We start from the raw sequence: 54,595 nt of genomic DNA, 5'->3' as shown, positions 1-54,595 counted from the left end.
AGTTACTGCGATAGATAAAGGTTTGAACTATTGACTAAAGGGCATGATTTTGAATAATATCAAAGCTGATAATTCAAATTCAATTCATTAAGTTCAGTTGGGTGACCAAAACAATGTATTCTTGATATTGTTGACCAAGGAGCCACTAGATGTTTTTGTTAAATTCTGGTTCACTAGCATCTTTCAGAGAGGCCAGCACTTGCAAAGATTTGTCTGTCTCCACCGCAAATGCTTCCAAGATTAACTTTTCCAATCCCCACCTCTTTTTTCCCCATGTGCTTGAACTGGATGCACTCTGTCCCCTTACTCCCGTCCACTGACATCTATATTCCTTCCTCAGACTTCACATACCATGCCTCTTCTATACTGGCCTCCTTAACTCACAATATATGTCTTTTCATTTCTGGCCTTCGTCCAACCATCTACCAATCCAAACACCCCCTCACTTGTATCCATCCATCATTTGCCTGCCATTGTCCCACCACTCTTTCAGCTTTATTCTACCCCTCCCCTCCACGACAATCAGTCTGATGGAGGATCGCAACCCTAAAGGTTGAATGGGAAAAGATAGGTTAGCCATGATTGATTGACGGAGGGGTAGACCTGCTCCTATGACTTATGAACTCATAAAACCTCACCTATCCATGTTCTCTAGAAATATGGCCTGGCCCAAAGTTACTCCAGCACTTTGTGTCTTTTGCTACAGCCTGCCTACTCCACCCTGCCCCAGACAGCAGCCCCCATGGCTTTACCTTGCACTTAACATAATTCTCTAATCCTGTATCTGTACACTGCAAGTGGCTCGATTGTATATCTTTCCACTGGCTGGTTAGCAGGTAACAAAAGCCTTTCACTGTACCTCGGTACACATGATAATAAACTAAAACCACAGTCTGCTCTCACCATCCTGCCCCTGGGACCACCGCCCATGGCCTGCCCTTGCTATCCTGCCTGAGGGAGCAGTTGGTGCAGCGCCCAAGGCCTGTTCTGGACACCCTGCCCAGGGTAGAGTCGGTGCAGAGGCCATGGCCTGCTCTCGCCACCCTGCCTCTTGCACTCAGCAGTATTCCCCTATCCTGAAGATAGACACAAAATGCTAGTAATTCAGTGGGACAGGCAGCATCTCGGGAGCGAAGGAATGGGTGATGTTTCGGGTCGAGACAATTCTTCAGATAAAACCTGAAACGTCACCTATTTGTTCTGTCCAGAGATGCTGCCTGTCCCGCTGAATTACTCCAACATTTTGTGTCTATCTTTGGTGTAAACCAGCATCTGCAGTTCCTTCCTATACATTCCCTTATCCTGTATCTGTACACTGTGGATGGCTGGATTGTAATCATGTACTGTCTGTCAATCTAGAGACAGCCATCAAGGCTGTGCTACCTGCCGATCACCAACCCCTCACACTCACCCCCTACGACGTGTACGTGGCACTGAGTAGGACTAATGCATGTAAAGCTGCTGGCCCTGACGGCATCCCCGGGCGCGTGCTCAGGGCCTGTGCTGCGCAGCTGACAGACGTCTGGACTGACATCTTCAACCTGTCACTTGCCCAAGCAGTTGTCCCCACTTGCCTTAAAACCACCTCCATCGTGCCAGTGCCAAAACAATCCACTGCGGCAAGCCTCAACGACTTCCGCCCAGTTGCACTTACCCCCATCATCACCAAGTGCTTCGAGAGGCTGGTTCTGGCACACCTCAAAAGCTGCCTACCCCCCACACTGGATCCCTATCAGTTTGCCTACCGCAAGAACAGGAGTACGGAGGATGCCATCTCAACGGCACTTCACTCCACCCTCTCCCACCTCGACAAGAGACACATACGTAAGAATGCTGTTCATCGATTACAGCTCAGCATTCAACACCATTATACCATCAAAACTGATCACCAAACTCGGTAACCTGGGCATCGACCCCTCCCTCTGCAACTGGATACTGGACTTTCTAACCAACAGACCCCAGTCTGTAAGGTTAGACAAGCATACCTCTTCAACCCTCACCCTGAACACCGGCGTTCCACAGGGCTGTGTGCTGAGCCCCCTCCTCTACTCCCTCTTCACCTATGACTGCACACCTGTACATGGTACTACTAACACCACCATCAAGTATGCAGAAGATACAACGGTGATTGGCCTCATCAGCAACAACTGAGCTGGCCTACAGGGAGGAGTCCAGCACTTAGCAGCATGGTGCCTGACAACAAGCTTGGCCCTTCTCCAAGAAGACCAAGGACTCATTGTGACTTCAGGAAGTCCAGAGGCGGCACGCACACCCCCATCCACATTAACGGGACGGAGGTGGAATGTGTTTCTAGCTTCAGGTTCCTGGGAGTCAACATCTCTGATGACCTCTCTTGGACCCTTAATACCTCTACTCTGATCAAGAAGGCTCATCAGCGTCTCTTCTTCCTGAGGAGACTGAAGAAGGTCCATCTGTCTCCTCAGATCCTGGTGAACTTCTACCGCTGCACCATCGAGAGCATCCCTACCAACTGCATCACAGTATGGTATGGCAACTGCTCTGTCTCCGACCGGAAGGCCTTGCAGAGGGTGGTGAAAATTGCCCAACGCATCACCGGTTCCTCGCTCCCCTCCATTGAGTCTGTCCAAAGCAAGCGCTGTCTGCGGAGGGCGCTCAGCATCGCCAAGGACTGCTCTCACCCCAACCATGGACTGTTTACCCTCCTACCATCCGGGAGGCGCTACAGGTCTCTTCGTTGCCGAACCAGCAGGTCGAGGAACAGCTTCTTTCCGGCGGCTGTCACTCTACTCAACAACGTACCTCGGTGACTGTGTTATTATTATTTATTCAAATCGTTTGCTATGTCGCTCTTCAAGGGAGATGCTAAATGCATTTCGTTGTCTCTGTACTGTACACTGACAATGACAATTAAAATTGAATCTGAAATCTGAATCTTCTGCTGTCTGGTCAACTGAAACCACTACCTGCTCACATCTCCCTACCCCTGGGAGCATGACCCAAGGCCTCCCTGCCACAGAGAGCCGCCGGTACATCACCCACGGCCCGCTCTCGCCACCCTGCCCTGGGGAGCAGCACCAACGGCTTTACCTTGCACTAAACATTATTCCCTTATCCTGTATCTGTACACTGTGAATCGTTTAATCTTTCCGCTGACTGGCTGCACTCAACAAAAGCTTTTCACCGTACCTCGGTACACGAGACAATAAACTAAAACTGAAACCACAGCTTGCTCTCGCCACTGCCCCAGGAGCACCACCCACAGCTTACTCTCAGCACCCTGCCTGCTCCAGGAGCAGCACCCACAGCTTGCTCTCAACACCCTGCTCCAGGAGCAGCACCCACAGTTTACTCTCAGCACCCTGCCCCAGGAGCACCACCCACAGCTTGCTCTCAACACCCTGCTCCAGGAGAGCAGCACCCACAGCCTTCCTGCCCCAGGAAGCATCACCCAATGCCTGCTCTCGCCACACTGCCCCAGGAAGCAGCACCCATGGCTTTAACTTGCACTATCTGTACACGGTGAATCATGCATAGTCTAGCCCCTGTGTGGTTATCTGCACGCAACAAATGTTTTTCACTGTAACTGGCCACAGAACTCAACTGAAACTACGGCTTGTTCGCCACAACCTGCCCCTGGGAGCAACAGCAACAGCCTCAGGCCTCCCTGTCCCGGGGTGTAGTCGGTGCAGAGGCCTAGGCCCGCTCTCACCTGGCTGCCCCGGGGAGCAACGCCCACGGCGGCTTCACTTCACTTCACTTCACCGCCTCTGACTTCAAATTCAAAGTGGGCGTGTTGGGATCATGACGGGCAGCGGCTCAGTGTTGATCCGGCGCTGAGAGCGGCGGCGGCGGGAAAGAAGAAAGTAAGTCCTGGCCCAGCGACTCCGAGCAACAGCCGGCCGGCAGTCATTCATTCATTCATTCATTCAGTCAGTCCGGTGAGTTCAGGCTGTTCCCGCCAACCAACAACTCACCTTCTTAACTTTACTTACTCACTGTCAGTGATTCTCTTCTCTTCTCCTCTCTTCCACTCCCCTCCCCTCCCCTCCTCTACTCCCCTCTCCCTGTAACACCGACCAATTGAGTTATGCTCACCCCCGCCAACAGCATCCACTTCCTGAAGAGGAATGGGATTGAGCAGAGTCAGTGTGCATCTATTAAAAAGGGAAATCACTTCCAACCAATCTATTTTTCTTTCGAGAATATTATCAATGTAATTTACTCCTCGTCCTTATGTGCAACCTGTTGCCAATTTAGTTTAATCCCTCTTGCACCACACCAGGTGGATATTAGTCTCTGTAAATAGCAATGTTACAAAATTATGAGATTTAAAAAAAAAATCAAGTCTGCAATTTATCCCACCAAATAAAGCATAAAAATAAGTTTAATTTGACACCTAATTCACTTTCATATCTTCAGTATTAAAAAAGTTATGGCCATTTTCATACCCGGAAATTAGCATCTTGTTCCCTATAGGGTGATTTCACCAAATGTCAAATGAGCGTAGATCCCCCCCCCCCTCACGTGACCGAAAAATTTAACAGGAGGACATATGTCACTTCGGTACATGTTAGTGAATGGGGAAACACGCACTTTCCCACCCGTTAAAAACATGGAAAACGGCCGGTTTTTGAGCTGAAATTTTCTGTGCTAGTCGGGGTGGCCGTGAAGCACAGCGACCTAAATTTTCAGGCAAAAAAAAGATAGAAAGTGAGGTAATTACAAGAGGGAACTGAAGGTAGAAAGCGGCGGAAGTGGACAGCCGACAATTGCCGTGGTGATTTTAAGATCCAAAATATCGGGAATTATCGCGTTTGCTCGCTGAATTTCATCAAAAGTAAGGCATTATTAACTTACTTTTGATGAAATTCAGCGAGCAAACGCGATAATTCCCAATATTTTGGATCTTAAAATCACCACGGCAATTGTCAGCTGTTCACTTCCGCCGCTTTCTACCTTCAGTTCCCTCTTGTAATTACCTCACTTTCTATCTTTTTTTTTGCCTGAAAATTTAGGTCGCTGTGCTTCACGGTCACCCCGACTAGCACAGAAAATTTCAGCTAAAAAATCGGCCGTTTTCCATGTTTTTAACGGGTGGGAAAGTGCGTGTTTCCCCATTCACTTACATGTACCAAACTGAGAGATGTCCTCCAGTTAAAATTTTCGGTCACGTGAGGGGGGATCTACGCTCATTTGACCTTTGGTGAAATCACCCTATTCACTTTCATATCTTCAGTATTAAAAAAGTTATGGCCATTTTCATACTCGGAAATTAGCATCTTGTTCCCTAGTGCTTTTCCATTGACTTAACTCAAAAACTGTGATCGAGGACAGTCAAAATGCCTATAACTTTCTTAAAAATCAAGAGAACTGAATGACATTTTCAGTTATTATAGATTGAAGCATTCTGAAACAAATATAAAACATCTTACTTGGATGACCTGAAATTAAAGCATATAATTAGTTAATTACCTAATTGTAGCTAATTACAAAATTGACCATTGTGACGGAAATAGTAATAAACACCCAGACTGCCGTGAAAATTCAAAAATGCGATATTCTCAAGATCAGAACTTTAATATTATTGTGTTATAGGCTGTCAGTCCATAACAGATAGGTAAATAAATTACAATTTCTAGCAATAGACCAAGTCTTTATGGAGAAGATCAGTTGCTAGCTGGTACATTGGCATATCATAATCAACAGCATCATCATACTCCTCAGATTGTAACCAATAAGCATCTCTGTACACCTTGTTTTTCCTCAACTTTTCTATTTTAGCATTGTAAACTACGTTTTTGCTCATCAAACCACGAATGACATGCCTTTCTGCCCACTACTTTCCCATTAAGAATGTCCTGTAGATTCCATTGTAGATAGCCTAAGTATCCAAATAACAAACTAATCCCATTCGCACAGGAATTCACAATATAACATGATTTTTAAATCTCTGTCATGAATTTATGTGCCCGATGGAAGGAATTTAATGTTTAATTCCCATAAATTAATTTAGAAACATCCACTCAATATAATTAAAATTATTATTTTTTTGCACAATACATGGGACTAAAACTGATATGTAGTATAAAAATATTGACTATGGATAGACAATAACACAAAATATAGACGATTTAGATGCTCTTATGACATGATTGTCCAAAACAAAAGAGCATTTAAATAATCTTGCAAGTGGGTGTTTCTGGAACGTGATCAATTCAATTCAATTCAATTCAACTTTATTGTCATTGCACAAATACGAGTACAGGTACAACAAAATGCAGTTTAGCGTCTGGTCATAGTGCAAGATAGTAGAAATAAAAATACTGGTTAACAATGTGTGGACTGTGGAAACTGGTACATAGGCAGATAAATGTACACAAATGGGAGAGTCTAAAGATAGCTAGCGACGGGACTGTGAGTTCAGCAGTGTAATGATGTTATTGAAAAAACTGTTCCTCAGCCTGCTTGTGCGAGACCTGAGGCTCCTGTACTGCCTGAAGGAGGGCAAATAGTTCATGGTTAGGGTGAGAGGGGTCCTGGATGATTTTCCCGGCCCGTCTCAGACACCGTTTGCGGTGGAGGGCATCCATGGCAGGGAGCGGGGCACCGATGTTGTGCTGAGTGGTTTTCACCACCCGTTGCAGTGCCTTCCTGTCAGCTGTGGTGCAGCTGCTGTACCACACCGTGAAGCAGGTGGTCAGGATGCTTTTGATGGTACAGCGGTAGAAGTTGGACAGGATCTGGGGGGACAGGTGAGCTTTCTTAAGCCTCCTCAGAAAGTAAAGGCGCTGCTGCGCCTTTTTGATCAGTTTGGTGGTATTGAGGGACCAGGACAGATCCTCTAAGATGTGTACCCCGAGGAATTTGTAGTTGGAGATGCGCTCCACCTCAGTCCCGTTTATGTGGATGGGGGTATTTCTGCCCCCTCTGTTCTTCCTGAAGTCAACGATGATTTCCTTCATCATCTTAGAGTTGAGGACGAGGTTATTATTGGTACATCAGGCTGCCAGGTTCTGGACCTCCTCCCTATAGGCTGATTCGTTGTTGTCCCTGATCAGTCCTACCACTGTGGTGTCATCGGCAAATTTTATGATGGCGTTGGAGCCATACTTAGGGACGCAGTCATGGGTGAAGAGGGAGGAGAAGAGAGGGCTGAGCACACAGCCCTGTGGCATAACCATGTGTTCAGTGTTAGAGTGGAGGAGGTGAGGTTGTTGATCCTAACAGACTGCGGTCTGTTGGTGAGGAAATCCAGTGTCCAATTGCAGAGGGAGGTGGTGATGCCAAGTCCAGAACTATACTAAATCCAGAATATTGTCTCCTCTGGTAGGACAGGAGACATGTTGATGGAACCTGGAGAGTACAGTTTTAAGGTTGGAGTGGTTAAAATCACCTGCAACAATAAAAGCCCCCTCTGGGTGTGCAGTTCGTTGTTTGCTGATAGCAGCTTGCAGCTCTTCCATTGCTAGCCTGGCATTAGCGTCCGGAGGTACATAGACTGCAGTGATAACAATCAATGTAAATTCTCTGGGCAGATAGAAGGGCCTGCACTTTATCATCAGGTATTCCAGGTCAGCAGAGCAGTGACTACCAATTCTAACAATGTCCGTACACTATGAATTGTTCACATAAATGCATATCCCGCCGCCCTTGGTCTTACCGGAGTCCTCCGCTGTTCTGTCAGCCCTGAAGACAGTGCGCCCATCCAGCTCGATGGCGTTGTCCGGGATGTTGTCGTTAAACCATGTTTCGGTAAAGACCATGGCGTTGCAGTCAGCGATCCGTTTATGTGAGGTGATCCGCAGCCGTAGTTCATCGATTTTATTCACCAGAGACCGAACATTGGCGAGGAAAATGCTTGGCAGAGCTGGCTGGTGAGGGTTTAGCTTTAGTCTAGCCCGATAGCCTCCCCGCTTCCCACGTCTTTGTTTGCAGTCTCTGCGCTGCCTCCGGGCACTTCCTGTCGGAGGAGCTGGCACACTAGACTGCGGTGTACTGGTGATCTCCGGCGGTAGTTGGAAGTCGCTTAGTGTACTGGTTGTATAGAGAAGACCGAGATCCAGTAGTTCTTGACGGCCATACGAAGTCTTCGCTCGACTGTTCCGAGCGAAAACTACGGTAATTATTAACCAGAAAATAACTAACTTGCAAAAACTGTGGAGACGCAGAGCCTCGCGTTGTGCATGCGACGCCATCTTGGATCCCATTGGAACGATTGGAATGTTGCATTTGCGGTGAATTTGAACCCCATATCGGCTGGAAAAACACACATACATTTTCACAACATAAAATTTGATTAAAGCCATCCCAAGAAACAAGTTTATATATAAAATAAACGACTTACATTTTGTTTTGTCCCGTTCATGCAATCCGTCACGTTGTAGGCGTTGAGGGCATTAGAAGTCGCGTTTTATTTTAATGTAATTATTAAATTGTCTTGCGTTTAATTAAAAAAAAATCGGGAACAGAAGTCCAATCGATTTTTCTTCAGCAGCTGGCAGCCCAAGGAAATCCCTCTCCGATAAGCAGTATGAAAACGGCACTTTAATCCCCCCCCCCCCCCCCCTCAAAGGCGCCAAAGTCGCGCACACGGTCAGTGGCAGAACTGCAGCGCCGCTGAAGGTAAGTTTTGTAACATCGCTACTGTAAGGACATTGGTTCCAGTCCTGAGGAGATATTTACCTATCCCATTCAAATAGGTGTCTTATGCACTAAAACCAGTCCTAACACCACAGTAATCGGAAGTCAACCCTTCCTCAACATGCTTCAAACCTCAATTATTATCCTAATTCCCCCCTCCTTGGCATAAAGCACTGAGTAATCTAGATATTACAGACTTGACGGGGAGGGAGGAAGGGATGGGTGGTGGTGTACTTTTATCTTCTTCCTTACATCCTTACATGTGGAATGCATTGACATTTTGGCCTATTAAACCATGGAATAAATGTTAAATATCGTAACAAAGTTACCTCTTTTAGGCATCCTGTTCTAGAATGTTTTGAAGCTATTGGTGACTTCTGATGTTGATGGAAGTTTTGTTTATTGTCATGTGTACCGAGGTACAGTGAAAAGCTTTTGTGTGCCAACCAGTCAGTAGAAAGGCAATACATGGAAGGTCTGACATCTATCTAATTCTTGTCAAGAGGTAGGTATATACCTAGGTTGTCCCAGGTGAAAGGCCCATTACAGGAAATTTAGGTGCAAGGGATTCAGGTGCCTCTGTTGCTGGATTGGAGAAGCACACTACAGGTGTAATATTTCCACCCTGAATGGAAATGAGCAGGAAAATCAACCTAGCAAATTCAAATTGTTTTTTTTTTTATATGAGGGTAGTACATAAAATTCTAAAAAGAGGTAATCACAGAGGCTAAATAAAAATTTGGATCAATTATTATCGCGTTTGTGGAAGTCTTCGCAAATAGTAAGATTAAACGAGAACTTACCAGTTTGAAGTTTGATCTGTATTTTATGAGGAGGAACGTTGAGGGAATACATGAAGAAGCCCGCTACTGCGCATGCGTGTCATCCTTCAAAGCAGCGGTGTGAGGTCACAGATACCCTATATTGACCTAAAATAGCAAGATTATCAAAGAGATACCAGTTTAAGATATGACCCTATGAGGGTGGGAGCGGAGGGCATGTATTCCCTCAACGTTCCTCCTCATAAAATACAGATCAAACTTCAAACTGGTAAGTTCTCGTTTAATCTTACTATTTTACTTCGGAGTCACGTGAGGGACTCCATGAAGATTTCAAAGCTCTGTGACCTCATGCCGTGGAAACGAGTCCATGCTTCACAACTGCCTTGGTAGTTAGAGAGAAATTGTTAATTATATTCAAAACATTCATACCAATTATTTAATGGAAATGATAAATAATATTGAATTAATTCAATTCATAACCCTGTATTCTTCAAGGATAAATTATCATACAGAACTTAAAATTGTTCCCCGAAAAAACGTTCCCATACTGCTAACTGGTTTGTTAACATTTCTGAAACGTTTTCTCCGACAACCATCCTGCAATCCTGAGGATTTGGTCCATGGATACATCAAGGCGTTTTGCTGCAGATGTAGCTGCAGCCCTGGTGGGGTGAGAATTAAATATGTTATTGTCCACTCCCGCCTATCATATCCCATATTTCAGCCACCGCGAAATGGTCTGAGTTACACTCTATGGTACAGTATCTTATAGCTGATTAAACGCCAATTCCTTGCCTCTGATAGCCTTTTTTCTTACTGTATAACAAAACCGTACTTTACTATACAGAGGCATTGTCCTCCGGGTAGGCCATCAATTCTATGACCTGCCCCGCTAATCCTGGCCTATTTTGTTTAATAATACGGTCCTGGATCACAAACCTCAATCTTCGTGCCGCAATAGTGAAGCCATCCAGTCTTACTTTTAGCAATAACTGGAGCTTATGCACTGTGACTAGCGCTATCAGCATTACCATTTCTAGTTAGTTATCCAGATTTAATGCTGTAGCCGGCGACCAATTCCTTAGCAAGATCAAAGCCACACTTACATTCCAAATATAGTTATCTTACTGTTTCTTGCCATTAATAACTTGACAATGCACTTTCGGCACTATTCACAGTGCTGAAACACAGTCCTCCATATTGCAGGCTGGTAAGCAACTGTAGCACCCCCGGAACATCCTTATTTCTGTGGTCCAGAAAGTTATCATGGCAGTAATTAGTCCATTTTAATATGACCTAAATACTGTTATAGAGTAGACCTTCTTCGTGCTGCTGTGATCATGTCCACAGTTCTTTTGATAGCCCCATGTCCCATAGCGGTGTTTTAGAGTCTACAACCTACTAAATCAATATTTTCTATGACATGGATAGCTATCCTCAGTTACTGGATGCACCAGCAACTTAGGACTACGTCTACCGTTATACATAGTTCCAGCACCATGTCCTGTACCCCGGAAAACCATAGTTGGGTAAGCCAATCAGGTACTAAGACATCCCCAATGCCGATTCCTGTTGAATGTCCCTTCGTACCCCAAATTTATAAATAGACAAGGAGGTAATACATAAATGAAAAAAACCCTCCCCTAGTGCAGTGAAACAGCATCTGTAGCTTCTGCCTCAGGATCTGGTATCAATGATACATACCTCGGTAACTGGTGATTTAACCCCGGATGCAATTCTAATATCCGGCCTTACCTACTTTACTGATTTTAGCAAATACCATCTATCCAACACCCATTTAGTACTTCCAATAATTTTTTCGTGGCCTGGTGTCTGCCACTGAATTAGTATCCCTGGTAGATACGTAGCCAATAACCAAATATTCCTTTGGACACACCATTCCCAAGTTTAATTTGCCAATTCATCACAAGCTGGTGATATCTTTCCACCCATATGACTTATATATGCCATCACCGAGGTATTATCTATCTACCATCTACCATGCTGCAGTTTCATTCCTGAGCAATAAGATTTTAGCCCATGAAATGCACTTAACATTTCTAACCCTTAGTGTTATGTAGGTTAGCTTCTTATATATTCCATCTCCCCCATAGCTCGAGATGGTATCAGTTGTACCATCACCAATTGCACTGGCATCTGTTTGTAATAGCACAGCCGGGTTGCCTCTGTGGCTTTCCATATTAGTAAGTCATTAACATATTAAATGTGTTAATGGTGTCAATTTTGACTTAAGTGGATGGACAATGCATCCCAGCTGCACAAACAATTGATTAGTGGCAACCACTGCCTAACATGCCAATTCCTAAATTATTCCCACAATAAGGATATCATCCAACTATACCATAATTCTATGATTTTGGTGTTGCAGCAGTCCCAACACTGGTTTAAAAATTTCCCCCAGTTTGATATTGAATAGCAAGGATCTTAAATTAATACTTCCCATAGACTAGCCTGCTGCACACTAAATCTTAGCACTGCTAAACATATCCATTTTTAAAATGAATATATTGCACAACATTGTGAAGTATTGATAATCCATAACAATACGGCATCCCCCATCTTTCTTATTTCTAATAAAGATGTTTGAGACAAATCCTGGTGTTCAGGTTTAGTTTATTTCATACCAGCATGTATATCTATCCGGTTATGTACTGGAGGGTTTTGTTCGTGTAGAACTCTATCAGATATCCCTTAAAACTGCTAAGGATATATCTGTCCATAGATATATTACACCAAGCATCAACATGAAGTTGCAATATCCCCCCCAACTTCCGTGCTCCCTATTAATACTGGAGCCCCAAATTCACCTACCTCCATGGTTATTGGTGGTAACCAAGTTATTTTCCTTGGTTTCATATGCGGTTGTGGAGAGCCTAAAGGTTAATGTTACTTTGCATCTCCACAGTGGCCGTCCTGGCCAAACCCTAAACAGGACGCTGCTGCTGGGTACCTCTGCCCAATTCTTTGTAGTATAATTACAAAAACACACTACCTCTCTTAGGATGCACATAAGGTTAATGTCTTCCCCAGAAAACCTTTGGATGCTTTAATCAGCCCCAAAGTCAAGCCACCACGCCAATTCTTTACCTGTTTAGACAGGTCTCCCCCCCCCCCAAATAACGGGGTCTATAGCCCTTTGCTCACATAGTATAGCGAACTAGGGTCTAGAGCTGGCTGAATGGCCCTTCAACTACACATTTCAAAAATAGTGCTAACGGCATCCTTAAGGTCACTAATTTTGTACACCTTTTTTAAAAAACAAGCGGGCCAAAGCTGTATGCCCGCCATGAGACCTTTCAGAGTATTACGGCCTTCCCAACACGTCTGCAAATGCACCTGTAACAATGGCTACATTGAGAGCACCACAATATTCCGGGGTATAGAACCCTTGCCAACACTTCAGCAAACTATTAGCTTGAAGTTAATGGGTGGACTCACAGTCCTTCAATACTCACAGCCATCCTTCTCGAAATCATTCTCCGTGAGTTCTGCTGGCAGTACTGCTCATCATGTTCGGCAGGTCGTTTTCCCCCCCCTTCAATAGGGGACAGTGGCTCCATCACCTGCTCAGGCTTTACCCCGTCAGACCTTCCATACCCTCCTCAGAGGCGTCCGACATTTCATGCAGCCCATATGGGAAACTGCTGTGGGACTTATATTATTTGCCCACTGTGGCTATCCTCCAATCCCGGAGCCTGCCACTATGGAGAAATTTACTCCAGCAAACCGCTCCAGCCGACTTACATGCTCTCGGGCACTAGTCGTCGCGGGTGCTTAATATATGGGACCGCTCCTGCCGACCTTGGTGCTCTCGGGCACTAGTCGCACGCGGTATATCCCACAACCCGTCCCCATGCCTACGGGCACTGGACCGTTCCCCATGGTCCTGGTACTCACGGGCACCTCTACCCATTTAGGGTGAAGTTTGGCACTCGCTCCCATCTGGGAGATGCTGGTGCCGACATTTATTGCTGCCTGCTGCTGGTCATTAAACAACAGCAAACTCTGTGTTGGCAGCCCTTCAGCTCTATACTGACATCAGTAGCTGGTTGCCTGCTGTTCAGCAACACACCAGTAACGACCTGTGGCTGTGCCCTGACGTCCTTAGCTGGCTCCCTGCTGTTCAGCAACACACCAGTCTCTTCAGAATACAGCAGGCACGTCTGGAAAAAAGCGGCAACAAAGGTAAGGGAAATTTGGTCTTACCTGTACTGGTTTTCAGCCTGCCGTTTTCGGAGGAACGTCCTTCCTCCCGCAGCCCCACGGACCCCGTAGCGCAGGTCCATGGGCTGCTGTCCCCGATGTCGGCTCTCTCTCTCTCCCGGGTGGTGCAGCTGCTTCAATCAGCTGCGGAGCCCCTAACGACTGCATCTAAAAAATAGACCCGACTTGGTCTAGAAACTCCCCGGGCCGTGTAGCTTTGTTTCCCGCCCGGCAGCAGTCAATCTTGCCGGTGCGGGGAGCGACGTCGGGCACAGCTGTTCTGTGCTAAAAATAGCCGTTTGGGAATCCCCTCCAGAGGATTCGCACTAACGGCTGCTGCTAGCCGCTGGCTGCAATATTTCTGCAGTCTCCTCTCCAGCTCCTGCAGCTTCTTGTATTTCCTACCTGCAAGGTAAGTGGAAAAAATTTTTGCAGTCTCTTACCTGCTTCTTTGCATTTCTCTCTAGGGAGACGTCCTCTCCCACGTCTGACTCGTTCAATGCGTGTATGCGATATGACACGCATGCGCAGTAGCGGGCTTCTTCATGGAGTCCCTCACGTGACTCCGAAGTAAAATTCATAATTGGCTAACTTCTAATCAAATTTCCCACACTTGTTCCATCCATACAATTCTAATTTCAAGTTTTTTGTATTGAACTTATTGACCATGCGAGATAATAAAAAATATTGTGTTTTTTTTAATTTCCCATTGAATCAAGAGCATTGTCTATAATAGTCCATAATTATCCATAATAATAGATATATATTTTATTGTACTGGTTCTAATAGATTGATAATTTAATGCCTTTCCTCTGTTATGTTCAATCAGATACAATGGCCGCTACAACCAGTAAGTACAGAACAAGAGCAAGAACAAACACATGTCAAGGTTTTTCTAAATCACGTATTGACCGAAAGCGCACACGGATGGATTCAGTTTCTCAGACGTATGATGCAGAGGAAGAAGAGTCTTCAAGTGAAAAGAGTGAGAATGAAGAGTCAATGAGTAGTACCTCTGAGGATGAGGAAGAGCAAAACCCACTCAACAAAGCAACAGATAGTTCAGATGAAGAACCGGTTATTCAAAAGAAGCGTTTACGTTCTCATCCACTCATCGAGAGTGAGAGCAGCTCAGATAGTGAGATTTGCAGCAAGCCAATAAGGAAGATAAAATGCAATTCACGCCATATTTGTGTACAGGATGAAGAAGAAGGAAGCGGTGAGGAAACAACTACGGACACTAATCTGCATGTAAAAATTGAAGAGGGCCCTCAGTTAGAGAAAGAACTAACAATTGCTCGAAAAAGGAAACGGCAGTTGGAGCTTACACGTTTATCACAGAGGAGAAGAACCCAAATCTCAACTCGCAGTAGCTTTCAGTTAATTGAGGTTAGTTTCTTTCAATAATTAATTATTCAGATAATTCCGATCAATTTTTTTTATTCCCCATCATTTCCAAATATTTCATTCATCCACATAAATTTCATGCCAAGTGAGATTGTTCACACTCTTGAATTTCTGTTCAGTCAGGTTTTCCTTCAGACCTCATATCTTCACATATTACCAAAAATGCATAACTCCAACTTCACAAGTATTTACCAAAACAAAATGTGTAAATAGGCTAAACTATCGTCTTCAGTAACTATTTTGGACACTTGGAACCTGAAGAAGGGTCTCGACTCGAAACGTCACCTATTCTTTCGCTCCATAGATGCTGCCTCACCCGCTGAGTTTCTCCAGCATTTTTGTCTACCTTTGATTTTTCTGGCATCTGCAGTTCTTTCTTAAACACTTGGAGTTCAGATACATTGTCATTTTTTTCTGGAAGAGACTGCCTGGTTGGCTCTATGAACACCATAAAAGGGTTGGATTGTTCTGCACTCAATCCAAAGGCCAAACCTGCCTACGGTGGTAACCACCTGGTTAACTAAGCTGTCAACAGCGGGTTAAATTGACCCGTCAATGGTTCCATGGCCTTAAGTGATGTAAGATGAAGCTCTGACCAAGAGTCTCCTTTTGACAGCATTTCATTGAACTGTTTCTAAATATGTTTGATCATCATTACCAATAGATTTAAATTAAATTAAATATTTAATACATTTCAAAAAGGAAACATTTGTAATTAAAATACTTCACAGTATTAGAAGTTAATTGAGATAAACTAAGGTAATGAACATTTTTACTTGGTTTCTTTCGAATGAATGGGGTTGTATTTCTTAAATCAGCCATCCCTGGCATAAAGCTGAGAAGCCAGATAAAAGGTAGACCCAGCACTTATATCTATTAAATTTGGGCACTTCCACTGAACTCAGTGTTATTATTAGATTTTGGTGCAAAGCTGTAATGGCATTTTTTTCTTGTCATGTTCTTTCTGGAAAAGCCCACTTTTGGATGGGGTACATTCCACCCACTACATATCCATTTTGTCAATCTGCAGCCAGGTACTATCATTCAAATCAATGCTCAATCAAAAGTTAAAGTCAATTTTATTCATCACATGCACATCACCTGCAGTGAAATGAATTTGCCAGCAACGATACACTTAAAAAAGAACACACAATACATAATAAAATTTAACACAAACATCCACCACAGCATGGCTACACAGAAAAGCTGGAGAAACTCAGCGGGTGCAGCAGCATCTATGGAGCGAAGGAAATAGGCAACGTTTCGGGCCGAAACCCTTCTTCAGACGTCTGAAGAAGGGTTTCGGCCCGAAACGTTGCCTATTTCCTTCGCTCCATAGATGCTGCTGCACCCGCTGAGTTTCTCCAGCTTTTCTGTGTAACCTTCGATTCTCCAGCATCTGCAGTTCCCTCTTAAACAACATCCACCACAGCATTCTTCACTGGTGGAAGGCAACAAAGTTCAGCCAGTCTTCCTCCTTTGTTCACCCATGGTTGGGGCCATAGACCCTCAGTAGTTACCATTTACTCAATTTACTGTGAGGCACGGCAATGTTGTCAACCTCAATCCAAAAAGATAAATCCTATGGATGGTTTATTGGCAATTAAAGCCATTCTTCAGTCCTTACAAAAGACCATCGCTGAGCTGGACTGTAAAGATAGATGAACAAATTGTGTTCTGCTTAAATTGTTTTAGCATCAGATGGATATTTTTCATTCCATTGGTATTACATATTGTTATAGCCCCATCTGACATTGTAGCCCCATCTGACAAGATATGACATTAATCTGTATCTGTTTCTCAGAATTCTGATGAAGAGTCTGAGGCAACATCTTTCTCCCAGGAGGAAAATAGCTCAGGAACCGAATGGGAAAATGACAGTTTAAAAGACTTCATTGTACCTGATGAAAAGGATCTGCAAACAACATCAAACCACAGCGAATTACCACCATCTTTCCTGGCAAAACATCTTCCAAACTGTAAGTATTAATACGCTTTTAGATTGAAATTGTCTCTAGTAATCAAGTATAATTGTGATGCAGAAGGCAACTATTAACTAAAATTAACAGGTGCAAATGTAAATTTGAGTTTTTATCTCTATAACGATTAGAATTTTGGAAAATAAAATTAAATGAATAGTTCCACCCTTGATACTATTTTTTTAAATGTTACTTTATGTAAAATTTATTTCATTAAAAGATTTGAGTAATCTGTTTTGCAGGAGACGACTTTAGGCAGGGTGTAGAACAAATTCATTTGCCCTACTTGCAAACAAATTGTTTTAAAAAGTAGTTCACCTGATCCCATGTTAAAAATGCTATTTAAAAATATAACCTCTTGTTGCAAAGTCAATTAAATTATCTAAATCTTCCTGCAAAATCCCTCATTTTACTTTTCTGTTTTTCAGGTTATTCTTTGCTCTCATTTTCTCTCATGAGCTCTCGTCTTAAGAATTTAAGTGTCTATTTGTCATATTCACTGGATATGAGCCAGAACAATGAAATGATTACTTTATCAGCACATTAGATGCAACAACACCATAATAAATATGCAATAAATGATCAGTTATTCTAAGTGTGGAGCTTTTGTGTTTGCATTGGAATCGCAATGTTGTGACAAGTGCACAAAGAAATTCCACGTAGAAATACTGGCATTTGTGTTCAAAAAGATCCAGTTGAAAGATATCAGTTTGTCTTCCATTCTCCTGGGCCCCACCGTTACAAATCTGTTACTATGCATCAACACATTTAGTGAGTTCCCTAGTCTTTGGAACCACCATCCCTAATGCACCAAATACTGAAGAGAGAATCCAGCACTCACCTCTCCATCCATCTCTTCTACGCATTTCCTGCAATTCTTGACTTTGCAAGCTGTGTAACATTTGCGGATACCGAGATAACATTCTGTTCTATCCCAGAACTAACCCAATACATTTTTACCCTGGTCCTAAATCCAGACTCGTGATTTACGATATTGTGCCTGGAGTATCTGATTGCAAAGTTTGAATGCTTGCCATTATCATTACTCACAGGAATCCATGCATGCTGTACCTCCATTCAAACTCTAAACTCTTAAACTCTTCTTGAATCTCTGGGGCCTTTTGCAATACTACTAGAATCTGTATCCAGGGATTACACAGGTCAAGAGATTTTTCCAGTGTTCTTACATTAATCCATCTACTTAGCCTAATAATGTTCTTCCTAGTCTACTTGAAATCTGTCGGCACTAAAGTAAGGTTAGAAAATACAGAACAATATAAATATATCTTTCTATTTATATTTGCAGTTCTTATCCGTGACCTCCACTCACATTTCCAAAGCGTTGTTAAAGCTTTGTTGAGCAATGCATTTGATGCCGCTTTCCTTAAATCCTTATATGGTGAGTATAGCTATATAACGAAAAGAGGAAGTGCCTCAATATTTCAATGGATAACAGAGCTGTGTAGTATGGGAAGACAACAAATTTGGGCCAACTTATGCTCGCCCTCATTTTTAGAAAGTATGTAATCATTCTTCCTTGTTTTACTCACTTCTACTGTTGCACTGAAGTCAACAGGTGTATTGACATGACGGTTTGTTTGCTCTCTTTACGCAATACTGTGAACAAAAAGAGCAAATAAATATATGGAGTCTTAATCCTATGTTTTACATTCAAAACAATTTGAATTCTGTGTAGACACAAGAAACTACAGATGCTGGAATCTTGAGCAAAAAACAAAAGACTGGTGGAACTCAGATTGAAGAAGTGTCCTAACCTGAAAAGTTGTCTCTCCTTTCCATTTACAGATGCTACCTGACCTGCTGAGTTTCTCTAGCCTTTTATTTTTTACTCTTGCATTCTGTGTAGTTCTATATATAAATGAGTCGGAGAGAGGTTGCACAAGGCACAGTTAAGTCATCAAATATCATATCCTTGTCATCTGGTGGTGGCTTAATTGAACAGAAGATGTGATGAATAAATTAATAAAGATTCAGCAGTGCCTTATGTTAATTGGTGGCCAAATAACTGGTGTTGTTTGGTTGGCCTTATAGTTCCACCAAACCAACTTACAAATAATTGTAACGTAGAACATGCTAGGAACAGTTATGTTTTCAGGCAAAAGAGCAAGAGTTAACGTCACAAATAGCTGAATGTACTTATTTCAAGGACTTCTATCCGAATTGAAATGTGCTCCCACCTTTCTGTTATCATTAAGTTAAAGCACTGACATTCTTTGCCTGAACCATTATCGGGGTACTATCAGCACAAGAACTACACACGGTTTGAGTAGCAGCTCTCATCATTATCTTATCAGAGGAACAAGGGATGGGTGATAAATGGGGCTCTGCTATCATCCAAGTCCTATGAATCTTTCTTTGAAAATGATCCATGGTGCCAATACATAGTGGTGGTGAAGTTCTCACTGATAGTCCATTAGCTCTATCCCATTTGGACATCGGGTTCCTAGGATAATGGGGATTGAATAAGATGAATCCCAATTCCTAATGCAGGGCTCGAAATTAGCGGTTGCCCGGGTGCCATTGACCACCCAAAGTGCCGCCGGGCAACCTAAATGCTGAGTCATTTTGCCCAGCATGCACTGCAGATACTGGTTTATACCGATAGACACAAAAAACTGAAGAAACTCAGCAGGTCAGGCAGCATCTCTGGAGAATAGGAAAGTGACGTTTCGTGACGGCGGTGGCTGTATTGCGGGGCAAAGATACTAGGTGAGTGGCGACGAAGGGTCGGAGCGAATGACGGGCCCCGAACAGCGGCAGCAGCGGCTGTGATAGCGTCCCACCGCCTCCTCCCGCACCCCGCCCGCCCTGACAGTGCTTGAAAAATCCGCCAACGGCGCTTTCAAAACAAACCCTCCCGCACGCCGAGGCCGGGAGGAGAGAGGGAGGGAGGGAGGGGGAGGCCTCCTTCCGCCGTCTGAAGCAGCTGCACCAAAGATCCTATAGCAATAGCTATAGGATCTTTGAGCTGCACCGCTCAGCCCCGCACCTTGCTGTTGGCTGGCAGAGGAGGGGAGGCGGTGGCGAGGAGATCCCAACTACCTCCCCCTTTGGCGGCGGCACTTGGCGTTGGACAGGGACGGCCAAGGCAGCGGGGCGATGTTGTCCGAGGAGCGCTGGCCTTCCTTTCTCCACACCTCCTCTGCCCCTTCCCCCCTCTCTCTCTCTCTCTCTCTCTCTCTGTACACCCCCCTCACTTATCCTGAGACCCCTCTTCTCCATCCCACACTGATCCCCATTCCCGCCGATATTCAGTTCTCACTGACATCCCCTGTGCTCCCCCTCCCCATCTACCCCCCCCCCCCCCCCCCCCAATCAATTCATCACCCTCCCATCTCGCATTGATTCTCCTGCCACCCCCCCCATCCATCCTACACTGGTCCCCCAATTCATCCTGTACTGATCCCCCTTCCCATCCATCCTGCACTTCTCCCCCCATTCATACTGCACTGATCCACCCATTCATCCCGTACTGACCCACCCTCCATTTACTCTACACCGATTCCCCCATCCATCCTGTAGTGATCTCCCCATTCATCTTTTACTGATCACCCATTCATCCCGTATTGATCCCCCATTCATCCCATACTGATCCCCTCATTCATCCTGTAGTGATCCCCCATTCATTCCGTACTGATAATCCATTCATCAAGTACTGATCACCCCAGAGGCATGAACATTGCCTTCTCTAACTTCAAATAACCCTTACTTTCCCTCTCGCTCCATCCCCTCCCCTTTCCCAGTTCCCTGATCAGTCTGACTGTCTAAAACTACATTTTATTTCAGTTTGCTTTGTTGTTACCTTCTCCCAACCATCAATGATCTGTTCTACATTTTCCTTGATCTACATTCCTTTTGTCATGTTTTCACACCTTACACTTCCTTATATGTACACTTCCTTATCGATGTACCCTCCACTGCCCTGACATCAGTCTGAAGAAGGGTCTCGACCCGAAACGTCACCGATTCCTTCTCTCAAGAGATGCTGCCTGTCCCGCTATGTTACTCCAGCATTTTGTAACTATCTTAGGTATTTATAAACATCTGGCAACTTCATAATCATTATTACCAACACTAGTTTAATAATTCCAGATTTATTTAATGAGCTGAATATATTATTAATCACTATGGTGGGATTTGAGCTAATGTCTTTGAATTAGGATGTGAGGTTTCAGGATTTCTCGTCCAGTAACTTAACTTCTGCTATACTCTAATGAGCCTGTCCCACTTATGCCAACATTTTTCGACATGTTGAAAATCCAGCGGCGACCAGAACAAGGTACGACTCTTTGGGCGACTACTCATGACCATATAGGCTTCACCCCGTGACATAGAAAATAGGTGCAGGAGGAGGCCATTCGGCCCTTTCAAGCCAGCACCACAACACGTCGCCGGGATGTCGCCTGTATGATCGTGAGCAGTCTCCTCAGTCGCCCAAAGAGTCGTGGCGTCTTTCTGGACGCCACTGGATTTTCAACATGTTGAACATTTTCGGCGACCTGCAACGACCTATGACGGGTGCCAGCAGTCGCCGAAAAATTTGCGTAAGTGGGACAGGCCCATCACTTTGATGGTTCGTCAACAACTAACTGCACATTTGCCTTGTTCCAAAATTTCATATTTTATCACTATTTTCTTCTCCTTATGTGGATTCCAACAGAAGGAAGCAGGGAGAAAAAATATGCAAAAGAAATGTTGAACTCTCTAAATCATGTAGATGAACGCCATATTCAGATGCGTCTTACAAATTTAAAGACAACAAGTCGGTGGAGTGATCGTTACAAGGTGAGTTTTATGAATGTGATTCTGTTACTTATTTCTTATTGCAAGTGAGGTGAGGGCAAGATTCATTTTGAATGTGCTATCAAATTACCCATCTCAGACTGTCTTCCTGTTCAAACTGCTTACTGAAATAGTTTGCAGTTGGAACAGGAAGATAGTCAGATCATCACTAACTGCAGAAAGTTGTGCTAATAAGCACGAGTCCTGAAATATTGAGATGGCACAAGAGATTGTAGATGCTGAAATCTGGAACAGAAAACATGGCACTGAGTTCCTTCAGCAGTTTGTCTTTTCATTGAAATATTGTGCCTATTGTTGCCTTACAGGGAACAGAGATAACGAGACACAAATAGAGTGCATTTCCCCTGTCCCAAATATAACTTTTATCATCAGAATTTGTTGTATTCCCATTTTGCAGGTTCTAGTTCACCCTAGTCTTAACAAATTGACAGAACAAAGTGCCTTATTTATAAAACCTGGCCAGTTGATAGTGGTATTAGGACTATGAGGCAGCTTGACAGCAGCTAAATGATAATTCTGTCAAAGGAAAGTAGAAATATCATCAATAGCATTAGCGAGGTATTCTGTTGCTTAGCAACCCAGAGAGCATTGAAGTCTTCATTCAAAGGCTGTCAATTTAAATGCACGGTTCCAGGGGATCATTGAGAACATCATCAAGATAGGGTGCACCTGGTGGAGAATTGAGAATTCTACATTCTGTGGTGTTCTACAACTAATGACATATTTGTGCAGTGTTTATGTTGTTGAACTCTGAGAGCTATATTCTGGAACAGGTATTATTCAACATATTTAACATTTGAAAGAGAAAATTAATTTAATATCGGATTGTCTGTGAAATCTGGACTAGACTGGCACCACCAAATTCGTAAATGTGTCAGATTGAAGGTTTCTTACTGCAGTGGGTTAATTTTGTTGAAAAGGTAGCTGCTTGTGAACAGCACACACGACTATTAGTGTGCAAATCCACCTGTGATTTGTGGAAAGAAGAGATATCATAAACATTGTGAATTGCTTCGAACTGCTGTTCTGTTAGCCTGCAAAAGCATCTGTACACTTCAAACTTATCATGAATTTATAATGCAGGCAAGTTAATAATATTATTCTCACACCAGAAAGCTGTTTAGTTATTAATTACACAAGTCCTCCGATACCCCTGTTGATAACCACTAATCAACATCTCCCTTAGCCTCGAAAGAGAATAATTAAAACTGCTGAAGATTAATTTCCTCATATTCTGAATTGCTGCTGATGATTGTTTAAATGTTAAAACTTGTTCTTATTGTTACAAACAATAGTTTTTTATTCCTACTTTCTTTCGTATTGCACTGTGGGCTTTTTGCGTAAGTTTCTGTCAAGGGTTCAACCCGTGCAGCATTCTCATTCAGACATCTGCGACTATTGTTTTTAATGAGGTGTCCAGTCTAAACTTAGAAAGTGTCTACAAAAGTAATGAATTCAAGATCAAATCAGAAACAGAAAACTGAATAAAGGGAATATAGAGAGTATATTTAAAAATAGAAAAATAAATGAGACTGAGGTTAATAGTAAAAACATTTTTTTTTTTGACATTGCCAATGAAGGGGACTACACATTTGTACAAGCTGATTATCAGTGCCAGGCAGGTTGGCAATATTTGAGCTTTATCTGCTATTAAAAGTGCAGGTAGGCTGGAATGTTTATATGCTTATATTATTGAAGATTTCTTTCTTAGCGTTGAGGTAAGTACTACATACAATTCTTTATATTTGAACGGTGCAAAATGCAATTCAACTTTCGTGAGAGCAGAAAATCTCAGACAGTGAAGCTTAAGTTTCTGAATCTAGCTGCACATGTGCACCCATTGGACATTGCTATTCTATTTACACCTAAGTAATAGTGAATGTGAAAAATAGGCACAATGCTGGAGTAACTCAGACAGCTTCCCAAGAAAACATGGATAGGTCAAAAGATGAGGTCTGAAGAAGGGTCTCAACCCAAAATGTTGTCCATTCCTTCCATTCAGGGATGCTGCCTGTCCCATACAGTATGGTAAAGGCTATTTGTTTTTACAGCCAAATCCAGCTGTTAGTGTAGGAAGCGATGATGTGAGCCTAACTGTTCACTTAGGTTTTGAATGCTCTGATGCCTTGTTTATACAATTGATGATTTGAAACTCCTAACTAAAAGAATAAAAGTATTTACGTGAATGTAATCAGAGGGAAGTCTGACCAGACTTGCTCCAAATTGTCCTACTGCATCGAACTTTCCTCCAAGTATACGATTTCCTCACACATACTGAAAAACATGCAGGTCGTAGGTTAACTGGTCACTGTAAATTGTGTTGTAGCAGTTAATTGAGTGGATGAATGTGCCAAAAAAACGACTCGTGCAGAGTTAGAGTAAGTGGATGCTTTATGATCAGCAAGGTTGTGGTGAGTAAAGGACATGGTTCTGTACTGTATGATTGTGATTCCGTGACCATAAATTCTGGCTTTTATTTCTTATTTATATGTCTTACATAAACAAAATAATGTATTTATTCCGAGTATGAGTTTCAATTTGATGAGAACAATTCTGAAAACAGCAGCTTCATCAACCAGTATGTGAAATAATCTAATAGACACTGAACTCATCCATGTTTCTTGCCGTTTTCTCATTCTGATTTATTTTTGGTTAACATAATGTTGGAATGGACCCTGATCTCTTTGAAATAATTGCTTAAATATCTTTGTACTTTTATGCTATTTTTACAGGAACGTGTGGATTGTTATCCTAATCTTTGTGTGAAACAGCATCATGCAATCGAAACCTCTTGTCAAGCCTGTGAGCTGAAACGCACCATTAGGTTCACAGTTATCCTGTCGGGGCAGCTGTATGACTCCAAGAGCTTGGAACAAGACAGCTTCATGTCGAATGACAAGCAGGTAATGCAAAGTAAACCAGAATACAGACACAAAAAGCTGGAGTAACTCAGTGGGACATGCAGCATCTATGGAGAGAAGGAATGGTTCACACTAATGGGTCAAACCAGAATACAGGGCCCAGGCTTTCTCAGGGTTGGAGTGAGAGGAGGAGGCGGCATTTGATAATGCACACATTGATTAGGAACACATGACTGAATCGAACAAAAGTGTTGAATAAATCTATGTTCAATCACCTTCATCAGCCGCAAAGCAAAACATTTTCTGGGTAATTTTTGGCTTTATGTAACAGACCAGAACACACAATGACATATCAGCGACCGACACGAAATGCTGGAGTAACTCAGCAGGACATGCAGCATCTTTGAAGAAAAGGAATAGGTGACGTTTTCTGTCGAGACCCTTCTTCAGTATGAACCAGTATCACCCATTCCTTCTCTCCAGAGATGCTGCCTGGTCCGCTGAGTTACTCTAGCATTTTGTGTCTATCTTCAGTTTAAACCAGCATCTGCAGTTCTTTGCTCCACAATAACAAATAAACACTCTATTTGGCATCTTTCATTGGTTATTTTCAATAAAACCACAGATTTAGATGCTTAAAAGAAACTTTAAGCAATTGGTATCATCATATGTTTCTTTGCATAATCACCTTGTCTCACAAAATTCTTCAACGTACCACAACTTGTGGCAGATATCTCATTCTCCTCTAAAAATAATTTCCGTCACTGTGTTAAATGTGACAGAAACATTGCTGCTGCCATTTGGCATTTTCTCAATTCCCATTGTTTTGCCGAAGGATCTCGCCCGTGAAACATTAACTGTTTCATGTTCCGTAGGGGCTGCCTGACCTGCTGAGTGTCCAGCGTTTCCTTGTTTCATTTCAGATTTCCAGCATCTGCATTTTTGTTTTGATTTTCATTTACTGTTGCTTCCCATTGCGCTGAAAAAAATTGTGTAATACACTCCAATATTTAGCCTAATGCATTGATCGAACTAGTACGAGAAAATTAAACTCTAGACCCAGGTTGAACTACATTACTGTACAATAAATAACAAGTAACCGTAATAATGGCATTTCAATTCTTAAGCTCCATTTCAAATTGAAGTCTGAAGAAGGGTCTCAACCCGAAACATCACCCATTCCTTCACTCCAGAGATGCTGCCTGGCCTGCTGTTACTCCAGCATTTTGTGTATATCTTCTGTTTAATCCAGCATCTGCAGTTCCTTCCTACACATTCAGCATAGTTGGTTCACTCTGACATTTAATAGCGGACCTGTTACACTCATATTATCTTCCAGACAGGATTTATTTCTTTTGCTAATTTTTTTTTTTGCTGGAGATAATTCTACAGTCCTTTTCAGCTCAAGACAGTAAGTTGTGCCTGGTTTAATAGAAAGAAAACAAGGCTTCCATTTGTAATGCTTTATCACCCACTCTGGAATGTCTCAAAATATTTGACAAGCAATTTGATAAGTACCTTGAAATGCCTAGAATTGTTATGTTGCTGATGTGCTGGACATATTACACAAGGCCCCAAAACAAAATGAAATAAATGACAAATTAGTCTTGGAATGTAACCCAATAAAGCTAAAGAAAAATGTGCAGATACTGGAAATCTGAACTAAATCAGAAAGTTCTGAAAGTACTCAGCAGATGGAGTAGCTTTTACAGAGAGAAACATGGTTAACGCTTCATGTTCATGTCCCTTCATCGGAGCAAGGAAAAGTTAGAATTCAAACATATTTTAACTTACAGAGTGGAAAGATCAAAGGAAATATCCTGTGATTGTGTGGAGATCAAGGTAGACTGAATAATCGAATTTATACTCTGGGTTGAGGCTTGTTTATTGATGCTGATCTGTCTGAAGGAGATAAATAAAAGTGGATGGAAGAGAACAAAACGAGATAAAAAGTAAACTGTGAGGTACTACGGTTGAGATGGGGCGATTTGGTGCATCAATACCACCCGACTTCACTTTGCAGCTTCTTACAGCATGCAAACCTTGCCGCAGTCTACGGGTGTTCGTGCCTTTGCCTCAAGACTCCATATTGGACCAGACTTCCCTTTTGGCATCCTAATGGCTTTGCGAAGATCTAGATTTATTTGACTGCTCGGGATTACCATCGCGGAGCGGGCCAATCCCTTGTCAGGGATCGCCGGAGAAGAGCTCCGATTGCCGGCCTGCGGCCTATAACATCCTGAAGCAGCGGTCTCGGGTAAGGAAGTGGCCGATTCGGGAGCACCAAGCCGCGGGTGTGTTCGAGCTGTCCCGACGTCGGAGCTTCGATCATCCCGACGAGAGGGCTTGCACATCGGGCTGTCTGTAGCGGCGACTACAGAGGGTCAAGGTCCCAGACCACTTGTGAACAAAGGAGGAAGACTGACTGAACTTTATTGCCTTCTATTACAGTGAAGAATGCTGTGGTGGATGTTTATGTTAAATTCTATTGTGTATTGTGTTCTTTTTAATTGTATGGCTGCATGGTACCTCATTTCACTGTACAGATACCATAATTGGTGCATGTGAAAAAGAAATGTGAACCTTGAACCTTGAACGCTGCAGACTCGGAGATCACTTGGGAATGAAACAATGGTTCATCCATGGTTTCTGGTTTGGGAACACGCGTATCATCTTCTTTGGTACACAGTCCTTTGTATAGTTGCTGATGAAGTCTGTGACAGCAGTGGTCCACACAATTTAGGTCAGTCCTTAAATATGGACTGGTCCACTGACTCAAAGCAGTCAGAAGAAGGGTTTTGGCCCGAAACGTTGCTTATTTCCTTCGCTCCATAGATGCTGCCTCACCCGCTGAGTTTCTCCAGCATTTTTGTCTACGTTCGATTTTCCAGCATCTGCAGTTCCTTCTTAAACAAAGGATCTCATCTGTTTCCTCAGACAGCAGATACAAATGTAGAGTTAATATAGCAGGTTAGCGTTCATACATCAGAAATTACCACTTCCAATTTGAGCAGAGTTAAACATATTTTTCAACATGAGCATAAGTTTGGTCCAAAGAATGATGCTGGCATTGAAGCAAGACTAGTTGGAGGTGTGCTTAAGATGGGAATGGCCTTTAGGCCTTCCCAGTATAGGATGGAGGTGTAAGGGATTAAACATCTCCGGTGAGAAGGAGCCAGCATCTCGTCCTTCAGCGAGATAGATCGTAGGCTGCAGGATTCAACACTGAATTATTAATAGCTCGATAACTAGCCTTTCCAGTTTGTATCACTACTGGCCACTTCCAGTGAGAGGTCATCAACTTGTAATGTTGATTTTCCTCTCTCCACAGTTGCTGCCTAGTCTGCAGTATATATCCAGCTTTTTTCTTTCAGGCTGCCAGCATCATGAGGGGATTGTATCTCACAGTCCTGATGGTTTTTTTTTCTTTCTCCGAGAACTCATTGCATCTCCTCCAGGCAAACAACTCTGAACAAGCCTTCAACACCCATTCCTAGCCAGCACACTATTATTTTGTGTCATTCAGTCACTTTGGAACCTTCACCCGATCGCATACATTCATACTACTATATCAGCGGATAGGTATTTAATGAAAGTGGTGTTGTTTGGTGCAGGACGTACCCAAGGTATCTCTCAGGACCTTAACACGTGCAGTTTATCATGGAGGGAGTGGTAATGTCCAACAATATTACTGACTAGTTCTCACAAAGAGACTCGGTCACCTCGCATTGCAGCTATCTGAGTTCAGTTGCACTTGGACCCTTACGTTCAAAGAGTTACATTTGGACCCTTTTCACCGCATACTATTATTTTGTGTGATGTGGATGGAGTTGGCAAACTTCTGTGTCTCACATATTTCCCACAGTGTGTTTTCGAACGGGTTACGAGTGATATTCTCAGGTATTGCCGCTATTGCATTGAGAGGGAACGGGTGTTGATCTCATTCAAGTTGTCAGAATGTCTGCACACTTGCACCCCTCCACCCTTATCCCCACCATTCAGTATCGATCATGATTCCAGCAAATTAATTGCTCCAAATATTCACAGTAGCAGCAAAAGTCAAACTGTCTCATAGACTCAAAATCCCAGAAGTTATTTCTGCACTAAACCTCCCAAGTATCTTGAAGTAAACAATGATAGCCTCCTTTAGCCTGGCCAAACTCAAGCGAGATCACCTTCTCAGAGTACTTACATGAAAGGCATTATGTTTTGACAATCAGTGGTAAATAAAGTGAAATCATGTTGCAAATTCATCAGTGTTAACACATTTGGTAATTTGGGCTACGTTGTGGTTTGGCAACAGTTTCTGACTCTGCATAATCAGTCTGTCACTGATGTACAAGACTTACAGATTTCACAGATCTTTGAGGCATGATTAATTGAATGCTGGGGGAAAAATAGAATATTGGCACAGAGGGAGTAAATTTGTATGGGACGGAAATGAGCAAGTCTTTGGAATCAGTGAGCAGCTAACTTATCCTTGTGTCTCTTGTGGCAAGGTATAAAAATACCCCTTCCTGTACATTGTATAACCTTTTCTCTGGTTGTCCAGATCAGAACAGGTGGGCTGTGTTCACTTAATACATTGTGGGAACGGTGCCAAAAAATCGCCTGCCATGTTTTACCACAAATAATAGTAATTGTTTAGAAAGTGGCTTGGGACATTTTCAGGTTAATTAAAAAAAACCCCACAATTTAAATGTAATTATTTATTTACAATAAGATTCAAAAGAATGGAATGACTGTATTAGACTGAGGTAGTACATCCTCTTCTGGGACTAGTACACAAAGAATTGTCACACATCATGTTGCACACTAGATTAATTTATTTATTACCTTTTGCTCTACAATCATCCTGCTAATCCTCTACAAAAAGGATTATCTGTTGTTTTAGTGGAGCGGCTGGCAGGTTGGCACAAACAGAATCTTTGCATTTTTGAGTTAAAATATCCTTCGAGTCCTTATTGCATCCCAGCAGACTCATTTCACCGTGTTCATAGGCCCCGCTAGCTTCTGACAGGCGATTAAGTCAACTTTCTAAACTGTGGTTAAAATAGCAAACAATAACAATGTCACTGGGAGAGATTAGTCATTATTTTCATCCATTTTAATTCCCTGCTCTATTGAAATGGGCCTTGTGCCTCAGAGCAATTAACACAATAGGACAATATAATTCAATATTCACAAATTTTGCAAGTTTGCTATTTTGTCCAAAAAATGCAAGGTGGGCTGAAAAATAAATCTGTGCTTAGAGAGTTTCCTATTGTTCACACTATGCAAAGTGGAGGCAATAATGAAGTTATTATGTTAAGCCTCTTTTAGAATATATTTGTTATTTGCGTGAGGAAAGTGAATAACATAAGTGAAATGTAAATCAACTGTCAGATATAAGAATGATAACAGACAATAACATTATTTTAATCTTACTCTGCTGATTGGTGTTTCAAAAATGAACATGCATTATAATCTTTGATTATCTTTGGTTACCTGTAATGGTCGATAGAAAAACTAATATTATGTTCTCGAGTCGTTGTGTCTCCAAAGCTCCATCAGATGGCAATATCGTACCTTGGTGCATTTGCTCAGTCATTTCACCATTAGAATCACTTTAATATTCAACTGGTGAAAGATAATTAAGATTAAATGTGTCAAGCTTTTGCTCTTTACAATTACAGTGTTTTACTGTAAGGACTGAGCTCACTAATTTAGGATCACCTTTGAGCAGGGTCTGAAACCAGTAACATGGTAAACAAAAGATAGACACAAAGTGCTGGAGTAACTCAGGGATCAGGCAAAATCAATGGAGAAAAAGGATAGGTGACATTTCAGGACGGGGTTGTTCTTCGGACATGGTAAACACCTTTGGTCTAAATCAGTAGACATTTCATAAACTATGTGAAAATATTGGAAATCAGCATGAGATGCAATGCAAAATGGCAGTTGCTTTATAGCCAGGAGGTACTTTAGACATGGTTAACAAACAAACCATATAACAATTACAGCATGGAAACAGACCATCTCGGCCCTACAAGTCCGTGCCAACATGGTTGAATAGATTGCATTGAGTAACAGCTCTGATTTAAAATCAACTTAAATTCTACCTTGACCTTTTCATCTAGTTCCAATATTTATGTGGCTGGTCCAGTTGAATTTCTGGTCAAAGATGACATCATCATCCTGGAGCCCAGAAACTCAATGGCACCAACCACATAAATACTGTGCCTGAAAGAGTGTGTTAGAAGGTGGGCATTCTGCAATTAATAACTCACCTCCTGACTCCCAAAAGCCTTTCCACCATCCACCAGGCACAAGACAGGAGCATGATAGGATACTCGTTACATACATGAATGAGTGCAACTCTAACAACACTACAGCAGTGAAAATTAACCAGCACACACCTTGAATGCCAACCTGAATATATACTTCACCAATATCACACCATAAGCATGGTGTATATCACTTGCAAAATACATTGCTGCTCGAACAGCAATTCCCTAGTTTTTGACCTCTACCACCAAGGGCAAGGGCAAGAGACACAAAGAAAAGCTACACCTTGCTTATTCCCATTAAGTTGCTTCTTAACCTGAAATATATAGCCATCCCTTTGACATCACTAGGTCTCATAGCTGGAGCTTCCTACCCAACTGATTGTGAACGAACCTTCGCCCTGTAGCACGGCAGCAATTCAAACTCGCCTCCAGCTCCTGTTGGACAGTTGTGGATGACTTTAGGATGACGTCAGCATCCTGAAAAGATAATGAAAAGTCCAGCATAAGGAATCAGACTATTTTGGCCAGTGATCATGAATAGCACTTATGGCCACTCTATGTAGTCTACACTGAAATGTACAGATACTCACCCCACAGCAGTCTAATAGAGCAGAATTAACATAGATGCAGCTCCTGTATTGGCACCATGTCAGCTGCCTGGGTGAGTTCTTGAGGCTAACAGCAATGTCAGTTTGTTTCCCCTTCCGTTAAGTTGCCCAAACTCTTCAGCCCTGCCTTCCTGACCCTCCAATCCAAACACTGCTTTATCCAGTATGGCACTTTTAGAGACACCATCGACACACTATCTCCTTCACCTAAAATATCTCTTTATTATTTAAACCGTGATGATGAGTTGGATGATCAGCCATGATCATATTGAATGGCGGTGCAGGCTCGAAGGGCCGAATGGCCTACTCCTGCACCTATTTTCTATGTTTCTATCACAGTGTTTGGCTAAAGAGCTGATAGAGCTCTCTGCTGTCTTTACACAACATTCACTTGGAAACACAGTCCAACACTTACGGGTGAGGAGGAGGCTGATGTTTTATCTCCCAGCCCAGGGGTACCGTAGTCATCCTAATACTTCAACTCAAGAAAACTTAATTCTCACATGCACTGGGCCAATTATAAAATATACAATAAATTATCAGTTATATGCCATAAACCGATAGAATAGCGCAAGCCAAAGTATGTAGTGCTACTTTAACAAGGTCCATAATAGTTTGGTGTTGAAATACGTTAGTAGTTAGGGTTGGGCAGGATGAATCTAGAAGCTGATGGTTGATGGAAAGGAAATGTACTTGAAACTGGAGGTAATGGCCTTCAGCTCCTGTAACTTCTTCCCGGTGGCAGCAGCAAAATTAGAGCTTGGGCACAGTGGTGTAAGCCTTTGGTGATATTGCTGCCAATATAGATCCTGTGCCATCCTATGATGGTGAGGAGGCCAATACTCCTGATCGAGAACACCCAACACTTTTTGCAGCCTCCTTTGTTTTCGGACTTAAAATCACCGAACAAGCCCAATGCAACCAATCCGTCTGCTCTACACTGTACACTTGTGGAAGCTCGATAGAATATTCAGCAACAAAAATCAGTTTTCAACCCAGGACCGACCCTCTTTCCTGTATGGATTACCAACCCCCACCCTTTACCACAATATCCTCAAGAAAAACTTCTCTTTTTTTGTTTAAGCAATATCATTTAAGATAACAATAGAAAGCATTTTAAAAAAGAATCAAGCAAATTAATCAGATTAATGCCCCTGTCCCACTTAGGCGATTTTTTAGGCGTCTACAGGCGACTAGGCTGTCGCCACATGGTCGCCGGGGTGTCGCCTGTATAGTCTCCTCAGTTTTTCGGGTCACCGCTGGATTTTGAAATGTTTAAAAGTTTTCGGCGACACTTGGCTTACCGCCAATGAGCGTAGCTTGACTTCTCCTGATGTCAATCAATCAATCAATCAGTTTTATTCGTCACATTGCACATAAAGTGCAAGTGAAATGAATTTGCCAGCAGCGGTACAATGAGAAAGAACACACAAAAACACAATAACATTTTTAACACAAACAATTTGTAGGTGCTGTGGTAGGTTGTCGCCAGGTGACGTAGGTTGTCGCCGGTGCTGACTTCGGTGAATTCCATTGGTGACTACCTACATCAACTGGCGACAGGTACCGACGACTGAGTTGTCTTACCTTGTCATAGCTTGTCGCTGGTGGACGTAGGTGTGGTCGTAGGTAGACGTCCTAATTGGTCGCCGGTTGTAGGTTGTCGGTAGCTGGACGTCGACTAGGTGGTGGGTTGTTGTAGACATTGTCGTAGACATTGTCGTAGTGGGGGTCCAGTCACCGGTTTTTCGGCGATATGCTACGACCATGGCAGTCGCCGAGAAAATCGTCTAAGTGGGACAGGCCCATGACAAATTATAAATTCATTGAAGTAACGTGGTTTGGATCTGTTCAATTTGTCTCATCTTCTTTTGAATTACTGTAGGTGATGTCAATTGGTCGTGTTTGTGCAGGGAGGACGGAAGTGTACCACTGTTTAAAGCACTTTAAATATTGGTTGTATCAGGAGTGCTGTTCCATGGTGCAAAGTGAAGATACTCGTGATGAAGATGTCAAGGACGCTGTCAATCGGATCTACAAGCGCTTAGAAGAACAAAACTGGATAGAGGAGGTAAATCTTTCGCAGATATATAGCTTGTCATTTCCATGTTCTTGCCATTATCTGAGATGTGCTCGATTATCAGTAGCATACCGTTCAAAATAGAGTGATAACAGAAGTCAGAGAGGCTGGACGTGTCAGAATGTCTCTATTGTGTGCAAGTAAGTCCCGTATCCGATTCCTCCCCTTTCCTCCATGCCCAGAGGCACCTTCTGCATTCACATCATACTTCAGATGTACTAGAATTTGCAACCCATTGTTCCTTAAGTAGTAGATCTGACTTTGTATACCAATAAAAAACAAACCGATCTAATGCAGGATGCATTGTGAGAATGGTTCATGGCACCACTGAGTTCCCTTGACTGCTCTTGTTGAGAAGGTGTACTAAATTACTGATAGAACTTCACGATTCCCACATTAAATTATGCCAGCACCGAAATCACACTGCTGCTGTCAATTTCATGGTGTAATATAGTGATCACCAATGGTTTGTCATTGGTCTGTATTTTACTTTGCTAACAATGTGTTTTATAGTGATATTGGTCAAGTCTCCGCTCCTCCTCAATAGTGCCATAGGGCATTGGTTTTGTCTTTTTGCACTATTTTTGAGTCGGTGTAGAAAGTGTGGAAACAGGCCCTTTGGCCCTTTAGAGTCCAGTGTGGAAACAGGCCCTTCGGCCCAACTCACCCACACCGGCCAACAATGTCCCAGCTACAATAGCCCCACTTGCCTGCATTTGGGCAATATCCCTCCTAACCTGTCCTATCCATGTACCTGTTTAACTGTTTCTTAAAAGATGGGATAGTCCCAGCCTCAACCATCTCCTCTTGTTCTTGTGGCAGCTTCTCAGGATCTTTTGCACCTCCATAAGATCACCCCTTATCCTCCAGCACTCCATGGAATAGAGACCTAGCCGACTCAACGTCTCCTAGAGCTCACACCCTCTAGTCCTGGCAGCATCCTCGTATTTTTTTTCAGAACCCTTTCAAGCTTGACAATATCTTTCGTATAACATGGTGCCCAGAACTGAACACAATATTCTAAATGCGGTCTCATCAACGTCTTATACAACTACAACATGAACTCCCAACTTTTATACTCAATACTTTGACTGATGAAGGCCAAAGTGCCAAAAGCCTTTTTGACCACCTTGTCTACCTACGTCTCGACCTTCAAGGAACCATGCACCTGCACTCCTAGATCCCTCTGCTCTACAACACTACCCAGAGGCCTAGCATTTACTGTGTATCTGCCCTTGTTCGACTTCCCAAAATGCAACACCTCACACTTCTTTGTATTCAATTCCTCCCTCCACCTGGCCAATCGATCCAGATCCTGCTGCCATCGTTCACAACCATCTTCACTATCTGCAAAACCACTAACTTTTGTATCATCAGCAAACTTGCTAATCTTGCCCCGTATGTTCTCATCCAAATCATTGATGTAGATGACAAACAGTAACAGGCCCAGCACTGAATCCTGAGGCATACCACTAGTCACAGGCATCCAGTCTGAGAAGCAACCTTCCACCACTACACTCTGCTTCCTTCTATGAAGCCAATTTGCTGTCCATTCAGCTATCTCTCCTTGGATTCCATGCGATCTAACTTTCCAGAGCAGCCTACCATGCGGAACCTTGACGAATGCCTTACTGAAGTCCATGTCCATGTACACAACTGCCTTCATCAACCTTTTTGGTTATGTCTTAAAAAAAAAAAAATCAGATTTGTGAGACATGACCTCCCACGTACAAAACCATGCGGACTATCCCTAATCAGCCCTTGCCCATCCAAATACCTGTATATCCTTTGGGCGGTCACGGTAGAGTTGTTGCCTTACAGCCAATGCAGCATCAGAGACCCAGGTATGATCCCGACTACGAGTGCTGTCTGTACGGAGTTTCTGCATTCTCCCTGTGGGTTTTTTTTCCGAGATCTTCGGTTTCCTCCCATACTGCAAAGACGTACAAGTTTGTAGGTTAATTGGCTTGGGAAATGTAAAAATTGTCCCTAGTGGGTGTAGGATAGTGTTAATGTGCGGGGATCGCTGGTCGGCGCGGACCCGGTGGGCCGAAGGGTCTGTTTCCGCGCCGTATCTCTAAACTAAAAAAAATGCTATCCCTCAGAATACTGTCCAGTAACTTATCAACTACAGATGTTAAGCTCACCGGCCTATATATAGTTCCCAGCATTTTCCCTGCAATCCTTCTTGAAAAGAACAACAACATTTGCCACCCTCCAGTCTTCCGGCACCTGTCCTGTATTTAAGGACGATTCATAAAATTTAAACCTGGGCCTCCGCAATTTCCTCTTTAGTTTCCCACAATGTCCTCGGATATATCAGATCAGGCCCTGGAGATTTGTCTACCTTCAAACACGACAATACCTTCAGTACTTCTTCGACAGTAACCCTGACTACTCTCAAGACACTTCCAGTGACTGCTCAAATTTCCTCGGTCCTTTTCTGGAAATGTCCGGAATATAAAATGTCATTATTTGCGGATGATGTTCTGCTGTATGTGAGCAATCCTAGTTCCTCAGTGCCTCACCTAATGCAAGTTTTAAAGGAATATGGAGTAGTATCTGGTTATAAAATAAATGATTCAAAATCGGAAGCAATGATGCTGTCAGGTAGATGGCCTTCGCAACTAAATGCCCAGGTCAGGTTTCATTGGTTTAGGGAGGGTTTCAGATACCTAGGCATTGTCATCACCCCCTCCATTTCAACACTGTACGAAGCTAACTATGGAAAGCTACTAAAGGGGATAAAGGCAGATATGCTCAGATGGGAGATTCTCACTCTATCTCTAATTGGTAGAATTGAAGTTGTTCGAATGAATATTTTGCCCCGACTGCTTTTTTTATTTCAATCTTTGACAGTAGGGGTCCCTGGGGTGGCATTTAAAGCATTGGACAAAGGGCTATCAAGATTTATGTGGCAAAAGAAGAAACTTAGTTAGACTCAAGACACTGTTACTACCAAAACAAAAAGGGGGCCTAAATTTGCCCAACATTAAATACTATTACTGGGCAGTGCAGTTGAGGACCCTGATAGCATGGATAACAATTGATAAGGAAACGGGGTGGGTGAGAATAGAGCAAAATTCATGCCCCAGTACTGCCCTGGCAGGACTCCCATTCCCAAGTCAAGCAAACTGGAAGAAATTAAAAACAGATAATGAATGGATTAAATTCACAATGAAAACTTGGCTGGTTATAAGAAAGCAACTAAATCATATGAGCATCTTCAGAAAGAATTTGGTTTGTCAGGGACGGCCTTTTTTTGGATTTCTCCAAATACGGCATTACCTGCAGACACACGTAGATTGGGAGCAGATATGTAAATTACCTTCTAATTTGGAAAAGATCTTCCTGTTTACAATGGAGGGAGCGATAAAAAATAATCTGATATCCCACATATAAAGGACTTTATGTAAAATGGAACACTATAGAAACAAAACAGAAATGGGAATTGGAAATGAATATTATTATTACTGATGAAACGTGGGAAAAGACATGTCTTTTGGGTCATAAGTTAACAAACAGCCCCACCTGCAGGGAGTTTGAATGGAAAACTAGAATGAGAGTATTTAAGACTCCTGTTATGTTAGCAAGATACAGCAACACCTCAGATTTATGCTGGAGACAATGCGGGAAGATTGGCGATCATAACCATATTTTTTGGGATTATCCCAAATTGTATCAATATTGGAGAGATATTCAGGCGGAGATCAAGCTAATTTTGGGGGTGGATCCACCTCTGGAGCCGGCATGCTTCATACTAGGAGAGACTCCAGAAAATATAACCAAAAATCAGACATACTTGCTTGGGGTGTTGCTGTTGATTGCAAAGAAGATGATTATAGTGTCATGGAGAAATGTAAAGCCACCAAATGTTCAACAGTGGAGAGAAAGCTTGAAAAGTATATATTTGATGGAAAGTATAACAGCTAAACTCCAGTTAAGGACTGATGCTTTCAACATCATATGGACACCGGTATTACTACAACTGCCAAGACTGATTAAGGACACGATTTCTCTATAGCCCCAGTGGAAGGGAGGAGTTTGATTGGTACTGTATACGCGTATTTAGAACTATAAGTACAGACATGATTGTGACTGTGTATAAATCCATGCATAGGGACGATCAATGACAAAATAAGTCCTTTACGAGGCATACAAGTGTTTGGTTTAACATAACGGGTGACTATATATTAAGTAGGGTTATATATGATGAGCTTGCGTGTGAATGTGATGCTTCTGCGACAGAACTCTAGGATGATCTGATGTGATGCTGACAGCTGCTGTGTGATTTGGATATTTTGTTTGTATGTGTGTCTTGTTAATAAATGCTGAGTGCAAGAAAAAAACACCTAATCGAAATGTGGTCACTGGTCCCACAAGGCTCCTCCACACACACTTCATTAACTTGCCTTTCCCAATTTCCTAATACTAGATCCAGCGTTGCCCTTTCACATGTGGGGGCCTCCACATACTGCTGAAGAAATCTCCTGAACACTTTTGAGGAATTGCACCCCGTCACAGCTTAAGGATAAGGGGGAAATCCTTTAAAACCGAGATGAGAAGAACTTTTTTCACACAGAGAGTGGTGAATCTCTGGAACTCTCTGCCACAGAGGGTAGTTGAGGCCAGTTCATTGGCTATATTTAAGAGGGAGTTAGATGTGGCCCTTGTGGCTAAGGGGATCAGGGGGTATGGAGAGAAGGCAGGTACGGGATACTGAGTTGGATGATCAGCCATGATCATATTGAATGGCGGTGCAGGCTCGAAGGGCCGAATGGCCTACTCCTGCACCTAATTTCTATGTTTCTATGTTTCTATCTGAACCCATCACGCTATGATTTTCCCAATCTATATTGGGAAAGTTAAATCCCCTACTACAACAACCTTATTTGACCTACATCTGTTTGCAATCTCCTGGCATGTTTGTTCTTCTAATTCCAGTTGACTATTCGGAGGTCTGCAGTTCACCCCCAACAAGGTGATCATTCCTATCTTGTTCCTCAGCTCCACCAATATAGCCTCACTAGTCGAACCGTCCGTAATGTCACCTCTGAACACAGCCGTGACATCCTCCTTAACGAACGATGCAACCCCCCCTCCTCTTTTTCCCCCACCCCTCAGAACCTCCTGTACCCCGGAACATTGAGCTGCCAGTCCTGCCCCTCCCTTAACCAGATTTCAGTCATGGCTACAACATCCCAGTCGCTCGTACCTATCCATGCCTTGAGCTCATCTGCCTTACCCGTCAGGCCCCTTGCATTAAAATACATGCAGTTTAAACCAACCCTCCTTCCTCACTCTCCGTCTTTCACCTGCCTATTCTGTCCACTAACCTTTCCCACACCATCCTCCATACCAACTTCTATCCTCTCACCTGCTCTGTCCTGCACGAGATCCCACAATATATACACAATTATATACATAAACCAACAAACAATAATAGTGTGTGTGTGTGTGTGTATATGTGTGTTCTATGTGCGTTCTATGTGCATGTGTATATATATATATACACACACACTAAACTTTTTTTTGTTCATTATATTGTTTACAGTGTACTATATTTACATATTCAGTTGTGCTGCTGCAAGTATGAATTTCAATGTTCTGTCTGGGACATATGCCAATAAGGCATTCCTGACTCTTGACTCTTGATAGGGCAGCTGGTGCCTTTAACATTAATGGAAGAAATGTGCAATGCAAAAATGGAATAAATGATATGCCTGTGCCATTTTAGTGCCAGCATTGAAATGCCGCAGGTGAAAATGCATTGAAGGAGAGGGCACAAAAACGACAAATACATTTGTTTTGAATTTAGAAATACACTAGCAGGTACTTGTGACCATATTTTAAAATCAACATATATTGCTGCATATACTCTTTGAACAACCAACCATTACAATAAATACATGCATTGTTCCAATAAGTGAGAAATGCATTGGCTAAAACACTGACAATATTTATTATTCAGCAGCTGTTGTCCCACATCTCCACAAATGTTCTAAAATGTAGCCATTATCACTCATGTAGCCATTATCTTAAAAGACGTAACTTCCACTGTTACGCCATCTGTTTGGCTTCCTTCTTCCTGTAGTCAGACTGCAGTATTGTCATTTGTTGGAACTGTGCCATTTATTTTAAATTCTCTTCAGTTTCAGCGTTTTCTCTTTTCATTTTGTTTTAAGAGGCAAAATTGCCAGTGCAGAAGTCTCACAAGTCAGTTTAAATGACTGCTTCATAATCTAGTGGGTGAAATGCTAACAGTACTGTATTAAGGGATATTAATTTACTAATATAACATCAATGTAGTTTTCTGCCTTGTAAGTGTTTTTATAACGTAGCTTTAATGTATGATGCAGCAACGTTTGGAATAGACGTGAGGATTGTCGAGGTGTCGGGCGGGGTGGGGGAGGGTGGTTATTAGTGAGTGGCTGTTAAAGGAGTCGAAGCTGCTCAAAGTTCTCATTAATAACATTGTCAAAGCTGTGGTTTGTTGACTCCTGTTGTGGCTGCTTTGTTAATTGGTGCCATGCACAAGCATGTAGCATGTTGAAATGATTCCAGCGCTCGGCATATTGCGTCTCTCAATGCATTTTACACTTGTCAGTAATTTGAAGAATACATTATTTATATTAATAAGACATTATCAGAGGAAATAAGTCAGAGTTGTGTTACTACCATTGTTGATATGCTTTGAATTTTATATTTTTCATTGCCCATTTTTCAAAGGGGAAATGCTGAACCAAGTTTACTGGTTTAAATGAGAGTGCACTTCCTCGCCTTTGTTCTTTTTCCATTGCCCGACGCAGATTGAAGGACAGGCATCATTATGCCTATTACTCTTCATCACTCTGATTGAAGCAACCATGAGAGGTAACATTTCATTTAAGAAAGCAAGAGCAAAAGAAATAGAAACAGGCTCCATCAATCAATAAGATCATGACTGGTACTACATTTATTCATTTTCTCACCTGTCCCATACCTTTTGATTGCTTGAGAGATGGGCGATATAGTGGCACATCCGGTAGAGCTGCTCCCGCACAGCACCAGAAACCTAGGATCGATCCTGACCTCAGGTGCTGTCTGTGTGGAGCTTGCACGTTCTCCCTGTGACTGGGTGTGTTTTCTCTGGGTGCCCCGGTCTCCACCCACACCCTGAAGATGTGCGGATTTGTAGGTTAATTGGCCTCTGTAAAATTGTCCCTAATACAGGTGAGAAGGGATTTTTGATAGGCAGATGGTTGGAGAAAGGCCAGCGATGAAAAGAACCAAAAGGATTGATTTGCCAGTTGTGCAGCTTAGAGGAAGGAATGAAGATGTGAGGAGGGATAGACAAAAATAGGCACAAGTCCAGGTGGGGCCCAGGGGAGGGGGGGTGCGGCAGAGGTATGTGGGGGAAGAAAAAGAAGGGTTACGTAGTTTCCTTAGATTGGAGAATTCAATGTTCATACCATTGGGTTGTTAGCTACTCAAGCGGGATATGAGTTGTTCCTCCAGTTTGCGCATGGTCTCACTCTGGCAATAGAATAAATTGCCCCCAGTGTGTAGAGAGTGGATACATAGAACATCAACGGTCGGTGTGGAGACAGTGGGCCGAAGGGCCTGTTTTCATGCTGTACTTTTAAACCAAACTGATCTAAAAGACTATTTATCTCGGCCGTAGAAAATCTTGGTCACCCATGATATTACACCATTATGCAAAGCCAAAGCTTTGCCTCCAGCAAGATCCTGAATGATTTGGGTTTGAATTAAGAATGGTGTGACTCACTTCCAGAAGAACCAGCCTTTATTTTTGCCAAAGGCTTTAATTGAACGACAGCCAACCACATTTTTCCTGTATTCTTTGGCAGAGTTTTATACAGCTCTGGCAAACAAATCTTGACCAGACTGATCCAAACCGGGTTCCCAATTGCCACTGATAGGTACAAAAAGCTGGAGAAACTCAACGGGTCAGACAGCATCTCTGGTGAAAAGGAATATGTGACATTTTGGGTTGAGACCCTTCTTCAGACGGAAGAATTCATCACATATTCCTTTTCACCAGAGATGCTGTCTGACCCGCTGAGTTACTCCAGCTCTTTGTGTCTATCTTTGGTTTAAACCAGCATCTGCAGTTCCTTCCTCCATACTCCCAATCATCACTTCCTGGGTGGCTTCAGCAAGAACCTCCTCAACAATAAGCATCCAGAAATACCAATTTAAAAGACCTTGCAAATAAAGAAGTTCATAAGACATCAGAAACACTGTAAACCCTTTCCATGTTTCCTCTCAGCCATGATCTTAGGAAGTGGCTATCAAAAGGTCAACCCTATCATGCGATCAGCTACTGGAGATGTCTGCTATCAGTGTGTGCCTGCTGCAAGATGGAAATCCTCCAAGGGGTGTGGGCTTCTGAAAAAACTCTGTACAGGTGCCAAATTCTACATGATAGAAAGTTGTGAGTGCCCTTTATGAGAGCTCACATTGCATGCAGTTCAGCCAAATACCATCTGGGTTTTATTGCAAAAATGACTAACCATAATCAAAGGTTTCACATTGCCAGTTGAGAATCGTAGATACAACACATAACAGACCCTTCGGCCCACCAAGTCTGTGCCAACCTTCTACACATTAACAGCAATCCTACATTGATTGCATTTTTAATTCTCCCCACACACTCTCCCTCCCAGATTGTACCACACACCTGCATACTTGGGGCAATTTTACAGTGGCCAATTAACCTGCCAACCCACACGCCATTGGGATGTAAGAAGAAACCAATGCATTCTCGGGGAGAACATGCAAACTCCAAGCAGACATCTCCCAATGGTAGAATTTAACCCAGATCTCTGGCTCTCCTAGTTTTGCCACCATGTTGAATTTTTCTCTCCTTTAGGGAGAGATCTCCCTTGGGAGACCAGCAAAATGGCAAATCTTTGGAGTTTGGCTGAGAACAGTGCAGGCATCTGAATTAGTTTGTGACCTCTGAAAGGCACAGGCATAAGGTTGTGCAAGTCCCTGCACTGCTCTCAAAGTCAAAATCAGTCGATCTCACCATACCTCATGAACATTGCAGTTTGTCTCTGGTGGCCTATGCCCATCTGACCATTTCAAGATTCAAGGTTCAATTTATTTGTCATTTGGACCCCTTGAGGTCCAAACGAAATGACGTTTCTGCAGCCATACATTACAAACAAATAGACCCAAGACACAACATAATTTACATAAACATCCATCACATTGCTGTGATGGAAGGCCAAAAAAACTTATCTCTCCACTGCACTCCCCCCCCCCCCCCCCCGATGTCAGAGTCAAAGTCAAAGTCAAAGCCCCCCCGGCTGGCGACGGCGATTGTCCCGCGGCCATTAAAGCCACGCCGGGTGATGCAAGGTCGCACACCGGGTTCTTGATGTTAGAGCCCCCGGCGTGCGCTCGCAGAGTCCCGCAGCCATTCCAAGCCGTGCGGGGCGGTGCTGTAAGGCCCCGCTCCAGGAGCTCTTCAACCCCGCAACTCGGGCGAGAGAAGTCGCCGTTGCGGGAGCACTGAAAAGCGGTGCCGCCGTCCGCCAGACTTTCAACGTCTGCGTGACTTCAGTGACCATTCCTTTACATGCATCTTTTTTAATAAAGAGACTGTCTCTGGAGTGTGCTGTTCTTCAGAAACCTGTGCAGGCTTCTCTGTCGTCTTTAGGCAACTCTGTCCCCCAGCACACAACATTGTAGCTTGCACTCATTCTTTGTCAACACTCCTCAATCATTTAGTTTAGTGGAAACAAGCCCTTTGGCCCACTGAGTGGTGAATTTGTGAAATTTTCTGCCACAGAAGGCAGTAGAGGCCAATTCACGGGATGAATTTAAAAGAGCGTTAGATAGAGCTCTAGGGGCTAGCGGAATCAAGGGATATGGGGAGAAGGCAGGCACGGGTAATTGTTTGTGGATGATCAGCCATGATCACAATGAATGGCAGCGCTGGCTCGAAGGGTCAAATGGCTTCCTCCTGCACCTATTTTCTATGTTTCTAATTGTTACCCGTACACTAGTTCTATCCTACATACTAGGGGCCAATTAACCTACAAACCTGTGGGAGGCAACCAGTGCGCCCGAGAAAACCCACACAGTCACAGGGAGAATATGCAAACTCCGTACAGACAGCACTTGAGGAAGGATCGAACCTGGGTCTCTGATGTGTTAGGCAGCAGCTCTACCACTGCGTCGCTATAACCGAAGGGCTGCTAGTTGTATTGTGGTTTGAACCTTTCTGTGGATAGAGCTGTGAGGAAAATGATCCCAATGCAGGATAGTAAGCCACTAACACCTGTTGTTCCTGAATCACAATGGAATTATGGAAAGGATTCCATCAATGCTTTCTGGAACCGGTGTTATTGATTTTCGTGAGATTTTTAAAATAGTTTCCAAACTGTGTTAGGGAGATTGTTAACATCGGATAATGCCAGAAAAAATCAGTACCTAACTTTCTGGGCTTTGTTTTGTTGAGAAAGTAAATCCAGAAATAAAATATTGAGATTCCAGGAGAAGAAAGTTTTTAGACTATATTATTATTTGTTATTTGCACTATATTTGTTATTTATTGAACTTTTTCTTTTTTTCTCTTCCCCCGTTATATACTGTATTTATATATTCACATATTCTGTTGTGCTGCAGCAAGTAAGAATTTTATTGTCCCATCTGGGACATATGGCAATAAAACTCTCTTGACACTTGACTTGACTCTTGGGAATTGGTAGTGATTCATGGGTTTAGGTGAGAATAAGACAAGTTATATTTAGAAAATTACAGGCTTGATGATAGATTAAAAGATTACATTCTAATTGGGGATTTACTTCTTTGGTACACTAAAATATAATGTAGAGATTAATGTTTGTCAGGAGTCAGGTCAGAATATTCTAAACATAAACCAAGCAGGAAGAAAGGCAAAATATTGTAACTTTTAAAGGATGATCTCTGCCACTCATTGTTTTTCTTGGTTCATAAACTACAATGTTTGTGAGATGTTTTATAGCCCTGTCCCACGGTATGAGTTCATTCCAAGAGTTCTCCCGTGTTTGCCCTGATTCAAACTCGGAAATTTACGGTAATGGCCACTTGTCGGTACTCTGGGCTCTCGTGGACATTTTTCATCATGTTGAAAAATTTTCACGAGTCTTCTCGTGCTTACCTGCCATCAGCGAGTCTTCCCGAGTACCTGCCGTTAGCGCTAAGAGACGTCCCCAAGCTCCGACGTACCCGCTACGTTCATTCTCAGTGCTCAGCACGAGTCTGATTTTTTTTAAAACTTGGGAGAGCTCTTGGAATGAACTCGTACAGTGGGACAGGGCTATTAGTCAAATAACATGATCTTCTATAAGGTTACGAACAGCAGTTGTTTCCAATACCTCGGTACAATTGAACAGGTATTAGACAGTAAACCAAAGGAGTCTGAAGAAGGGTCTTGACCTGAAACGTCACCCATTCCTTCTCTCCAGAGATGCTGCCTGTCTCGCTGAGTTACTCCAGCATTTTGTATCTATCTTGGTTTAAACCAACATCTGCACTTCCTTCCTACAACAAGCCAAACAAAATGATGTGTGTCTAAATCGTTCAGTTCCACTGAAACATTGAAAAATCACCTTAGAAAAATACTAATCCTGTCAGCAATGAAATGATTATTCACAGGTATTAGTCCAAAGGTTTTGAAGATCTTTACCTGAGGGTCAAAGAGTTAATCAGATTATGAAGAGAGGTCTGGTAATACACACATTCTCGTTAACGGTTTGAGATGACAGCAAATTTTCCTTTCTTATTGAACAAATGCTGTGTAAGTTGACAATCATTGCTTGAATAGCAAAGTATATTTTACGTAAGCACAGTAAGTAATTTTAAGCTTTTTCTGTCAAGTTTGGAGTCTGAAGCTTGCTCTGATTTACCTTTGAATGTAATTGCTGGGTTTTCATTTCTATGCTGGTCACCCTGTGATGTGTTCACTTTAATGAGCAGACAGACTAGCAAATGTAAAAGGAGAAAATCTCAGACAGTTTGATAAGCAGTGCTTTCATCTGAGTGCCATATCTGTAAAGCAAGACTGTGTAGAAACATTAATCAATCTGCACCTTGAATATTAACTCATTGTTATACAACCTAGTTGGTCAATTCCAATGCCAGATCTTGTCATAAGGAATAGGAGTAGAATTAGGCCATTCGGCCCATCAAGTCTACTCCGCCATTCAATCATGTCTGATCTATCTTTCCCTCCCAACCCCATTCTCCTGCCTTCTCCCCATAATCTCTGACACCTGTACTAACCAAGAATCTATCTATCCCTGCCTTAAAATTATCCGCTGATGGCCTCCACAGCCTTCTGTGGCGAAGATTTCCACAGATTCACCACCCTCTGACTAAATACATTTCTCTTCATTTCCTTCCTAGTCTTTAATTCTGAGGCTATGACCTCTAGTCCTAGACTCTCCCACTAGTGGAAACATCCTCTCCACATCCACTCTATCCAGGCCTTTCATTATTCTGCATTTTACAATGAGGTCCCACCTCTTTCTTCTCAACTCCAGCGAGTACAGGCCCAGTGCCGACAAATGCACCTTTCCTAGAAGGATTGCAGGTGTTCACTAAGATGAATCACTACCCTCTTCTCAAGAATGGCAATAAATGCTGGCCTAGTCAATGACACCTGCAGCCTGGTAAATGAGTCATAAAAGTTTCAATGGTCTTATATTGTCACATGTACCTGTTAAGGTGCAGTGATATGCAAATTACCATACAGCCATATAAAAAAAAAGCAACAAGACACACAAATACATAAAAGTTAACATAAACATCCACCGCAGCGCATTTCTCACTGTGATGGAAGGCAAAAAAGTCCAATCTTCTTCCTCTTTATTTTCCCATGGTCGGGGCAGTCAAAGCTCCCGCAGCCGGTGGTCAAAACTCCCACGTGGGGGCGGCTTGGAATTCCCGATGTCGTTCTCTGACCAAAGACTGCGGGCTCCGCGATGTTAAAGTCCTGTAGGCACCCGCGGTGGAGCTCTCAAAAGTCAGTCTCCAGCAAAGGCCACCAACTCCTCAATGTTAGGCCGCAGTGCGGACGGAGATATGATACGGAAAAATAATTGCATCTCCATCGAGGTAAGAGATTAGAAAAAGTTTCCCTAACCCCCCACATAAAATAAGCTAAAGAACACTAAAAACATACATTTAACACATACTATTTAAGCACAAAGAAGGAAAGGACAGACAGACTGTTGGCGAGGCAGCCTTTGCTGGCGCCACCCGGTAATAATAAAACCAAATAAAATGTTCTGACTATTGGATAGGATTTGCCAGACACTGGACAAACAAGCACTGTGAATAGTGTAGCAAGACCTCAAAAACTAAATTGAAATGTGTTCCATAATATGTTAGAGGATATTTCTGCATGAGAAGAGACTCAGTGTAAGTTTCATGTTCTTGATGGTTTACAAAGGGAAGAATGGGGTTGAATAAAGGCTGTGCACTTTCAAAGTAGTCAATTCTCTGCACTGACAATCATAATCATAATTATCATAATCATAATAGTGCTTTATTAGCCAAGTATGTTTTGCAACATACGGGGAATTTGATTTGCCATATGGTCATACCAATAAAGAGCAACATGACACCCATATAAATGTTTAACATGAATATCCACCACAGTGACTCCACATTCCTCACTGTGATGGAAGGCCAAAAAAAGTTCAATCTTCTTCCCTTCTTGTTCTCCCGCGATCGGGGCCTCGAACCTTGCGTTGACGGGACGATCTTTGCTCCTGCAGTCGGCGGTCGAGCCCTCCGCTTCGGGGGGGATCTCAGCTCTCTCGCACCAGGCGATCGGACCCCGGCTCGGGGCTGGTCGAACCTCCTGCAAATTTGGAGCTTCCCGACATTAGTCTCTACCCGAGACTGAGAGCTCCTCGATGGTGAAATCTGCAGGCCGTGGTTGGAGCGTCGATCCCAGGCAAGGGATCGCAGGCTCCGATGGTCAGCCCACGGCCCCGCGTTGGGGCTCAAAGTCAGTCTCGAGCAAGGCCGCCAGCTCTATGATGTTAGGCTGCAGAGCGACCGGAGATACGATCCGGAAAAAAATCGCATCTCCGGCAAGGTAAGTTGGACAGTGTGGGCAGGTTGGGCTGAAGGGTTTCCACTATGTGACTAGAACTACTATTGGATTTGTGGAAGAGTGATTAATGCCATAAATCTCTCAAGCTATGCAACTGTGTGGAAATGAGTAGGAAAGAATGGCAGATGCTGATTTAAATTGAAGGTAGACACAGAATGCTGGAGTAACTCAGCGGGACAGGCAGCATCACTGGAGAGAAGGAATGGGTGACGTTTCGGGTCGAGTCCCTTCTTTAGTTCCTTCTTACACATAGTGCACTTTTTGTAAATGCATAGTGCATTTTTATTTCAGCAAACCTCTAAAACGAACATGTTCATTTGCCATTAAATTAATTACCTGTTACATCAACAATGCTATGTTAATTGACATTAATCCAGGGTGCTGGAAGAATTCCTATCCTCTTCTTGAATGACTCCCTTGAGACTTTATGCATCCACCTTCAGACCAATAAAATCATGCCAGTAGAATAACTGAATCTACAACAGTGCAAGAAAGAACTGCAGATGCTGGCTTAAATCGAAGGTAGACACAAAATGCTGAAGTAACCTCTTCAGTCTGAAGAAGGGTCTCGACCCAAAACGTCGCCCATTCATTCCTTCTCTCCAGAGATGCTGCCTGTCCCGCTGAGTTACTCCAGCTTTTTGTGTCGATCATCGGTTTAAACCAGCATCTGCAGTTCCTTCCACACAGTAACTCTGAGGGTCAGGCAGCATCTCTGGATTAGGTTTATCTACTGATATCCCAGGTGCTACTAGTTTAAGACTGTGTTCCATTTTGTGTCCTTGGACAAAGTTGTCCATGTTCATCTGCACCATTCCTTTTAGAGCAGTGCGTGAGGAATGATGTCACCACAAGTGTCCCTGATGCAGACGGTGCTTGGAGTTGCCATAGTGGCCCAACACCCGAAGAGCCTGACGAAATTTCACAATGGTGTGGTTTGACCCAGAGGTCATCACACGGTTTACTTCAGTTCAATTCAACTTTTAATTACGTCATGTGGATAAAAGTAGTGATATGTAATCAAATTATTTGGCATTATAAATTTGAGATACCCACAAGTAATTGTTTTGAATATCTTCCCATTGCAAATTGACAGCAGAATGCAAAGATTTTCATCACAATCAATAACTTCAGGACATTAACCTGTGTGGAAGTTGGCTACATTTTTGGTCAGGAAAGCTGCAAATTAATTTATTGTCAGTGAAACTCCTTGGATTGCCTAATAGCGGAACAATTTTAAAAATAAGTACAGTTCTTATCTCTGATCTCCATGGGGAATAACCTCACTGAAATCCACCAACTGGTTAAGTCACAACTGTAAACCTAGAACTGCTCAAAGACTGAATTGCTAATATCTGTCAAGGTGACAGCAGCAGGCTGGAGATGGCTATATTGGCAATATTATGCATTATTCAGTATTTGTACAGGGTATCAAACCTCTTGCACCATTGCATCCACATTCCAGGGGTTGACTCCACAGATTCCCGCAGCTCACTACTCCCACTATTTTCTCAGGACCATTCTGAAGACCTCATGACCCTACGAGAACGTAGATGTTTTCTCACCTGCTCAATCAAAGCTTCCAGTAACATATCTAGAATACTGGGGCCTGCAGTCACCTGAAATGTGCCATTTTTGTCACCATTCCCCTGATCATTTTCCATTGTAGAACAGTCACTGTAAGTGTTGCAGGCTGACTGTAAGTACTGGAGATTAATTTCAACTGCCCCTTTAACAACATTAGCCCCCCCCCCCCCCCCCTCCCTCCCTGATAATGTGTTTAAACAATCAATAGTGGTTGGTGCTGGTGGACGATGAAATCTTTCTAATCAGCAGGCAGCATGAAGTTGCCAGGCTGCCTACCTTGCAATCAACAACACAGGTTAATCAGACATTACAATCCCCCTGCTTACTATCAGCTCTTCCCCCACCCCCATACCCACAGCCATCGAACTGAAGATAATATGATCAGTCAATATTAAAATTAACTTTAAACTGGGAGGCAGTGCGCAATTCAGCCTAACAAACAAGTCATACCACAACTGCACCTGTACGACAAGGTTACTTAGCAATGCAAATCTTTTAAACAAAAATCATTCACCAGAAACAAAATACAACTAAAAGGGGAAAAGAAAAACTGACTGCTCTTTGCAGAGAAAAAGCATGTCTTGAAATTCCCTATACAGGGTACTAGTAAACCGCGGGACTAAATCAATTCTTGACAAAGAAGTTTGTGTGGAAATAGACCCTGGTCACAAGAAACATTGCAGCAGGTCAAATTATCAATGCTTCGTCACAAACCAAAGTAAGAAATAATATGCCTTTCACCAATGGCTGCCTGATAAATTGTTATAACTGGTTGTAAAAGTGAAATTACAGCAGCAGTTTAATCAAGATGGAGATTATTCCTGATGTTAGATGGTAAATTAAGAAAGTTTGTGGCATCTGGAGAATATGAATGCAATGAAAGAGGCAGTAGGTGATAAACAGTTAATCAGAATTAGATATGCATCACTCCTAAAGTTTTAAAATGCCATCATTTATAAAGAACCCTACAAATGCTAACTATCAGCGTTGACTTCTCCCAGCCTTATTGCTGTTATGTATATAATATCCCAGCCCCTCGAGCCAATCCACACCCTGTGTTCATCCACTTCACCTGTTAAATCTCTTGGATTTAAATAATTGCAGTTTAAACTCCCAGTCATTGCTCTCACTTTGTTTGTACATTCCGGTCCTGTCTGCTAATCTTGCTCTCTTTGATTACAGTAATTGAGTCCAATTTCTCATCTGCTCTAGGGCCCTGTTCTCACCTCACTAGTTAAACTCTCCCAAGTAGCACTAACAGATCTCACTCCCAGGATATTGTCCTCGAGATCCCAGTGACCCAAGAACCTGAATCCCTTTCAACTGAACCAGCTGCTCAGCCTTGATATGACCTAGTTCTGCCCTCACTACCATGTGGCACTGGGAATAATCTCGAGACTGCTACCCTTGAGTGCCTGCTTTTAAACCTCTTTCCTAACTTCCTGCAGTCACCCACGGAACCCCATCTCCTCTTATCCCCACGTCTCACTGATTCCTAGGACTCGACGGCTGCTCACCCTGCCCCTGGAGAATGTTCTGCAACTGCTCAGAGACATCCTTGATCATGGCACCAGGGAGACTACACACCATCTATGAATCTCGTTTATGGCCATAGAACCACCTTTTATCAGAAACCCCCTGTTCTGTCTGCAAGCATAACCCATCGTCTGTCACTTTAACACTACCTCTCAGTCTCACTCTGACCTCTCAGCCCTTGGACTCCTGCACTGTTCTGAAGAAGGTCAAACAGTTCAAGGATCAACATTGTCCCACCAGGTATCTCACAGCATTCCATATTCCACATGAAGTTTAACAATGTCAGATAATCACATTTATAATTCAGATTTCCAGCATACCTTCCACTTTGCTTTGGTTTATGTACCTGCATTTAGACTGCCTCTGCACTATGAGCAATTTGCATTATCTCTTTTAACATTTAATCACATCTTTCTACCTAATCCTAGACCATCCCCCGTTCTCGAACCTGCCCTATTCCGTTCTTTGAATATTACAATATATTTATCTCTCGCTTTTCGGATGAAACATTGCCATTTCTCCCAATACAGATGCTGCCTTCCAGTATCCCCAGTGTTTTGCTCTTACGTTTGATGAAATCAGGCAGCAACAGGTCTATTTATTATGAAACTACTTTAGTTTAGTTTAGAGATACAGCGCGGAATCAGGCCCTTCGGCCCACCGCGTCCGTGCCAACCAGCGAACCTTAATCACATTAACACACACTAGTGACAATTTACACCTATACTAAGTAGACAAACGCAAGCCAATCAACCTACAAACCTGTACGCCCTTGGAGTGTGGGAGGAAACTGAAGATCTCGGAGAAAATCCACGCGGTCACGGGGAGAAAGTACAAACTCCATACAGACAGCACCCGTAGTCGGGATCGAACCTGGATCCCTGGCGCTGCAAGCTCTATAAGACAGTTACTCTACCGCTGCGCCACTGTGCCGTCTGGTTTGATGAACTATTATTTTATTATTTGATAACCATATAACAATTACAGCACGGAAACAGGCCATCTCGACCCTTCTAGTCCGTGCCGAACACATAATCTCCCCTAGTCCCATATACCTGCGCTCAGACCATAACCCTCCATTCCCTTCCCATCCATATAACTATCCAATTTATTTTTAAATGATAAAAATAAAGTTCCCTTGTAAAAAAATCTGGGCATTTCCTTTTGTTGTGTTTTGTGCACTCAACCCCAGTGCGTGGGTCATTGAATTGCGAGTACCATGACTCCCAGGTGGCCCAAGTCGAATGATCGGGGAAAACCATGCTGTGGGTTGGGAATGCAGATTTGGCAGCGACTGATAGCATTGTTTCCCAGGATCCTGCCCTTCTCAGCTATTCTGGAATCAACAGTTATACCCCCTTTCCTTTTGCCTTATCAACATTCCAGAGTGATTTGTTTTCAAGCTGAGTTGAAGCCTGTGCAGTTTAATGAGAAGCATTTACTGGTACCAGAGCTGCCTTGTCTAATTTCACTTGGAAACTTGAAAGCCAGCTTCAATCTCTTGTCTCCCAGTAAATACCAGATCTGGAGTTTTGGCCATCAACCACTCTCCAATAACTTGCTCATGTTACTAGTTCTGGGACAGTGAGTGGGAGATTCATCTGTTCATTTACGAGCATTTCAATTGCTCATTTAATTCTCATCCACTGCTCACATGCGTATTAACAGTGAGGGGGCAGGCACCTGAGATTAACGTTTTCCCTCTTGCTAGCACAAGAGCTGAAGGAAATTGTAGAACCGTATAGCATTTCAAATGTGACACCTTGTGGACAATATGGTTTGGGCTTTAGCCACCATCTTATCTGGGAACAAAGGGCTCTCAGCCAAGTAAAAAAATGTGCTAATTCACTCTGACAGCTGATCTTTACAATGAGCTTCAATGCTAGGAAAATACTGTCTTAATGCTCTATCGGATATCAAGCTTGTATCGATTAAACCTGGGTTTATTGTGCATGTTTTATCGGTTAAACCTGAGTTTATTGTGCATGTGGTGAGCTCCTAATCTCAATGTTACTAATAGGAAAGATGCCAGGTTCATGCCAAATATTTACCCAGTGGGAAGGAGGGGAAATCAGTGTTCAATCACCCAAAGCCATCTTGAGTGTTTCCTTTAACAGCTGTTTATAAGAGGGAAATTCTGAGCATGTTTACCTGCTTGGCCCACTCAGCCAGATGGAAGTATCAAGCTTGTCATCTGTCTTTAATCTGAAAATCTCCACTGGTAACAACTGCAATATCGTGATTACTTTGTACTGTTTTCTATCTGTTTTATCCACAACCTAACTCATACTGTGCTTTTTGAGTTATCCCCACGTTTGTAGCATTGAGGAAATTTGCAGTAAGTCGTCACCTATACTTGTTGACAGAGTATTTTGCTAAGTTTGGGCAATGACAGAAATGTCCTTGCTTATATCTATGATAATATCAAATGTACATGAACATATATATCCAGGTCTATGTAATTGGTTTCATGTGTAAAATGTAATAACATGTCTTTTTAGACTTGCAACCGTGCTTGTGCTAGCAGGTGGTAACCTAATACTGTGATCATTAGTTCTCAGAGCAATTATTGGCTTAGTTGTTCAAAGCTATCTAGGGCAAGTATGCAGTGAACTTCCTTATTAATCATGTTCTTCCCCTGGTTTTGAATATAAAGCCTATTTTAATGTAGCTTCCTTTTCTTGCATTTCAGCAATATAAGCATCTTGAAACAATTCTCAATGACGCTGACAAATTCTGCGAAGAGAAGCATTATGACTAAGAGAAAAAGAAGAAAATGAAAAAAGGATGTTACATTTTATGTTACACTTTCCAGCACTTGCATTCCCTCTCCGCTTTGGATTTTTGGACCAATCCTTGCCACATGCTGCTCCATTGCTTTGCTAAAAGCAATTGGCCGATTAAAAGGTCATCTGCGGGACATAACTTCACCATTGCCTTGTTATGAAACAGAGTCCTCGCGGCAGTGTTTCTGACCTATTTTGTAATATAATGCAGATATGCTTTTTCTTTTCAATACGAACACATAGACCTTTGACTGGTTTAATCTGAGTGTTCTGTAGATGCGGTTGAAGACAATTATGTCTGTGGTATACATTGCAATCACAGAAAAACATTCTATGTCAATCATTTGTAGTTATTGAGAAATACATCTACAGTTAAAATAAAAACCTTTTAAGTCAACAATCAACAGTTTTCTGCACAGACCTCCTCTTAGGTGTGGGAATCATAATCAGCAGCTGTGTTCAAGGAAAGAGCTACAGTCAATGGTAGATAATTCCCCAACTGCAAAAGAGACATTCTGAGGGCTAATCACCTACCACTATGTAATTTCTACAGTGTGTGCAGGGACTTGTAGGTGTAATTCCTTGCAAAATGGGACAGATATTCTGAAGAGGATGAGATTCAATTCCATTCAATTCAACTTTAATGTCATCGCACAAATACAAGTATGAGTACAACGAAATGCAGTTTTGCGTCAGTCCGTAGTAGTTGTACATAAAGAAAACAAAAAAAAATAAAAAGAGGTAAGATACAGAATAATCAAGAAATACAGAATAATTAAACAATGGGGACGGAGGGACCAGAGAAATCTATCGGCGGGACTCCGAGTTCAGCAACGTGATTGTGTTGTTGTAGAAGCTGTTCCTCATCCTACTAGTACGTGACCTGAGGCTCCTGTACCGCCTCCCTG

The 54,595-nt window shown here is 42.7% G+C and overlaps 2 protein-coding genes across 4 annotated transcripts; one reads left to right on the top strand and one right to left on the bottom strand.

Annotated features, from left to right (window-relative positions):
• The first annotated feature begins 3,625 nt into the window (after positions 1–3,625).
• On the top strand, positions 3,626–54,318 carry ccdc82 (coiled-coil domain containing 82). Of its 3 annotated transcripts, none has more exons than XM_055637329.1 (8): positions 3,626–3,920; positions 14,458–15,017; positions 16,840–17,014; positions 18,321–18,413; positions 21,696–21,820; positions 24,571–24,741; positions 33,543–33,647; positions 53,594–54,318. In XM_055637329.1, the coding sequence occupies exons 2-8, from the start codon at positions 14,463–14,465 to the stop codon at positions 53,660–53,662; spliced, it is 1,293 nt and encodes a 430-aa protein (XP_055493304.1). In that variant the 5' UTR covers positions 3,626–3,920; positions 14,458–14,462; the 3' UTR covers positions 53,663–54,318. The 3 variants fall into 3 exon arrangements, with proteins under 3 accessions (XP_055493304.1, XP_055493303.1, XP_055493302.1); XM_055637328.1 differs by having other exon boundaries at positions 3,630–3,845; positions 33,462–33,647; positions 53,594–54,304; XM_055637327.1 differs by having other exon boundaries at positions 3,631–3,920; positions 33,462–33,647; positions 53,594–54,302.
• LOC129698280 (uncharacterized) lies at positions 4,041–8,357 on the bottom strand. The gene is made up of 2 exons (XM_055637331.1): positions 7,643–8,357; positions 4,041–4,099 (listed from the first exon to the last, which is right to left on the bottom strand). The coding sequence occupies exons 1-2, from the start codon at positions 8,286–8,288 to the stop codon at positions 4,074–4,076; spliced, it is 672 nt and encodes a 223-aa protein (XP_055493306.1). The 5' UTR covers positions 8,289–8,357; the 3' UTR covers positions 4,041–4,073.
• Positions 54,319–54,595: the final 277 nt, after the last annotated feature.

This window comes from Leucoraja erinacea, chromosome 6 (genome assembly GCF_028641065.1).
Source record: "Leucoraja erinacea ecotype New England chromosome 6, Leri_hhj_1, whole genome shotgun sequence".
NCBI classification, from domain to species: domain Eukaryota; kingdom Metazoa; phylum Chordata; class Chondrichthyes; order Rajiformes; family Rajidae; genus Leucoraja; species Leucoraja erinaceus.
Note: the sequence above shows the minus strand (reverse complement) of the source record. Positions and strands in the feature narration are given on the sequence as shown.

Coding starts and splice junctions, on each gene's coding strand:
- LOC129698280 (XM_055637331.1), bottom strand. CDS start 8,288: ATGGCTTTAATCAAATTTTATGTTGTGAAAATGTATGTGTGTTTTTCC. Junction 4,100..7,642: donor CAGAACAGCGGAGGACTCCG/GTAAGACCAAGG, acceptor ATTCCTCTTCAG/GAAGTGGATGCTGTTGGCGG.
- ccdc82 (XM_055637328.1), top strand. CDS start 14,463: ATGGCCGCTACAACCAGTAAGTACAGAACAAGAGCAAGAACAAACACA. Junction 18,414..21,695: donor TTTCCTTAAATCCTTATATG/GTGAGTATAGCT, acceptor GGATTCCAACAG/AAGGAAGCAGGGAGAAAAAA. Junction 21,821..24,570: donor GGTGGAGTGATCGTTACAAG/GTGAGTTTTATG, acceptor CTATTTTTACAG/GAACGTGTGGATTGTTATCC.